Raw genomic sequence first — 72089 nt, 5'->3', positions numbered from 1 at the left:
GATTGAAACAATCTAAATGGATTAAATGCTTGAGCGGTGTCACCCTTAATTTTGTTGTATATAGTAGATAAGATAATTTTGTATAATTTTAAAATTTTGGATTTGATTCCAATCAAAAAATTTAACATATTTTTGTGCTTAGATATATAATATTTTTGCTGAATGTTTAATTTCATATATATATATATGATTTTAAAATTTAAAATAATTTATTATTATTATTTTATAAATCACAGTGGAGATATTTAGTGAGATAGTATATTTGTCCAACGGCTGTCAGATATACATAATGTATATCCTTTTTCTCTCGTTTACTGGTCATTGATAAGTAGCAGTGCATGCTGATAGAATACGTGGTTGGGATCTTTATTTTAGTTAAAAAATATTATTCATATAATATATAAATAATTTTTTAATATAATTTGAAAAAATATATTTCTCCAATCAGAAGGGAACTAAATGATGCAGTAGATAGTGTAATATGTATTTACGTATATAGCGTCCGCTGTCCGGGGTGTGTGTAGGAGAGAGAGAGGATTTGATTTGATTATAACGTCAAACTGCTAATGGGTGTCGATTCTTTTATTTTTTTATTTTTTGGGTAATGTATGGATTTTTTTATTTATTTTTGATTTATTGTATCATTAGTTAAGGCATGAGCAGATTCTCTCTCTGAGAAGATATTTTTATTTTAAGTTGGTGCTGTCCTTTCTGATGCACATCGATCAAATCACTCAGAATATAAGCCCTTAGTGTTTAATTGAGTATCACATCAGCGCCGTTCTGTTGTGCCGTATGCGAGTCAGATTAGTCCCATATCGACTGGATAATTTATATGTTCTTCTTTAAGTTTTAGCATGCGGCACCGCGTGCTACGACCTTACTTTGTAGGATCTTTTCTATAGAGTCGTACGACCGTGTCCTTGATTGTAGAGGAGACGGGCAACTCCGTCTGGAGGAGGACGTGGGACCTCGTTGCCAGAGCGTGATGAACGGTCTTTGATCTTACGAGATCTGAAGGCTGTAGAGGATCGTTCTCAACTCTTACCCGAAAGGGTTGGGGTGGCTTCAAGGTTGTCTGACAGACTCTCATCATCTCAACGTTTTCTTGGGTTTTTGCCACGGCGTCTCCTTCCCATCCGACCTAGGAGAAGGAAGATGCTCCACCCCCCCCTCTCCGGCGAGGCTTTCTTTTTTAAATTTATGGTTTCAGGTAAGCCATCTGGGCACCCTTGTAGTGGTTTTCTTTTTTTCTTTTCTTTTTTTTTTTTTTGAAATCCTAGGGTTTTGATGTTTGCCGAATTTCTTTTTCCCTGTTTTTTCGTTGTTGCTTAGTTGAGACTGGCGTTGGATGAATCGGTGCTACCGTGAATAATTGGAACATGTATACCTAAATGTTTCGGAATATTTTAGTTGTCGATGTTGAATTTGTAATCTTTTATACTCGTCTCTTCTTTGCGGATGTCTATGGCTAGTTAGTGTTTTAGGGTCTAGTTCCACCTAAACTCAGGTTAATTTCTGTGGAAAATGTTGTATATTGGAGACTTTTAAAATATTGAAAGGATCTACCTATCTATCTATTTATCTATCTGTTTATTTTTAAGAATACAGCGATCTTGAAATTTAGAGCTCTGATTTTTAGGGGTGATTGTTGTCTTTGAAGAAGCAGAATTTGAGTGGTATTCTGATTCTTCATGATGAATAGCTGAGGATTTATAACCTGCCTGAGTGAAGGACAACATAGATTGTCTAGGAAGAATGAGATAGATTTTGCTGTTAAGCTGCTTTAGTACTTATTTAGCAAAGGAGATATAGTTTCTTCCCTCGTAGGGCAGTGTTATCAAACCAGTGACTGCTTGCTTGGATTGTATTATCCCTTGCCATTTGGGCAAGAGCGAGGGAGGGGGTTCAATTCCTGTTGGCATCGGCCCTCAAGAGGTGAGGTGGGTATAGGGTAACAGGTAGGAATTAATCTCAAGAGAGAGATATAGAGAGAGCTACCCAAAATGCTCAGGATGCGAATAAGCCAAGGAAATATTGCAATATGTCTTTTCATGTGAATATGTCCTTGAACATGTGGCTTGGTAACATTATGTCGTAGCTTCGCTGTGTAGGGTGAATATGGTGATATTGGTATTGCATAAATTAGTTGAAGGACTTCGCACAGAAGTGAACTAGCTTGACAAACATACCACAACCTTGCAGTGTTTCTTGGATTATGCATTATAAATGCATTTTGTATTCTTGTTTCGATTATGGAAAATAAAATTTGTTGTGGTTTTGCACATAATCTTGTCCAACATCCCCTTTTTATGTGCACAATAATCATGCAAATGGCAAGGATTATATAAAGAAGAGTTGGTCTGTATAGTGTTTTCACTTTAAGTGTTTTCTTGCATTTGTTGCTTTTTCCCCCCTCCATTTTTTGTGATCCCATTTATATCTCAAGATAAGTTGGACCATGATGAGAAAACTATACACTCTGGGGACCTTTTATCTGTTTGGGAAGCTTTCAGCCTTATGCCCCTTAAACCTCCATGGAGCAATAGGACTTGCATGGTAGTTGCAATGGCAAGATGGCAAGATGGCAAGATGCTATTGCTTACACTAGAGATCATACTGGCTAATGGAAAGTAGCTCGCAATATTCGATGCTGATTACACAGAAGTTAGATCCCTAGTCTTTAGATGCTAATTAGATGGTAAATATGTTACACAGAAACTTTTTGCCTTGGTTTCCTGTGCCCATTCTTCTCTTGATTTAACAATTAAACAATGTATTCCTGAGTGGAGCATGCTAACTTATTTCTTTTTTTTGATATCAATATTACACCCTCGGCTGGTTCATCAAATTGTTACTTGTCACCGGGCACGGTTACATGTTTTCCTCCAACCAGCTTATGCTCCTACATACTGGTTTGATGAATTCTCTAGGGATAGCATTTGTCCACATTGAAGGTTTCTCCTGGTTATCAAATAAGGTTATTCATTCAGTACCATAAGACATTAGATTAAACTTATATTTTGCTATATCCCATCCTAAGGAGGCAACGTTATCCATTTGGTCGAACAATTTCCTTCTCTGAATCTTGGATAATCCTCCACTTATTAACAAATTGTTCGACCAATTTTTTCCAGATTTACTGACCCATCAAGTGTTTCTTAAGGATAAGTGATTATCCAATTAACGTTCGTCAAATCATCCTAAATTGGATGGTTCAAGGCATTCCGAGCCATACTGGCGACAAATCGGAATGATTCAGATGGATAAATTGAAACATTGGATGAGGAAGAGGGAAAGCGAGGAAGAGAGAAAGAGAGATGAAGGGAGGGGAAGATGGGACGATGCCGTCGGAGGCTAGTGGTGGCCCGTTGAGGCCGTCGGAGGCTGGTGGTGGCCTCCATGGCTCGATGTCGCTCGATAGGGTATTTAAACGAGAGAGATAAAGGGAGAGTGACGATATTAGAGGGACGTGCAACTAGTGGAAAGGCTACTAGAGGGCATTGGGTGACCGCTGTGGCCACAAGGCAGTGAAAAACGCACGGATGGAGCAGTGATCATGGAACAGTGGCGACCGCCCTTATTTTCTCATCGTGTTTTTTTAAAAAATCGATGAATAGTAAAATCGGCAATGGATTTGCCGGTTTCACTTAAGTGAAGCCGACAAACCCGTTGCCGGCTTCATCGTAATCAAGATTTTTTAAAAGAATTCCGTGAAATCGAGGCGATCTCGTGGTGCTACAGGTGTTGACTACTTTGTCCGGTGGCCACGGCGGCTAGTCGGAGGCCCTCTGGTGGCTTCTCCTCCCTTCTTTTCTTTCTTCCCCCTTCTCTTTTTATCTTTTCCTTCTCCTTAGTTCCCTTCTCCTCTGCATCGGTTCGCCGGTCCGATCCAATATGGACCCGTGCCAGCTCGTACTATTGGCGGCTGGCACAGATTTTGGTTCCGATTCTGCCTTAACTACAATGCATTGGATTAGACTCATATTCTCCTATAGTCCATCCTGAGGCTTGTTGAAGGCTTGTTTGTATCATCTTAACTTGTTTGAAGGCTTGCCTCTGTTTAAATACCTCCTACTTGATATGGGACAAGCTTCTTGTTTATGAACTGTGAAGAAGTTATACCTCTTGTGTGTGTGTTCTTCAGCATGGCAGCTTACTGTATGTTCATTTCACATCCCATCTCTTTTCACTCCTCTTTTTCTTTTGACCAAATAGTTGCACATTAAAGGAACCATGGATTTAAATCCCAACGGGGCATCCCATGGAACAACGGGATGAGGTACCATCTCATGTGTCAAGACAAGACCATCCCGATCGGGATGTATTAGAACATCTTCTATCCCAAGTGTCGAGATGGGGCGGGATAGCGATGCGTTCCGTTCTATGAGAAAATCGGGACAGCCCCATCTCACGGGATTTAAAATTTTGAAAGAAATAGAAAGAATATCTTTCTCCTCGTAACATTATCGTGAACTTTGGGCCCAATTGACAAGATTTTGAGAATCTGACCTAAATTTTTATGTTTTGCCTTTCCAACAGTTGGAAGTAGACTTGATGGATGGTTGCTGAGAATCTTTTATAGAAGGTTGTGTTTTAAGCAAACTGCATGGTAAGGCATCTGGCTTGCTAGTGTAGAATGTTGGACATTTTAGCAACTGAATCTGTCAGACTAATTTACAAAAGTTACCTGTACTGTTACCAATTTAGACAATATGTGATAAGATCACAAATATTTGTTTCATTCTTGATTTTGTTATCCAGCAGTTAAGCTTTTGGCATGTTGAATTTGATAATATATATGGAGTAGGATTTGTGATTTGAATGTTTTGGTGGTTTAGTTATTCATTTTCTGACATCCAGTATATTTTCTGTAGCCCAAATGGAACAATGTACTTCTGGAGATGTTCAGAATTGACTATGTTGGAACCTCTCCATACATCTCATGCAACCCCTCTTTATCACTGTAAATTCAGTCCAAAGGGTAGATTTTTTGATATTATCATTCGATGGGCTTTTCCAATATTTCACAAATGAGGAAGCCGTAGCTCAAGTTGAAATGTTCATTGCGATGACTCCCGAATGTGATCCTGCTCAACACCTTGTTGAGCAGGTCCTTCTCCGTGCAGCAAAAAAAGCTGGTACAACTTAGATATCTAAAATATTGCTGTTAATGGACTTGTTACATGAATACTTAGATCAATCTATTAACAATTAAATTTGTGTACTTATAATTGCAGGCATGGACCTCCATGAACTACTGGAAATTCCACAAGGTGACTGTCGACGATACCATGATTGATGATGTCTCCATCATTGTTGTTTCTTTGGAAGGAAGAATATGGAGATCCTGCATGTAAATATAGATACAATAGATACAGATGAAAAAGAATAGATTGAGATCTATAGAAGAGTTAAGGGCTTTCCTGTTTTTTCCTGTTTGCCTTTGTACCATAACAAATCAGCTCTGGGGAAGTGTCAGTGCCCATGTATCAAGCAGTGGCAGGGAACAAAGGTACAAAGCTGCTTCAAGTCAATTCAAACTGTTAAAAAGAGGGTGTAATATTCTATAAGTGGTTCTCTCTGAAAGATTAATTATTCAATTAATAATTCATGTTGTCCTGATCCATCATCCTTCTACTTTGTGTTTTTCTTTTTTTCTTTGTTTCATTACTATGGAATTGTACCATCAATTATGCAGCTTTCTTTTTCCCCAATCTCTAGTTTAACTTTACAACCATCTAATATTTCTACTGTGAAGCAGCTCTGTGTAGATATCAAGGGCTTGCACAAAGTCTGAATTCTAAAAGGAAGTCTGGATTCCTAGTATTTGAGAATGAAAATGATTGGATGAGTGTTTGATGTCCACATATGCAGTTAATTGGTGAGAGATTCTTAATGATCAAGTAATTGATGATGCATTTGTGCGGCTGAAATCCATCTAGCTTTCAGTGCACAAGGATCACCTGATCACCTGCCCATTGTAAGAACAAGCCTCCTTTTATTTCTTTCTCTCCTATTAAGAAGCCATCAATGAGTAACTGAAAAAAAATAATATGTGGGTTCATGAAACCAGAGACTAGAGGAGTTTAGACTGGATACTCTGGTATTTTGTAATCAGTATCCATAGAGGTACTGTTGGGGCTTGTAAGCCTCCTCAACCAACAAAGCGAAATTATATCTTCCTGAATGCCATACCTTTTCCTTAGTTAAGTACTAAATCTTGGAACATCTACTCTTGGATCTTGACTGCTTTCCCATTAATGCTCATCGGCAGGTTTCCAGACATCTTTCTCCAAGTTGTAATTTCTTTCTTCCTGCCTTCGTGATAGATCATTTCCTAAAGAAATCAACCAGCAATTTTGTAGCATCAAATTCCAGATATGTTAAGGTTATCTAACACTAATGTTGTAAAGTAATTCTGTTTCTATTTTTTTTATGAGCTGGCTGCTTAATCTTTTAGGGTTGGCTAAAATGCGGTCAAATATCTTCCAACCTTGTCTCTCTTGGGTACCGGTTGTGTAAAATATTAAAGTTGAATTTCCAGTTCAGCAATGATCACTTTGGTACGGTGTCTCACTGCTACTTCAATGTCAGTGGCACATGATGGTCTCATATTCCCACTGCAAAAGCTCTAGTGCAAGTAGTTGTTCTTTCTTTATGCAGATAGAGTAAACTTGAGTGAGATCCTTCTAGTCTCCAATCAGACCTCTTACCTTCATTTATTTTTAATCTTTGAAAGCACTCGGTATAAGTTTGTGACAAATGCCAATTCAGGCACCAGATCGGATGCCTTATCCCTTGCCTGCAATATTGACAAACCTCTCTTGACTGCTGATCTCATAGCTGCAAGTAACATGCAACTTGATGCACCTAAGTAATTGCTTTTATTTAGCGAATGATAGCACCCATTGTAAAGGTCGGTAGGCCACTTAACACCTCCTACACATCATAGATTAGCTCATTTGATGCTGATAGGTATATTTTTTCTGTATTAGGCATTGAGCTTTGATATTTCTGGAGGTTCTAATAATATCCACGAAACACTGGAAATTATTAAGTACCACATGCAATCATCCTAAACATGTTTAGCAATATCTTATTACTTTCAAGCTGCTGCTTCGGTGAATTCATGAAGTCAATACGGAAAGAAGATCTCCACATTAGTCTATGAGAGGTGAAGAGCATCTACTGAAATTCTTACTTCTCAGTTAATGATTTCAGGTGGAATTTGCAAGGATTACAAAATTGGGTGTCATAATTCACTATTAATTAAAGCAATGTAAAAAAGTGCATCGATGAAGCACCACACTTAGTGATCAAGAGGACTGATGATGATGATGGTGCTGATTCGATGGAACAGCATCACCACACCCAATCCATGGAACCCAAGTACGTTCACAGGAAAACAAAAGCATACGTTTGTATCTGTAGATACTAATTTGTTTCTCAGTATAAAGAGAAAAACTCCAAAAATAAAGAGTAAAACCAATGATGTTACACATTGAACATCTGTATATTCCAATGAGTTGTGTCAAGAAATGCGACAGTCGGTTTGATACATATTCTAATGGGCTGTGACAAGAAATATGGCAGTCCGTTGGATTTTCTCTGCATCTCTTCCTATCTCTCATAAAGAAGACTATTTTTTCTTAATTGTTAATGTTGCTTCAATTCAATAATGTGTCTCAGATCCTCCAAGGCTTTGCACATCTTTTGAGTGCTCTGCTGAGAATTTGATACACAACCGAACATCACAATTAGAAAATCATATATTTGGATAATAGCCGGGACCCTCTGTTTATTTTTGAGTAGGGTGACAATCAGATCGGATTGGATATACGACAGATCAAGAATCTACAAACCAAAACATCATCTATTTATTAAATAGATCAAAAACATAAATCTGAATTTGATTATTTTATTAAATAGATAATGTAAGAATTGAAATAAGCTAAATTGATTAAATGGTTATGTGATGCCACTCTTAGTCTTGCTGTATATAGTATATATATGATAACTCTACATAATTTTAGAATTCTAAATTTGAATGCTAGATCAAAAAATTTAACATATTTCTATACTTAGGCATGTAATATTTTTGCTGAATGCTTCATTTAACATACGTGACTTTAAAGCATAGAATAATTTATTATCATTATCTTATAGACTGCAATGGAGATATTTATTAGATAGGATACTTGTCCTCCATATGGCAGCCAGATATACATAATGTATATCCTCTTTCTAGTTTACTGGTCGTTGACAATTAGCAGAGCATGCAGATGGTATGTGGTTGGGATCCCTATTCTAGTTAAAAAAATATTATTGGCACAAACTGATAAGTAATTTTTTAAGATAATTTTGAAAAGCAAATTTTTTCGATTGGAAGGGAATTAAATGTAGTAGATAGTATAATATGTATTGCTACTCCTCTCTGATCGGATGTGTGGTGGCACGGATGATGTGATGAGGTGGCTGCTAGAATGGAGCAGAGGATGCTAAATGTGGTCTCCGAATATCTGCAAGGAAAGTTCATGTACAAAAGAAATTAGTGAGGGTTTTCTAGTGAAGGATCCTCCGATGCATAAGTTAGTTGCAGTCGAAGAGAAAAAATAGTAAGAGGTAGAAAGTGAGACTGAGAGGGAAAGAGGGAATCCCTATATGTTGATTCGGATCCCTTTTTATGAGGGAAGGATTATCAAGTGGCAAGTCGCCACTGGTCGGAGAAGTGGCCGTCAGAAGGCCAGAGTGGTAATTGTTAGCCGGCCCTGATTGGATCAATCTTTCGTGAGTGGGAAAAGACTATCAGCACCATCGTTTGTCAGACCAAGATGCTCCATGCACTAGAGATCCTTCGAAGCTTCGGTGGGACTCCCTGAGGGTTAGGGCGGAGATCGAGTACGATTAGTGGTCGTTCGATAATGTAGATCTCATCGAGCTGTCAAGCTTGCTTGGATGATCGGATTAGAATCGAAGTCTGTGGAGCTACCATAGGAGCCTTGCAGTACTGCTTGGGCCTCGTGGTCTATATGGCTAGGTCATGGTGTTGTGCAGGATCTGCCACATGGTGTAGTAGGAAGAAAAAAGAAATAAAATAAGAAACATAATACAAATATGTGGATCAGCCTCAAGCCTACCTTCATAGGGCATACAAGCTTCACTATAAGAGAATAAAATAAAATTAATATAAGAGAAAATCACCACTCAATCTTTGTATAAAAGTCTCTCAACAAAAAACTCCAAAATCCTTATAAAAGCTCTCTGAAATCTCTCTTAAAGCCTTTTCGTAGAGTCCCAATCAAGCCTAGAACCATTCGTGGCCATTCAATCGTGATCGGCTCGCACCGGAGCCGTCCGATCGTGCACATCAGGGACATCGATCACCTGATCAAACTTGGAATCATCCTCAACCATCCGATCGTGAACGACTTGCACAAGAATTGTCAAATCATGTAAAAAACATCATAGACCGTGCGTGGACTGCGTGTTCGGTCCACACAGCCCCATGGATTGTCCGGCACCCCACGGTCCATGATGGATCACGTAGGGGCGCTGGGCCCGAGCGCTCACGTGCACTGGGCCGGCCCTTGCGTGTGCCTGTGCTGGGCCCACCTACATACTCCAATTTTTTTTCGCACGTATCTTCATCGTCTGGACTCTGTTTGGACTGTTCTTAAGCTTGTTGGACTCCATTCATCATCTTGAACCTTGCTGTGGGCTCAATATGAACCGAATCTTGAGATATATTTTTTAACAATCTTCATCTCAACTTGATATTCGACCTTCATCTATCTCTGAGAGCTTGTGATCCATCTCACCCCCAATCCTAAGGCATACCTGCTGTCTCATGGATGGACAAACATGAGAGTCGAGCCAAACCGCTCGATCCTACCTCTATCATGGGCTATATCCACTTTAACCAAAGACTTGCTCGAAAAAGTCTCCTACGGCAATAGAAATCTTATCCCGCGACATCGCCTCTCATCCTCCCGAGTGTCTCGTCTAGTGCTCGATCCATCTCTACCTGGAGCTCTACCTCGCTCTAGGCTCCAACTGGCTTCTGAAGCTCCACCTCACACTGGACTCCCTACCAAGTAGTAATATCATCTTGTCCTCTTCTTTTCCTCTAGAATAATTCTATCGCCGCGCAATACCTTCAAAATTTCTCTACCAGCTACCGTCCTGTAGCCTCTCAAATCCAGTCTGCTCAGTGAGATAAGATTCCACCTGAAATCAGATATGTATCGGACCTCCCTCAATCTCCTCACTGTACCATTGTGTGTCCTCCAGCTGACCATCCCGATGCCTCTAATCGTACAGCTTGATCATCCGATAAATAAATAGTGCCCTCACTGCTCTCCAAGAAATCAAACTGCTCCTCTCTGCAATGTACATGATAGGTGCATGCAGAATTTAAAATTCACTACTAGAAAGAAGTAGATACCTCATCAGATATCTCCAGGGCATCACCCTCTAAGTCGCTATTGGTCGTTACTGCAGTAGTCCTCGTTCAATCTCTGAGTTGAGGACAATCTCTGGCTAGATGCCCCAACTTGTCGTATCAGTAACATATAGTCTTACTCAAGTCTCTCATTCTAGACTTAGATCGCCCTCATCGTGATCTTCTGTTGCTTTGTCTGCCGCCTCCTACTCCTCCAAAAATCACCAAAGCTGAGCTGCCACCTGAGCTCGAAGTTGGGTTCTCTCTCTTGAGAATCTCGTTCTGAAGAATCACCACGGTAACCTCATCCATCTTGATGGTACTCTTTCTCACTAGAAGAACAGTCACCAAAGACTCATACAAAGGGGGAAGCAATGCTAACAAGACCAATACCTTAGTCTTCTTCTCAACTTTCTCGCTAATGCCAAGGAAGTCGGTGAGGATCTTTCGAAAGTAGTTGAGATGCTCCTACACGCTTTGTCCCTCAGTCATCTGCAGCTGATAGAACTGTCTCTAGAGGAAGAGAGTGTTGGTGAGAGACTTTGTCATGTATAACTTTTCGAGCTTCGACTATAGCATCATCGGAGAAATCTCGCCAAGCACATGGATCACTATCTTATCCGCTACGTACAAGCAGATTGTACTCACCACCTGCATCTGGAGTCGCCTCCAATCCTACACTTCCATGGTGGCTAGCTTTTCTTCGCATAAAAGAGCATCTATCAACCCTTGCTGGATGAGTATGTCTTTTATCCTCGCTTGCCACAAGAAGAAATTATTCTTTCCATCAAACATGTTGATCTCCACCTTGATTGTACTTGTTTTCTCCATCTTCTATCTCGATCACCACCACTGCAACCTACGCTCTGGCACCACCTTGCTCTGATACCAATTATTGCGCAGGATCCGGTACCACACGATGCAGCAAGAAGAAAGAAGAAATAAAATAAAAAACACAATACAAATACGTGGACTGGCCTCAAGCCTACCTCCACGGGGCATGCAAGCTTCACTATGAAAGAATAAAATAAAATCAATATAAGAGGAACTCACCACTCAATCTTTGTATAAGAGTCTCTCAACAAAAAATTTCAAAATCCTCATAAAAGCTCTCTGAAATCTCTTTTGAAGCCTTTCTGCACCTCTAGGACGTCACAAACTCTCCAATGCAATAAATGGCTCATCAATCGGAGCTATATAGGCTTCAGAATCTCAAAAATACTATTTTAGTAGGAATACAAAGTTCTAATCAAGCTTAGAACTATCTGTGGCCGTCTGATCGTGACCGGCTCACACCAGAGCCATCCGATCGTGCACATCAAGACCACTGATTATCTGATCAAACTAGAAATCATCCTCAACAGTCCGATCATGAATAGCTCACTCCAGAATCGTCAGATTACGCAAAAAATACCATAGACTATGTGTGGACCACGTGTTCGATTCATGCGGCCCCATGGACTACCCAACACCCTGCGGTCCACAGTCGGCCATGCAGGGGTGCTGGGCCTGGGCATTCGCATGCATTGGGCCGGCCCCCGCGCGCAGCCGCATTGGGCCCACCCATGCACTAGACCGCACGTGCCTGTGTGTGCGCACGTCTCTGCCAGGCCCAATCGCGCCATTGTCGGCTGCCGCCGGCCTCGTACATCGTATCATCGCTCCGATCTTCTTTCACACATATCTTCGCCATCTGAACTCCGTTTGGATTGTTCTTAGGCTCGTTGGACTCCGTTCGTCATCCTGGACCTCGCTGTGGACTCAATGTAGACCGAATCTTATGGCATATTTTCTAACATATGGTGCCACGTGCTTGTCATTTTATTGCTTATTGGGCATGTCATCGAGCAAATAAAATATAGTCAAACAACATATAGCTACGTATGCAGCATCCTATCTGAGATGTGTGTAGAAGAGAGAGAGAGAGGATTTGATTTGATTACAAGGCCCACGAGCTAATAAGTGTTGATTGTTGATTTGTCGTACCATTAGCTAAGACACATGATCGTATTCTCTCTCTCTCTCTATGGGGAAGATATTTTTATTTCAAGTTGATTCTTTCCTTACTGATGTATATCAATCAAATCACTCAGACATATGTTAGCCCTTCAGTTCAAAGCCTATGAGCCCTTTGTCGCTGATCTTTTGATTGATATCTCCGTATGTGAGTCAAATTAGTCCCACATCGACTAAGGGCAATATGTATTTTTCTTTAAGTTTTAGCCAACTAGGACCCCAACCTCGGCCATGCTAGGACAGGATCAGTTCTGAAGGTCATACAATCATATCCTTGATGCGAAAGGAGACAAACTACTTTGTCTAGTGGATGATATAGAACCTCTTTATCATTCTCAACCCTTACACAGTAATTCGAACGTGTATATATTAATGTTTCAGAATATTGTAGTTGTCGATTTTTAATCTTTATACTCGTTTCTTCTTTGCGAATGTCTATGGCTAATTAGGTTCTAGGGTCTAGTTCCACCTAAACTCAGGTTAATTTCTGTGGAAAATATTGTATATTGGAGACTTTTAAAATATTAGAAGGATCTATCTACCTATCTATCTACCTATATATATTTAAGGATACAGCGGGTTTAAATAGAGCTTTGATTTTTAGGAGTGATGGTCTTCTTTGAAAAAGTAGAATTTGAGTGAAGGACAATATAGATTGTCTAGGAAGAATGAGATAGATTTTACTGTTAAACTGCTTAAGTACTTATTTAGCATAGGAGATATAGTTTGTTCCCACGTAGGTTAGTGTTATCAAACCACTGAGTGCTTGTTTGGATTATGTTATCCCTTGCCATTTGGGCAAGAGGGTGGGAGTTCAATTCCTGTTGGCATTGGCCCTCGAGAGGTGAGGTGAGTATATAGGGTAAAAGGTAGGAATGAATTTCAAGAGACAGATATAGAGAGGGTTACCCAAAATGCTCTAGATGCGAATAAGCCTCAGAAATATGTCAATATTAATGTCTTTTCATGTGAATATATCGTTGAACATGTGGCTTGGTAAGATTATGTGGTAGCTTCGCTATGTGAGGTGAATATGGTGATATTTGCATAGATTAGTTGAAGGGCTTTATGTGGAAGCAAACTAGCTTAATGGACATACCACAATCTTACGGTGTTTCTTGGATTATGCATCATAAATGCATTTTGTATTCTTGTTTTGATTATGGAAAATTGAATTTATTGTGGTTTTGCATAGAATCTTGTCCTGCATCCCCTTTTTATGTGCATAATAATCATGCAAATAGTAGGGATTTTATAAAGAAGAGTTGGTCTGTATAGTGTTTTCACGTTAAGAGTTTTCTTGGACTCATTGCTTTATTTGTTTCCCTCCATTTTTTGTGATCCCATTTATATCTCAAGATAAGTTGGATCATCATGAGAAAACTATACACTTTGGGGACCTTTTCTTTGTTTGGGAAGCTTTCAGCCTTATGCCCCTCAAACCTCCACAGAGCAATTGGACTTGCATGATAGTTGCAATGGCTGGATGTCAAGATGCTATTGCTTACACTGGAGATCATATTGGCTAATCGAAAGTTAGTTAGAAATATTCATTGCTGCTTACACAGAAGTTAGATTCCCTGCTCTCTGGGTGCCAATTGGATGGTAGATATATTACACACAAACGTTTTGCCTTGGTTTCATGTTCCCATTCTTCTCTTGATTTAACAATAAAATAGTGTATTCCTAAGTAGAGCATGCTAACTTATTTCTTGTTTTTTGGATATCAATATTACACCCTTGGCTGGTTCATCAAATTTTTACCTATTGCCGGGCAGGGTTACATGTTTTCCACCAACCAACTTATGCTCCAATATGCTGGTTTGATGAATTCTCTAGGGACAGTATCTGTCCACATTAAAGGTTTCTCCTAGTTATAAGATAAGATTATTCATTCGATACCATAAGACATTAGATTAAATTTATATTTTGCTATATGCCATCCTGAGGAGGCAAGGTTATCCATTTGGTAAAACAATTTCCTTCTCTGAATCTTGGGTAATCTTCCAATTATTAACAAATTATCAGACCAATGTTTTCCTGATTTACTGATTAATCAAGTGTTTCCTAGGGATAAGTGACTACCACAATGCATTGGATTAAACTCATATTCTCCTATACTCCATCTTGAGGGTTGCTGAAGGTTTGTATCTTCTAAACTTCTGCATGATGGATATCACTAGAGTTATTCACAATACCAGCTGCCAACAACTTCCTTTATTGATCACTGTGAATGCTGCTGATGTTGCCTTTGTTTGAATACCTCCTACTTGGTATAGGACAAGCTTCTCGTTTATGAACTATGAAGAAGTTGTACCTCTTGTGTGTGTGCGCGCGCGCACATGCGTGGGTGCGGGTGCGTATGCGTGTTCTTCAGCATGGTAGCTTACTTGTTCATTTTACATCCCATCTCTTTTTACTCCTCTTATGCTTCTGACCAAATAGATGCACATTAAAGGAACAGACAGAATATCTTTCTCACAACAGTATTGTGAAACTCTGGGCCCAATCAACTAGATATTGAGAATCTGACCAAAATGTTTATGTTTTGCCCTTCCAATAACTGGAAGTAGACTTGATAGATGGTTGCTGAGAATCTTTTATATAAAGTTGTGTTTTAAGCTAACTGCATGGTAAGGCATCTGTTGTGGCAAAGGTGCATTTGCTGTTACACCCTCTGAAAATGTGGTGAGTACTTGGTGATTACACAATGGCTTTGACAGTTCTTTCCTCTCACTCGAGTTTCTTGTCTGAATGCATTTCAATCAAAGAGATTGACCAGCTGCAACAAAAATCATGATTGATCAAGCTACATGATTGATGGTTGCCCTCATTTTGTCATTCATCATAGAATACATATTTCTTGCATTACAGTCTCATGTTGTTTTGCCTTCATAAGAATTTGCTACCTACCAGCTATTGTTAGATGCACTGGTTTCAAAAATTTATAATCATGACATCTGATGTTACTTTGAAACGCATTATTCTGGTAGTTCTGTGTCTAGCATCTTTATAAGGTTCTTGTTCATGTCATTGAAAATCGCCCTGCAGCCTATCCTTGGTAGGGCAATACTAAAGAAAGCATTAGCCTGTTGCATTGGTGTGTTCTGATCTCTTTTCAATATTACTTTTTTATTTTGCTTTTGTAAAGCATCATAGCTTTATTTTCATAGATTACTAATATTCTATTCCATTATGTAGTCCCTAAAGTGTGTGATTTTCAGGTAAATATATTCATTAGTTCCGGTTGACATCTGGATCAGTGGCTGCAAGGGAAGTTGAGGGTACATGCATGGTCATATAAATGAAGCTTATGAATTATTACCCTAATTAACACAAAAGGGAAACCAGGAATGCGTTGGTTTTCATGCTATCTGGTGCACCTGTACGATTAACATTCCAGCTAAAAGCTCAACCGAAATGATCGGTAAAATGTTTCCTTAACAGATTCTTAGTGAATGAAAGGTTACTGGAATTTTGTCAGGTTTTGTATGCATAATGGTCTATTTTTTTCTCTAGACCACATCATTACCTTTACGAATAAATCTGCTAGCGTTGTTTTTGGCTGAAAAGATGATTGCTGAGTGTGTTGAAGATTAATTCTTCAAAACTAGATGAATTGAACTATGAATTGGTCATGCAGTGATGCATGTCATACAGATTTTGGTAGGTTGATGGGATAAAAGCTGACAAGATGATGCTGTAGCTTCTTTAAGCAGAAAGCTTTGGAGAATCTAGTGGTGGGTTAATGAGACATTCTGAGTTATTATGAATTTTGAGGGCTATAGCTGACTGATCTGTCTAGATTTGTTGGAAGCTGGGGGAATCATTATGGAAAACAGGCGTGTCACTTATTCCTCGTTTCATCACCACTTTGTTTGCAGTTTGCGCCACAGATTTTGAGCATGCCAAATCATTGTAAATGCTCTGGAGCATTTTGGAATTCTAAATGTTAAGAGAGTTTTTATTCAGAAGTTTTAACTAGAGTTTGAATCCAATATTATGTTTCCCCATGCCTTCCAAGTTACACTGCCTTCTTTTTATAGGGTGGACCATTCTTTTTACGTTCTTGTTAAAGCCAAGGTCTCAGCCAAAGAAGCATGGTCCCAGCTCAACTGAGAGGTGGTTGGACTGGCCCATGCATGAGCTGGGCCTTAGAATGGCCTAAAGTCCATGTGGGTCTGAACTCTTATGTTTATTGTTCTGATAGTTGTCATCATCCGAGTCCTTATCGTGCCCTTGTATGTGCCATGTGGCCTCAGAAGGATGTCCTTAGCTGATGTCTTTTATGGATTCCTTCTGCTTGTCCATTACTTGCTTGTGTTTTAGTCTTGGTTAATTACTTAAATGTTTGTGCTTCCTAATGTGAAGATAGAAGGTGTTGGGGTGAATTCTCGGACGATAACCGAGTAAGATGACAACTGACTAAGATGACAATATCGATTTTGATACCAGCTGATAATCCAATTCGAAATTCAGCCGACTAAGTTGGGCATACAACCGACATCTTCATATGATATTCAGCTGAAGACTTTTTCGGTATTTAGCTGACTATTTCGACCCAAAGACCCAAAGCGAATACGGATTAAGCGACGATTATTCAATGTGGATATTAGTTGCCCACAATTGCGAGATCATGGGATGTGATAATCATCCACTAATGGTCCATTATTCGATTTTAATATTTTAAATGATGGTTAATGAAATAACTGTCCACTAAATGCAATAATGTCCACGTTTCTACATTCTATGGGACGGGGGTTATAGAATAATAGCAACTCCACTTTATATAAAGGGAGGTAAGAGGGGGATCGGGATATATAAGATTTTTTTATACATTTCATTGCTCTTGTGCTTTTCATTCTGTCAACTGTTCTCTTTTCTTTGACCGACTTAAGCATTGAAAGGTCTCTGTTCGAACAATTTCCGGCAAGAGGACTTTATTTTGTAGGTTTCGTTCTCTCCAACATCCAGGTGCACTTCCTTGACTCAAGGCCGATTATCTCATCGAAACTTAGCGGCAATAGTTAGGCGTGCCAAGAAAGAGACAAGACTCCTCAACAAGAACCATGGCCAAAATGAGAGCGCAAATGCTTCAACCAGCTCCGCTAGACGTTCGTTTCGGTGTGAAGCATTTTCGACGACCGATGCTGAACCAGTGCTTCACGATCGGTGGTCATAGTGGACCAATAGCAATTTATTATCTTGGTGCAATAGGTGAAGATCTGAATCGAAGTAGTTCACAGTCTGCAAGAGACAGCAGAACAGTGATAGCAGCAGCAATGGTTGGGGGAGCCGGTGCCGCAACCTGTGCCTTCAAGATACAATCAGTGGCTTTCTTCTCTACATCGATAGACTCGGCACTCTCATCGTGCCGATCCTCAACCTATTTGGCACTCACATCGTGCCAATTCCCGATATGTCCGGCATGCCGACTCTAAGAAACAATAGTCTCTTTCCCCCGACGAACTTCCAAAAAGGGGAAGAGACCTCTTCTCCTTCAATCTCTTCTAGGAAAGATTCTACCTTAGGATATTCTTGCCATTTCGACGAATCTCAACGACGACTAGACGACTACAATCGTAAGCTATGGGAGATTGATCGCCGACTCAATCAACTTTAGCTTGACAATTGAGATTCATCTGGCATCCTCGACATCAACACTCATCCTCCATTTTTTCGATGAATTCTGGACGAGCCGATCCCAGCCTAGTTCAAGATGCCGTAGATGGAGCTTTATGATGGCTCCACCAACCCATTCGACTATTTAAAGAGCTAAAGGTTCTTATGTTGCTTCAGGGGGCTTCTGATGTTTTTCTCTGCATGGCCTTCCCAGTCACTCTACGAAAAATTGCTCGGGTTTGGTATTATGGGTTTCAATCGAAAAGTATTCACTCTTTTGAGTAGTTTGAACTATTGTTCATGGCTCACTTCAATACTAGCAGAAGGATGCTATGATATTCCAACAGCTTCTTCTCCGTCAAACATCAAGAGAGGGAGCCACTGAGAGATTACGTGGCATGCTTCAATGCCGCCATATTAGAGGTCCATGACCTCAATGAATCAAAGGCCATCTCAGCTATAAAAAAGAGACTCTGAAGTTTCAGGTTCACTTATTCTCTGGATAAAAAGTTTCTCCACACTTGTGCTGAACTTCTCAAGCACGCACGGAAGTACATTCACATCGAGAAAGGTGCTATCGATCGATGCCAATCCAAAGATAAAGGTTAGAAAAAGATGAAAAAGAATGGAACCTCGATAGGACCCAACAAGGTCCGAACTAATGAAGAGACTCCACCTCGCCGACAAAGCCCAAAGTCGAAGAACTTCAGCTATAGGTACAACTCTTATATCTCTCTTATTGCTCCTCATGCATAAATTCTCATGGGGATTAAAGAAGAAGGCTACCTCTGATGACCCCAGCAAATAAGGACACCACCGACATCATGCAATAGGAAAAGATACTGTCAGTTCCATCGAAATTATGATCATAATACCGAACAGTGCATTCAATTGAAGGATGAGATAGAGGTCCTAATTTGACAAATTTATCTTAAGAAATACCTACGGGACCGTCTGGCTCAACTGCCTGCTAATCCACAATCTCAGTCATGTCCCGAGGAAGAAACTCATGCCCAATTGATAGTGGATGTGATCAACATGATCTTCGAAGGAATAGCGCCTAAAGGGGCAAAAATTTGGGGGCTCATCGAAGCATCAGCGAGGAGATAATGCAATCATTTTCTTTGATGAAGACCTACAAGGAGTTCAAACTCCTCATGATGATGCTGTTATCATTTTCATGATAATAGCAAATTATAATATAAAATGATGTTTAGTTGATAATAAAAACTCAACTGACATCTTATTCTATGATGCTTTCTTCAAAATGCAATTTTCTACTAACCGACTAAAACTAGTTAATATGCCTTTAGTCAGATTTACTGAGGACTCGATGAAGGTAGAAGAAAAAAATAGAACTTTTCTTTACTATCGAACAATGACCATGATAATCTACTGCACGACTTAATTTCCTCGTGGTCTGAGTTTCTTTAGCCTACAATGAATATTGGGATGATTCGGATTAACATACTTTGGGCTGTTGTTTCGATATATCACCTACTCGTATGGCTTCCGACAAGAAATGGGACTGGCAAAAAGCGAGGAGATCAACAATTAGCCCGACAATGCTACTCAATGATGATCAAGGAGAAAAAATCTTTAGAAACTCTTCCTATTGATGGGTTGGACCAGCAAGAAGAGAAAAGCCATGGAGAATCTATCGAGCAACTTATCTCAATACCCTAGAAGGAGAAAGATCCAACAAAGATTATCTAAATCGGATCCATGTTAAGTCAAGATCTCCAGGAGAAATTCGTAGCTTTCCTGTGGGAGAATGCCGATATCTTTGCATGGTCAGCTTTGGACATGCCAGGTATATCTTCTAATGTGATTGTCCATAGATTAAATGCTGACTCCAAGTACAGATCGGTACATTAGAAGAAGAGGAATTTTGCTTCTGAAAGATAAAAGGCCATCAATGAAGAAATTGATAAATTACTAGCTGCAAATTTTATTTGAGAAGCAAACTATTCGGATTGGTTGGCAAATATAATAATGGTCAAGAAAGCTAATAGCAAGTGGAGAATATGCATTAACTACACCGACTTAAACAAAGCCTATCTAGAAGATAGTTTTTTCATTACAGAGAATCGATCAATTAGTCGACACTACATCGACCTTTAACTCTAGAGCTTTATGGATGCTTTCTCCAACTATAATCAAATTTGGAGACATCCGAAGATGAGGAGAAGATGGCATTCATCATTGAAAAAGGCTTATGTTGCTAAAAGTCATGCCCTTTGGTCTTAAAAATATCGAAGCGATATATCAACGACTAGTCAATAAGATCTTTAAAGATTAAATCGATCGCAATATAGAGGTATATGTCAACGACGTGCTCATAAAAAAAATGATGAGGCCTCTCAACATATTGACAACTTAGCATAAGCCTTCGATGTCCTAAAAAAATACTAAATGAAGTTAAATCCAATTAAGTATGCATTTGGGATAATTTCAAAAAAGTTTCTAGAGTTCATAGTGACAAGATGAGGCATAGAGATGAATCCTGAGAAGATTAAGGCAATCCTCGGTATGAAACCTTCAACTTCAAAGTAGGATATTCAAAAGCTAACCGGATGCATTGCATCCCCCAGCTGATTTATTTTCAAGTCGGCAAAGTGATACCTTTCGTTCTTCAAAACACCCAGACAAAAACACTCAGACAAATGAAGAACTTCTATTGGATGGAAGAATGTCAGAAAGTTTTTGAAGATCTAAAGTTGTACTTAAGCTATCCCCCTCTCTTGACAAAGCCAAACATGGGTGACAAAGTGCTTATGTATTTGCTACATCCTCTAAACCTATAAGCTCAGTTTTAATCTAAGAAGATGATGAAGTGCAAAAACCCATCTATTATATAACTCAGGTCCTACACGATACAGAGATAAGATACTCTCAGATCGAGAAAGTCATCTACGTGATCATCATCACCGTATGACGGCTATACCCATATTTTCAAGCCCATTCAGTAAAAGTCCTAACTGACTTTTCCTTAAAAATCTTATTATGATGGCCAGATACTTCGACAAGGATGGAAAAATGGGTGAGCGAACTCAGTGAGTTTGATCTTTCTTATCTTCTTCGGTCCTTAATGAAAGCTCAAATATTAGCCAACTTTGTCATCAAATACATGATGTTAAGCAATAAAGAAATTCAAGAGAAATCTAAAGAAGAAACTTTAGAATCGATATAGATTTTGCATGTGGATGGAGCATCTAATGCACAAGACTGTAGAGTAGATCTCATTCTGACTAATATTAATGGAGTAGTCACTTAGTATGCTCTTCAGTTCGCTTTCAAGACCTCAAATAATCAAGCCGAATATGAAGCCTTAATAATCAGCTTAAAAGTGGCCAAAGATCTCGATGTGAAGTGACTAAGAGACTTCACCGACTCACAATTGGTAGCTGGACAAGCCCGAGAAGAATACGAAACATGAGACCCATCCAAGAAGATATCTTTATAAACTCTAATGTCTACAATCAAGCTTTGACTACTTCGAGATCTTTCACATTCTTCGCTTGGAGAATGCTCGAGTTGATTCTTTATCCGGACTCACTGTATCTAGGTGCAACAAGTTGGAAAAAATCTTCATTGAACATCTTGGCAATTTGAGTATCGACATTAAAGAAGAAGTTCACAAGTCTAAATCAGTCATAAACCGAGTTGGATTGGTCCATTCTTCAAATACTTAACCAACAAGATCTTGCCAACAAATCATGTAGAAGCACGATGAATAAAGTGGTTGGTAACTCAATATGTGCTCATCAATGGGCAGCTCTACAGAAGATCTGCTTCTTTGTCCTTAAATATCTTCACCCCGCCAGAGCTGATTATGCCTTTAGAGAAATTCATGAAGAAATTTACAGCAATCATTTGAGAGACAAGTCACTCTTTTATAAAATATTTCGGTTAAGATATTATTAGCCAACTATGCAAAAAGATGCTGCGGATTTCATCCAAAAGTGTGACTAGTGCCAAAGGTTCGCCAATATCCAAAGACTTCCACCGAGTCATCTTAGATCAATTTTAGTGCTTTGACCATTCGACTAATGAGACTCAACATACTCGGCCCATTTTCTCCTGTAAGTGGACTACGGAGATTCATAATAGTCGCCATCAACTACTTCACCGAGTAGGTGGAAGTGGAGCCACTAGCATAAATAACTGAAAAAAAGATAATGGATTTTCTATGGAAGTCAGTCATTTATCGACTTGGTCTATCCCGAGTAATTATCACGGATAATGATCGATAATTTAATAATGCTAAGTTCGAAGAATTCTATGAAAAATATTAGATTATTCATAAATTTACTTCAGTCAGATATCCATAATCTAACGAAAAAGCTGAAGTGATTAATAGAACAATACGACAAAGCCTAAAGATAAGATTAGGCCAAGCTAAAGGTCAATGGGCCGATGACCTATACAGTATTCTATGATCTTATCAAACAACTCCTTGGATCCTGACTGGAAAAATACTCTTCAACTTAGCATTCAGAATCGAAGCTGTGATTCCATTGAAAATCGATTTATCATCAATGAAGGTGGAACACCATGATGAATCGATTAATCTGGATAGAGGACGCACCGATTTAGACTTGCTCGATGAAACTTGAAGGCAAGCTCAATTGAGGATAGCTTCATATCAACAATAGATAGCTCGGTATTATAATTTCTAGGTTAAATTCAAAATTTTTTATTTTGGAGATCTTGTCCTCAGAAAAGTCAAAGTCTTCAAACCAACTGAGCAAGAAAAATTATTGCTGAACTGAGAAGATCCTTACAAAATCTCAGAAGTACACCGACCAGAAACATACAAAATTACAAACTTAGACGGCATGAAAATCTTTCAAACTTAGAATTCCAAGAATCTACGTATGTACTATCAGTAAGTCATTTGAATTAAATAAATTATACAAACGACTTCTTTTTTATGATCCTGTGCCAATAAGTTTAACTATTCGATAACTAACCGAATAATATGATTGACTGACACTCGATCACATAATTAAATCATCGGCTGATATCTAGTGAAAAAGTTAGTCGGCTAACATCCAATTAGCTAACTTAGGATTTGAAACATCCAAACACAGTAGTTAGTCGATCCGTATCCGATTAACTAAGGATTGAGTAACCCGAAAATAAATTGAGCTAATAAACTCTTTTAATGACTAAGTATACTTCGATGACCGACTATGTTATTCAAGCTGGCATTCCACAGCAATTGACTATGTGACTTAAAAAAATTATTACTAAGTCAAGCCTACTTGTCAACATCTACTCTCTCCTACCGACTATCCTACTTAGTCATTTTGAAGTTGGAAGTGTTGATATCTACTACCAACTATCTTATTTACCGACTATCTTACTTAAACAATTTATCGAAAGCATCAAACAAAGTCAGAGGAAAGAAAGTCATACACAAGAACAATTTGCGAAAGATATTCATTTCATTTCTAAAAAAAGTTTGTACAACACTGGAGCTAAGAGAAAACAAAGATTACAAGAAGCTCAAGGATCTTTGTTGGGGCTGGCCGCTTCATCGGTAGGCTCTGGGGTTGCATCCTCCTTGTCCCCATTGGGTTGCAATCCACTCAAATCCAACTTTGGATGAAGACAACAAAGGGCTGCTTTGCAATCTTTAAAGTTGACTAGGTAAACTACGGCCGACTCCTCGGCAACTTCATCCTCAAACTTCTGAGAAGCACGAACTCAATCAGTGCATGAGAAGCTGCCTCCTAGGCTTGAGTTTCTACCATTGATATTCTTTTCTCTGCCTCTTGGATGACCTTCTCGACATCTCTTCATTTATTCCTCTCCTTGGCGAGGGCGACCTTCACCGACTCCATTTCTTTTTCAAAGTCAGCCTTCAACCTCTCCAACTCCTCCTTCCTCTTCAATTGGGACTCCAAATTGGCAGCCTTGTCTTGAAAAGGAGCTAACTCGACATTTAGCCAAGCAAGATCATCTTGGTACTTCTTCTCCTGCTCTTTAGTTATGTGGAGAAATTCTTCAGAAACTTCTGCACAAGTGTTAGCAGTCTGGGCTAGTCTTCTAGCTGATGACTAAGTCAGCCGAAGTCAATCAGTCCCTCATGCAAAATTATTGCATTGTACAAGAAAGAAAAATTTTTTAAGTTAGAAACTTGAAAGAAATCGACAAATGGATACCAAGAGAGTGAACTTCCAGACTTACTGACAACAACGATGCATAGCAGTCCGAAATGATTTTCTCGATTGGGCAGGACTTCCTTTCTTCCTAGTCGATGGGGAGCATGATCATCTTCATTAGCTCTCTAGCAAGGTGATGGTTCCGGAGTTCCATGTCGGTCGTCTTGACACACATCCCAATCATGACGTACCCCTCCTTTGGTAATTTTGGAGGGGCATGCTCTGCAACAGAGGTGGAGACCATCAACACCTTTCCTTGGTTGGCACTTTCGGTGGCTGAAGAGTTCAGTGCAAAGTAACTTGGCCAGTATCCAAACTATCTTGCATCAGCAAAGCCTGCATCGTTGTAGTGATAGGCTTAGTTAGTGCCTTGCCGAAAACAATGACATCATCATCTTATTCGACTGACGTTGCTAGTGTTGGTGATGGGGACGGCACCTACAGTGGTGAAGATTGTTGGGATGGCGACGGCAGTTGGATACTCCTCGGCATGCTCGAGGAAGATTCTCCTTGGAGCTTCTTCATTGGTCCCGAGAAGATCCTCTTTGGCCAAAGCTCGACCTCTTCTTTACAACTCGTTGGATGGAATCTATCGAGATCTTCATACGTGCAAGCCAAGGAATAAAATTAGCCTCCAATCTACAGGACAGTCAAGAAAGAAAAAAGTTCAAAAATTCAAAAGGAAAAGAAGATCCTATCTAGAGAGTTAATCGGACTTAGTCTGGCATCGTACAGGGATAGCTCCGCAAGTAGTGTCCATTGTGGTGAAACCTTAATGGCAAGCAGTAACTCATAATGCTTCCATCCTCCTTAAGAACTACTTCATTCTTATTCAAAGAAAGATTGGGAGTGGTCCAAACCCAACTAAAGCCCCATGGATGATCAGCAGCCATGTAGAAGAATTTATTCTTCCATCTGTGGATGGAAGAAGAAAGTTTGGTAATGAATTGATGGTGGTACCAGAGACTGAAGAACCACCACCTCTTTTCCAAGGATGTTTCTTCAACATGAACAAAACACAAAAGAGAAAAATCCTCGGTTCAAAATGGAGGAGGTGGCAAAGGACAACAAAAGAGCAAAAGATTCGAATGGAGTTTGGAGCAAGCTAAGCAGAACTATATCATATAAATCAAAACTATTGGCCAAAAAAAGATGCAAAAAAATTGAAGCCCTATCCGAAGGAACTCCTCATAGATGACAATATAGCCATCGAGGGGACGAACAATCCAACCACTTCGGTCCAGTGTAGACAATCTGTAACTACTTGGGATCCGGTAATGATCCCTCAAGTGCAGAATGTTAGCCTCAAACAAGTTGGACCTCTTATGAAGAGGTTCAAAGAGATTCTTGGTAGTCGGTTGGTCATCCGACTTATGAGAACCAAAGTGGTCCTGTCGAGAAGAAGTGACATTCTTAGGGGCATTTCGGGGAACTTCCTCGATTTTCCTCCGAGTAGTCAGTGTCTGAGAACTTTGATCTCTTCTTACAATGTTCTCGTCTCTGGACTCTCTCCTAGAAGAAGACATTCTGACTAAAAGACTTGGAAAGAAATCCTACAGACTAGAAACGAAGGAAAGAAAAGAATCGACCTCAAGAGCAAAACGATGACGATGAAGAAGTGAACAATGATGATGGAGCTGACAACGATGGAGACTAGAATGCCGAAGAAAAGGGAGATGGACTCTTCTCTCGACTATGGACTGGCAATAGAGCCACAAGCAGCAGAAAAGTCCGTAACCAAAAAAAGATTCAAAGGTAAATGGACCCCCTATTTGTAGGGATGCCTGACAGCTACGATCGATGCCGAGAAAACTGCCATCTTCTAAGATGATGACGCATGGTGGAAATCTTAGCCGATAACTTATCCAACCATTCAACGCACCGCCACTGTGATTTTTTGACACCAACCGAATCCATGAGAAAGTTAGCTGAGCAAATGACTGATCGACAAGTGACCGACTCGGATAGTTTAAGAATCATTACTCTACTGGCACAATCTTTCGTAATCATAATGGAAGGTCTTTTCAAGTGCCCCATAGCAATAACTGCGTGCACTCTATGAAACGATGGAGCCACCACACGTCCCGCGATGCGACAAAATAGCTACATGCTCCACTAGATGATAAAAAAATTGGATGCTTTTTGTCGAGATGACAGTAAATGAAATTAGTTGACGACTCGCAATTAGGTGTGAAATTTAAAATTCTGATTAACTCCCTTTGCCCAATGCCACTATGTCACATTGGACTCAAAAGTTGGGGAGCAAGTGTTAGGATGAATCCTCGAATGATAACCGAGTAACTTGACAACCGACTAAGATGATAATACTGACTTTGATACCAGCTGACAATCTAATTTGAAATTCAATCGACTAAGTTTGACATACAACCGACATCTCCACATGATATTCGGTTGAGGACTTACCTCGGTATATAGCCGACTATTTCGACCCTGAGAGAATAGGGATCGAGCAATGGTTATTCAATATGGGTATTAACTGCGCACAATTGAGAAATCATGCGATGTGATAACCGCCCACTAATGGTCCATTATTCAATTTTAATACTACAGATGACCGTTAATGAAATAACTGCCCACTAAATGCAATAATGCCTATGATTCTAAAAGATGGGGGTAACAGAATAACAACAACTCCATCCGATATAAAAGAGATAAGAGGGAGATCTGGGTAAGACTTTTTTACATATTTCATTGCTCTCGTGCTCTTGATTCTTTTAACTATTCTCTTTCTCCGGTTGATTTAAACATCGGAGGATCTTCCATCGAATAATTTCCAACAAAAAAATTTTATTTTGCAATTTTTGTTATCTCCAACATCCGGGCATATTTTTTTGGCTCAAGATCAACTATCTCATCGGAGTGGCAATAGAAGGCATGACGATGAAATCATTCGCAAAAGAGTTCGCTGCAATGGCTTAAAAATAATCTGCTGGTTTTGTCAAAAGTAGCATGGTTCTTGAATATTTTATTCTTTGATGCTACCAGAAAATGTTACCTTTCTTAATTTTGTTCTTTTTCGGGAGGAGGAGGGATTTTTTTTGGTGAGAATTGCTAGTGTGAAGAAAAGAAAATAAAGGCCATGTGCCAAGAAATATAACTCTAACATATCATATCATATCATAATTGGTCCCGTCAGTTAATGGCATTTGCGTTGATGTCCACCTGGAAACTTGACCTATGATTGCGTCCCAGCAAATTACCCTAGGAGAGACCCACCAGCTAACTTTTAGAGAACACAAAGGGTTTGTAATCCTCAAGATGTCGACAGGTGATAAACGAGAGAGATTTAAAGGGCGTAGCTGGGGATGGATGTGGAGGGCCTATCGGAACTGTAAAGAAGAATATGATTGCTGGGCATGGAGATGCTGATGCCAAAGATTGGGCCAAAATCATGAAGAACAGGAGGGCATGAGTTGTAATGATGTCGTCAAAGTATGATGTTGGGGTTTGTGTTTCTCGCTGTTTTGCCTTCTAAAGATGCAACCGATCATGATCCTCATAGTGATGAAAACTATGCACCTCCTCGAAGCTTGGTCCCCCACTAGCATCTCAATTTAGAAGGACTGGCATCCCTATAGGCATCTAATTTTATGAACTCACCAAATAATTTACAACAGAGAAAAAAATAGACTTCGCTGGCTTCCTTTAGTCCAAAACAAAAAAAAGAAAAAAAATGACGATGTATATGGTCATTGCGCTAATTTGTTATCAAGGCTCCCATGCGATAAATGATGGTATGTCACGTTTCATTATCTGAACTTCTTTTAAATTACATTCACAAGGGATCATTGCATGCCATTGGATTTAATTTTTGTTACATTTTTGGTCATAGGAATCTCTAGTGATGTACAGTTCATGGACATGACAAAATATGAAGAGAAAGTGGAATTCAATTGTATTAATTTTTTTTGTACATGATTTATATCATATAAATAGACTCCAGAAAAGAATAAACAAGAAATAAAAAAAGGTATATAAAAGGAATATACATTGGTCTAATTTAAGATGATTTTAATTGTGATTTGATTTTCATGATTTGATTTTCACCAATAGAAATTTATTATATTAGTCAGATTTGATTTTCACCCAAATAGAGATTTACGATATCTGACAGATTTGGTTTCACCAAAATAGGGATTTACGATATCTGACACCCCCCACAAACTCAAGATGGATTTTGGCAAGAAACCATATTAAGTTTGGAATAAAATGTAGAAAGTCGAAAGTCAGGATGCTGTTTTGTGAATAAGTCAGCAAATTGATCCACAGAAGTGATATGGCTAAGCGTGACAGTTTCTTGACGAACATACTGACGAGTGAAGTGGCAATCAATGTCAATGTGCTTTGTGCATTCATGAAAGACTTCATTATGAGCAATTTGAACGGTATTCTTGTTATCACAAAATAATGAAGTTGATCGATCTTAAGGAACCCCCATTTCAGATACCAGCCAACGAAGCCAGATGATTTCAGAGACAGTATCAGCAAGAGCTCGATATTCTGCTTCGGTGCTGGAGCGAGAGACGGTTGCTTGCTTCTTACTTCTCCGTGAGATTAGGGAATCATCAAGAAGAATGCAATAGCCGATTGTAGATCGTCGATCATTGATGTCGTCGGCCCAGTCTGCATCACTATAAGCACGCAACTGAAAATTAGATGTGCGTGGTAAAAGAATGCCCTGAAAAAGATGACCCTTTAAGTAGCGAATGATACGAAAAACTGCTGCATAGTGACCAGTGTGAGGTTTGGTCATGAATTGGCTAACAACATTAACTGCATGAGCTATATCAGGACGAGTTGTGGTCAGATATATTAACCCACCAACAAGTTCTCTGTAGAATGTAGGATTGTTAAGAGGTTTTCCATCATTTGTACCAAGTTTGACATTAAGCTCTAAGGGTGTTGTGGCTGTTTTATCATCAGTTAATCCTGCACGAGTTATGAGATCAGAAGCATATTTAATTTGAGAAAGAATTAGGCCGAAGGATTGAGTAATGACTTCAAGGCCTAAAAAATAGCCAAGAGAGCCCAAATCTTTCATTTCAAATTTGCTATGTAGTGGAGCCTTCAGTTTCAAGATACCCTCAGAGTCATCTCCTGTTATGACTATGTCATCAACATAAAGAAGTAATAAGATGATGCCTTTGTCAGTTTTTCGAATAAACAATGGAGGATCATATGAGCTTTGAGCAAAGCCAAAAGATGAAATGGTAGAGCCGAACTTGGAGAACCATGCTCTTGATGCCTGTTTAAGCCCATACAGTGCTCGACGAAGATGACATACTTCATTAGGTTGGTGAGATACTCCAGGTGGTGGGGTCATATATACCTCTTTCTCAAGATAGCCATAAAGAAATATATTTTTAACATCCATCTGATGAAGCTTCCATTGTCGTACAGAAGCTACTGCAAGGAGGGTTCGAACAGATCTCAGCCTAGCAACTGGAGCGAAAGTTTCTTCATAATCAATGCCATATTTCTGATTGTAACCTTTCGCCACTAGATGAGCTTTGTAGCGCTCAATAGATCTATCTGAATGAGTTTTGATCTTAAAGATCCACTTACATCCAATAGCTGTTTTATGTGGAGGTAATTCTGTAAGATCCCATGTATGGTTTTGAGCAAGGGATTCAATTCTTCCTTAATAGCTTTCTGCCAAAGAGGATTAGTGGATGCTTTTAGGTAGGATTTAGGCTCACGATAAGAGAGTAAAGTAGAAATGAAAGAGGTGTCATACCCAGTGAAACATACATTAGATGTACGTTGTCGTTGAGGGTATCGTCGTTCAATTGTTGAAGCTGGAGGTACTGGTGCAATAGTCATGAGGGTCTCAGTAGGATTAGCCTATAGTGGATCATCATCTGTAAAAATACTGTCATCTACTTCAAGTATTGCAGGCTGAGATGGTTGTTGAGAGTTAAAATCAAAGAGCTTTGTGAAAGGAATGTGTTCCCAAAAAATCACATTACGTGAGATGCGCAAGCGATTGGCTTTGGGATCGAAATATCGATAACCTTTTTATTCTATTCCATAACCTAAGAAGACACATAAGTTGGAACGAGCAGAAAGTTTATCTTTTTCATTTGGAGGAAGTAGAACAAAATAAGTGCACCCAAAGGATCTAAGATGATTGTATGTTGGATGTTTGCCAAATAACTTAAAGAAAGGAGAGATCATTTCTGTACTAGTACTTGGGAGCCGATTTATAAGATAAATAGCAATTAGCATAGTTTCTCCCCAAAAATATTTTGAAAGTCCTGAAGATAAAAGAAGGGTGCGAGTGATTTCAATAATGTGTCTATATTTTCTTTCTGCAATACCATTCTGTTGGAGAGTGTGAGGGCAAGATAATTGAGAGATTATCCTCTCAGAAGACAGAAAGTTACGGAACTCATTTGACAGGTATTCTTCCCTCAGAATCTGAACGAAAGAGTTTGATCCTTTTTGAAAATTGGGTATAAACCATATTTGCAAATGTTTATATTTGAGAATTACTTCTGAATGAGATTTGAACAAGTAGATCCATGTATAGCGAAAAAAATCATCAATGAAAATAATATAATATCTAGATCCACCCATAGTAGGATCACGAGATAGTCTCCAAACATCTGAGTGTACGAGATCAAAAGGTGCAGTAAAACTGTGGATGCTATTATTAAAAGATAATGTAGATAATTTTTCAAGTTTACAATAGATACAATCAATATTTTTGTTCGCAATGCTACCTAACAATCTATCAGAAATGAGTTTATTCAAATAAGAGGTGGATACATGACCTAATCTAGCATGCCAAAGATGAAAAGTTGTTACTGATGAAGTGACCATTGAATGTTAAGGAGTGTATAGCCACACAATCTTAAAAAGTCGATTCACTTTACGGCCAATCCCAACGACCTTCTTCAACTGTTGCTCCCATACCTGATAACCATGGTTAGAAAAAATGCATTCAAAACCATTCTCAACAAGTTGACCGACAGATAGCAAGTTCATAGATAAATTGGGAATATAATAAACATTGGGTACATATCAATGTGAAGGTATGTTGACATGTCCTATATGACTAGGAGTAAGATTGTTTCCACATGCAGTAAGTATATTGATGAAATGAGGAATGGGCGTTTTGGTTGAAAAATAAGTAGCATCAAATGTCATATGATTAGAAGCTCCATTATCAAGAATCTAAGAGTTTTCTGTGTTGATAGATAAGACAGAAGCAGAGGAAGAATTAATATTACCCTGACGTGCAAGAGCTTTAATAAGAATATCCTCCACTTCAGCAATTGTGAATGTAGAAATGGATCCCTTATGATCAGACTCATTGTTCAATGTATCCGATGTTGTCGCTATAGCTGCAGTTGGTTGTGGCGGTCGTGTTGGAGCAAGTGGGCCTTTATTTTTCTTGAGACACTTGGTTGCAGTATGTCCAAACTCATGACAGAAATAACATTCAACTTTGCTTCAGTCGACTTTGCCATCTAGTCGATGGGGAAAGGAACCAGTGCCTTTTGATGAAGGGGCATTGGTCCTATTCCTAGCGAACAACACTGCTTCTTGATGATGTTGATTTGATGATAGAAGGTCCTTGCATGTTTCTTCAGAAAGGAGTTCATTCAAAGCAGTGGAGAGAGATGGCAGAAAATCTCTGTGAAGTATTGAGGCACGGACAGACTCAAACTCAGGAGAAAGCACCATCAAGAGTTCAAGAAGTCTATCGGTGTATCGATATTTTTCATACTCCATCATGTCTTCCTTGTTTTTGAGTTTTGGACCCATCTAATCTAATTGCTGCCATAGTGTAGACATGCAGGAATAGAAGTCTGCAACTGATTGACCTGTAGTTTGACGAAGAGAAAGCAAGTCCTGTTTTAACTTATATTTTCGAGCTGGATCAGGAGCTATATAACTTGCACAAAGATGATCCCAAACTTCTTTTGCTGTTTCATATTTGCCAAATTCCATGGCACTATTGATGCTTGACGTGTTTGAGATCCACGTGATAATCTTGTGATTGTTGCTATCCCAATCATCAAGTCTAGCAGCAAGGGCTTCGTCAATTTCATCAGCTTTTTTTGTTGGTTGGGGAATATCACTTGTGACATATCTCCACAACTTCCTTTCCTTCAAAAAACTGATCATTTGTTGAGACCAAAATGAATAATTGGTCCCATCAAGAATGACCTTCATAGATTGAGAAGATTCTCTCAAATCTTCAGTGGCCGTTGATGGATTGCAAAAGGTGAGAGGTTGCAAGAACTCTCACAAATAGATGATACAAGAATAAGAAAGATGGGGAATGATCTACGGCCAGGATGAAAGAGAGATGGATGAGAAATGAATCCCACGGTTGGAATTAAAGAAAAAAAGGGATGAATGGCTCTGATACCATGACAAAATATGAAGAAAAAGTGAAATTCAATTGTATTGATTTTTTCTGTATATGATTTACATCATATAAATAGACTCCAGGAAAGAATAAACAAGAAATAAAAAAAGGTATATAAAAAGAATATATATTGGGCCAATTTAGGATGGTTTTAATTGTGATTTGATTTTCATGATTTGATTTTCATCAATAGAGATTTACTATATTGGTCAGATTTGATTTTCACCAAAATGAAGATTTACGATATCTGACAGGACAAACAAGTATTTTTTCAGTGTGCGAGCGAAAGAAGCATCATCTGTCATTGGCATTTGACACTAGGATTTATGTTTTCTTATCCAGTTGTTGTATGAAAACTGACCACTCTTTTTCTGAGAATTTTTACTAGTGAAACAATCCTAGGGCCTTCATCCAAGCTTTGAGACAACGTGGTGGAGATTTATGCCAGGATAGAGGCTTGTTAAGTTTGATGCTCGCCAAATGTTTTTCTGATGGAAATGATTCAATGCAACATTTGTTGTGTATCACATGCTAAGAATTAAGATACACAAAATATAGTGAGACGTCCATCATGCAAGCATTGGTGTAGATAATGTGGCAAGAAATAGAGAGGGGGAGATACATGCCAATTGGCTTCTAGGGTCATCACAATCACATGCATTCCACGAGTCCCACAAAGGGGTCCTCACAGCTTGTGATGGGCGACGGCATCTTGTGCGTTAAGCTCCGTGATTAGGTGCAGAGTAGCTTGGATAGGACATCGTCCCTCGGCGGCAAAGCGTGTGAATGCATCCGACTTAGCGGAAATAACAAGGACCCTAAAAAAAAAGGCAAAGGTTTAAGCCCGTGCTTTCAGAAATTCTTCTCCTCTGGCGAAGGATCCAATGCTTACACTCCCTCCCTCCCTCCAACTTTCCCACATCCATCGGCTAATATCTGTCATCGTCCATCAATTTCACCAGCAGTAATCGTGGCAAGAAAAGGACCCAACACCATACAACAAAGAGAAATGAAGCAATTGTAACCAAGGTCATCTTCTCCTTTATCATTTTTGTTAGCTATAATAGAAGTGATCATTATTTACTCATCAGGTCTAAATGAACAAAGAAAATTTGAAAATAAAAAAAGAATATTATAATGACAGCTTTTTCTCGTTACTTTCCAAAAGAATAATGAGATGGCAGGACTATTTGCTTACATTATTATTTATTGGATTAAATTAAAGTTATTTTTATCAAAATCATACTTGAATTTAGGAATATTGTTTTATCCTGATGAACAATGATGATGTTAGAGAATGCTTATTAGAATGGAAGAAAAATTGGATACCGATTTTTTTCACTTAAATTCCCTTTGTTGCCTTTTTTTTTTTTTTTAACAGCAGTATTCAACATAATAACAACAATTACTTTAACCATGATTTACAAATTACAGCCCCTACAGAAGACTGAACTGCTTCCCCAGCCCAAAGAGCGAGTCTTTGCAACTAATAAAACCGCCTTGCTTCTTGCTTCTGGCTTCTCGGCCCCTCATCAAAAAACAGAGATGAAGAGAGAGAGAGAGAGAGAGAGAGAGAGAGAGAGAGGTGGGTGAGAAGAGGACAAGCTTGTAGGTGGGTGCGGCAACTGGCAAACTTTTCTACCTGCCTTCTTATTCTTCCTCATGTGTCGCTTCCTCTGTTTGCTTGTGGCTTCTGACCTCCCTTTTTAACTCTACCTTCTTCTTTATTTTCTTTTTGAGAGACTCTCCTTTCTCTATCCTCTCCTCCTCCTCGTTACACTTGTCCCTCTCCATTCCACGTCCTCCGAGTTCGACCAGATTTGCTATTTGAGCATGTCTAGTGTAAAGCTAGTTGTCTCCGAGGACTCCAAACCCTTCCAAATGGACTCCCTTCAAATTCTATATCGGAATTCACACACCCCATCCATAGAAGTAGAGGAGGATAATAACAACAAGAGAATAGAAATAATGGAAGTCAAAGGAGAAGAGAGGAGTCCTGCCCCTCCTCCTCCTTCCTCCTGTTCTTCTTGTTCCTCGGACGATGTTGGACTCCAAGAAGAGGAAGAAGAGAAAGAGAAAGATCAAGGTAAGGATGCTGGTGACTTTGGTGAAGATGAAGGTTATCACACACCGACATCTCCAAGGAATAGAATTCCGGAGATTTGCAGGTGCCCACCGGCGCCGAGGAAGCCCCCAACTGTGCTGTACGTGAAGAGGAAGGTGAGGGCCAGTCAGGCTGGACAACTAGTTGATGTAGGGCGTGAGATTGGATCCACCTGGAGTGCAGAGCTTGCTGATGCCGGCCCAAGGACTAAGAAGCCTAGGAGGGAAGCCACCAATGCCTGATGATGCCATGGTGCATTCATAAGCTATATATAAACATACATGATCTATTTGCTTTTGATTTTTTCCCCCCACATCTTGAATGATGTATGATTAAGTTGTTTTGGGATCCTTCAAACATGAGCACATAGAAGAGTTTTTTTTGGTTGGCGCGTGTTTTCGGCTTTGTTTTGGATGTTCTTTCTCCTCGTCATGAAGCTTTTATATGTGTCTCTTATTTCGAGGTATATTTCTTTCTTTGTTCTCTGAGTTTGTTCTGCTTTTGTGTATTGAATTGGATGGACTGTGGTCTAAAGTAAGCAGATGTTTGGCTTTTCTTTTCATATTCGAGATACTATTCTCATGGACTCCCTTGTACTAAGTTAGACCAGAAGAATTCTTATTGGTGTTTGGATTTCTAAGCAATAATGTTACAGATTGAGTAATTGCATGCAAGTTCTCAAGATTTAGCTCTGTTTTGTCGAAAGGAAAAGTTGACGTCTTAGTCTTTTGAATAGGTTACTTGCTACTTCAGATCTTTAGGTGCCAACGAACTATGTCTTGATATACTAACGTGGTACGACTAGAGGAGGAGAAAAGGAAATCATCTATAAAGTTCGATGGGCACACTGCTCTTTTGCTTTATCAATTTATTGATATTATATATGCACTTGCTTTCCTTTATTTCTTCTATTAATTGTGTTGTTCTTTGGGGATGGAGGGTGGTTTTAATTAGTTTTCAGAATCATGGAAGCCCCCAAAGGAGATTAATGATGCATTGTGTCCAGCTTTCACATGTTAGTGTTCCCCTGGATTGGAAATGAGAGGTTTCAGCATAAGAAATTTGTCTTGGAATTGTAACTGGAGCAAGATACGTATACGTAGGAAGGCTGTGAAAAGTTTACAGCGACACATCACTTGTCTTCACCATCCAAACATCAAAGTATTGGAATGTAGAACAAATACAAGAGTTTAAATCTTAACAACAAATCAATGATGTTGCTAAAACAGAGATCCAATCTCAACGATCATACAAACGTATACTGGTTGGGAGCTTCGGAGGAGAAGTGATGAGGGACAAGAAAAGAGACAAAGTAAGATACAATATGTTGCGAAAATATTTCAATTCCAGTGACAGATTTAGAAAGGAAGCAATCGCATGACTTGTAGTCAAATCCTAGTTGGTGGGATAAGACATTATTTCTTTTGGTCATATTATTCTATCATTTAAATGGCCATCATGCAACGTGCTTTTGTGACCTAGTCAACGAGTCATCGAAGGCTAGAAACTTCTGCGGGCAGGAAGCCAAATAGTACTAGCAGTGGGGGCAGTTGACAAGCACAATGATGCTTTATGTTGAAGGCGTTTCACTGTACCTATAGACAGATCCTTTAAATTCTAGGATTAGATCGACCATCTGTCAAAGATGGGAGATAGAAACAAATGAAGCAGTCTGCTTGGTCACGCAAAACAAGCCTGCAGAAAGTGGACCCAAGCAAGCGTTGAGGCTTCCCTACAATGCCACAAAGTCGGCCATCTCTCGTGTGGAGAGTGGAGACACGAGACCTAAAAAATGAACAAATTAATCGGTAGTATTATGAGCATAGGGATTCTAAGATCTATGGTAGGCCATTCACATTTGAAGTAAAACAAAGCCAGATGGATTTTAAAATCTAAGGTAGCAATCTACATTTGAAGTAAAATAAAATCTATGCGCGGGAATGCACCATATAGAACTCCCCTTTATCAGACATTTAAAATTCAGCAACTTCACCAAGGATGCTCCAGATCAAGACTCAACCGGGATGCTTGATATCAGCAGACCAGGTATGTGGATCCATAAGCTTATCACAAGCTTTCAGTGCTGTCCAAAATCCCAACATCGACAACCACTAGCTTCTTGCTGATGTGATAAAAAACGGGCAGCACATAAGTAACGCCGTACTGAATCTAAACAAAGTATTTTTATGGTCTTGAAAATGCAGACCAATCTTGCTGGATTCGTGTATTAGACAATCCATTTAGGCAAAGCCCTTCAATCTTCTCCACCTAGCCATATCCCATGGCAAGGGGGGGAAAGTACCTTCATGGGTCTTCCCTTTCCCATGAGGTGTGGGGGCATCTCTGTCACCCCCACCATCGCCGACCCTTCGCCTTCTCCCTCCGCCTCCCCCCATGCCTCCGCTCGCTCAGGTCTATGCAGGATGATTCCTGCAGAAACACCCAAACAGACCCCGAAGAGATTTGGAAAGCCTTCATTTTGTCTAGAAGCACAGAACTTACATGGCAGAAAGAAAGGTTTTTAAGCGCATCAGATGATATTTGTCATAGCAGAAGATTCTCCGGGTGAAAAATAAACCACAACCAGCAAGTGATCAGCAAAAAAAAGTAAAGAAATGTGCAAGAAAACAAAAAAATAAGCTCATCAGACCTGCAACCGACCATGACTTAGCATTTGGATTGTTTGGACATGTTTTTTTTTTTTAAAAAAAAAAAAAAAAAAAAAAGAGGTACCTAGGACAAAATAAGTTAAACAATAAACTGAACTTAAGAAACTATCAAACAATATTATGCACTCCACAAGCAATCATGATCATTTAACTGCTTGGTAGTTCAACACAGTTTCGGCTGTTCACAGTAGACAATCTTCTAAATTCCAGTGACAGGATTCCACTTGGATTGATGAGATCTTCAGAGCAGAGAAACAAACCAAGAGGACTGCTACTTCTTAGAGAAATGGAGGAAGTATCACCCATCGCCGAGGATATTTAGGTCGCCCCTCTTTCCCATCAAATATCTGCAGAAATGGGAGCATGGATAAGAAACAAAATCAGTAGCATTTAAAAGCCACTCGGTTGCCAAGTTAATTAGTATAGAGAAGAATCATTAATTAAATAAGCAAATATTTGTGCTTCATTTAGAGACTAAAGAAAGTGATAACCTAAGAATGTAATAGAGCAACACCATCTAATTCATGGAAAAATGAACAAGGGTTGGCAAAAAGAGGGTAAGTGTAGCAAACAACAAAAGAAAGACACAAGATGCACCTGGATAGGAGAGCACTTTTATAGCGCATGTATGCTTGGAAGCAAAGAGAACTACAATTGTTTAACCTAAAAAAAAATAGGATAATCACTGTTTACCTTCTTCAGCCTGCGGTGCTTTGCAAGGGCCCAGTTAGTCATAATGAGAGCAGCAACCACCAGGAAGACATAACCTGCTACAGTCTGCGTAGCAATATTGAAACCAAGCCATTGATAGATCTCTGTTGTGTAATTTGCACAAGTCACTATGTTGAACAAAAACCCACGAGGAATTTGATAACCGCCACTGCCATCAGCGCTCCTAAGGTTTCTCAAGAGGAGATGGCAATAAAAGTTCAAAACTTGGCAGATCAACCCAAGGCCAAAACCAATCTTCATTTGTAAATCACCAACAGGTGTATAGAGTGGATGGTTAACATAGTATGCAACGTATGAGCCAAAAGTCCAATAATAGGCACAGTTCCTGAATACATTGGAGAGTGGTGAAGTTGCATGGCTGAATCTGTGAACAAAGAACGTCTCCATGATACGCTTGAAGTAGTGAAAGCACCAATAATACAAGGCATAGGTCTGATGTGGATGAGTGACTCGTTCACCCTCATAACCAAAATACTTATACACCGGGAAGTAGTAAAAGATCGGGTAGATAATTAAAGGGCCCAAATACTCCCAGAAGAAAAGAGTGCTGTACGAGACCTGCATGCCTAAATCCTTGAATACCACAGTCAAACTGCTTGCATCTCCATCACAATACTCAGTAAGCCTCTTCTTTGGATTAAGGACAACAGGTTTCCCCTGGGTTCTGGGTGGCATAGGTAGGGTAAACCGCTGTCTAGAAGGATAGTATTTTTTGGCTGTGATACATGCAAAGAAAGGTTTCAGTGGCAGAGTCTAAAAGTCAGATAAAACATGGATATCTAAAAGCGGAATCATGCTGGAAATATAGGAAATCAGTAGACGAATAACCATCGCTGGAGTAACACTTACAACTCAAGTAAAAATATTGCTGTCTGACATGCTAAAAACAGAAATATTTTGAAAGAAAGATATGAAATATTGGTAAACTTTGTATAATTTAAACTAAAGAAGTGCAAATAAAAAGAAAAACACAAGACAAAAGTCATTTGAAGAAAAGAACCAGAAAGAATATAGAAAAATATGAAGCCAAAAGTAGGAGAGTGAAATACAAAAAATAAGAGATAAGTAAAAAGCTAAAAGAAATGCAATTCAATGGAAGCACTCTTAGATTATCATATGATAAGCAAGATCTTTAGTTCCTTTTGGTAAATTTCTTTCCAGTAAAAAGAATGCAAACAGCTAAACAGAGTGTAGCATAACTAGTATCTATGGTGCATGTGTATGGCTCTTACTGAATCATTGGTATGCTAAGAGATTTCTCCAGTCAAAAGCAGGTACACTATAAAGGTAAAACTATAATTAAATTCACAGGAAACGCATGAAAACAGGGTCATAATGCAACGTTTTGCATGCATTCATCTGTTCGAACGAACTCTTAAGTCAAGGGTTATGCATAAAATCAGCACAAAGATCTTTCATCACCTGATTTGCACTTTAAACACAATCAACAGACTATCATATTATCATTATCCAAATGCAAGATGTCCAACCTGAGTCATTTTCATATGTACAAGATTTTTTGCATGTTTTGCAACAAAGAAATATGATACAATATATTTCAGTAGAAGTCGATATAATAAGTCATGCTTTGTCAATTGACACATATAAAGCAAGAGATAATATCCCCGAAATACTACAGTTATGCTGTAGCTTAATCCTAGCCTAAGACAATATAAGCATAAACAACACCCAGCAAATACAAGTTCATGGGGACCAGTCATACAGAACACAAGCAAACCAAATGACAAGCTTGAGTGGGACCTAGAGCATAAAACAAATCCCATCCCAGCCAGAGTTCTGTGGCATGATAAAATCACATGATATAAAAGTAATAATGTTTTTGCCTGTACACAAGTTTCGAGCATGGATCAGTTATCAATTAGGAAAGCTTTTGACAAGCTACACATACAGAACAAATATAAGAAGTTTCTGTTACCTCATGTTATGCTGGATGGAAGCACAAGCATGCATATCCAGGTTATATAGTCTACTCGGTAAAGTGGCTTAGTTACCTCTTTGCATGTTTAATACACACTTTCATCCCCTAAGACTAAAACTCACAGCTCATATCTTTATCTGGACTTGATCTCAGACATGTCTAACAACTTAATGGTTTTGCTGATAAATACACGCTTCCAGTTACTAAGAAAAATCAGCAGAACTGTAACTTCATGCAATCATAAAAAAGAAAAAGAAAATGAGAAGAATAGCTCTGAAAATATTTGGATAAATGAATTGCTCAGGTAAGTTCATGGCATTTATCTCATGGATGAACACTTGGTAATCTAGTCATCCATGGCAAAGTAACGGGGTACTAAGTCAAGGGAATAAGTACTTCAAGTAATAGATCTTCTAATTTGAGGGAAAGGGAGAGAACCACCCAGGCAATGCTGAACCATGCCTAACCAGCTGGTTCGAGGCACACCAAACCAGACAGGTTGGGGGTTCCACTAATTAAATCAATCACCTATCAAATTGATTAAAACCTGCTTCCCCTCCTTCCTGGCTTGATTAATAGCCCCTTTATCGCCCCCTTCTTCATGATCTTTTGAGACCCCTCTGTCCCAATGTTTGAGATCCTCTCTCCTCCAGTGATTGCAAACTGTTTGGTGCATGCCCTGGCTCATCATTCACCCTCTCCACCCTCCTCTTTGGCGTCACCAATAAGAAACCCCTCCTCCTCCTCCTCCTCCTCCTCCTCCTCCTCTCTCTCTCTCTCCCCCCCTTTCTCCCTATCTCTCTTCGCGCTAACCTTACAACGATGAGGGCTCGAAAGCCCTCCCCCTCTCCCCTTTCTCCCCCTCCCCCCCTTCTCTCTCCCGCCTCCTCGTTTCGGAACAAGGGAGAATGGAATTGGGAGAACTTTTTTTATTTTCGGTTTCAAACTTTTTTTTTTATTTTCAAATTTTGAACCGAAGTCGGCAAATCATATAACAGCTTCAGTTCAATTTTTTTTTTTTTTAAAACAAAAAGTCTAGGATGTATCAAAATGATTCAATACAGTACCATGTTGCACCTTAAGCAACCGATATGGATCTGTATAGCTAACCTTACCCACTACAATTACCTAAGCTCAGAATTTTGGGTTGCACCACCAAAAAATCAAACCTAGAACCTCTAACTGTTAGGTAGAAGGTTGCAACCATTGGAGCAAGCCCCAGTTCATAAGTAATGGATCTTCACAAAAAGTAAACATGTGAATTATAATGATGTAGCACAGATAGCGAACAAAGAAATAATAATGAATTTTAAATATATAAAGTTATGCCCGGATGAACTACCACAAATCATTAATATCAACAAGCATACATATCTTATTATCCAAATGTGCATAAATAGAGTGGACTTGCAACATCACAAACAATCAATAAGGAAAAGTCAAAATTAAGCACCATTTTGAGAGTGCTTCACGCATCAGTTTAAAAGTTAAATAAGAGCACCACACGACCGATGTGAGAAAACTGCTTCCGACGTCCCTTTCCTACACCAATTCTAACACACTTGTGATGATTGCTTCTATTGAAGCCAAGACATATTTTCATCAACTTTCTCAAAGGAATCCATTTCATGTCATTCACTACATCTTATCAAAATAAGGATGATTTCTGTTCTTTAAGAGCCTTCAGAATCATTTAGAGCATGAAATCATAACAAGGAAAATCCAGCTCTCTGGAGAACTAAAAAGTCGGAGAACATAAATAACAAAAACAAATAAATAATAAAGCTTCACATGGAAAATCAAAATAAAGTTAGTTATAAATAAATCAAGAAAGAAAAGAACTGCTTTAATCTCGATTCATAATGTTATGCAATTCACCAAGAGAGAGAACAGCCAGAGATCCTCTCAATCACTTACTTCGAGCATAAATGGCATCCTGTAGATCGCTCACGGTGGCCTGCAAACACATCAAAGAACAAATTTTTTTAAAGATTTTAAACTCATCAGAAACATATTATTACGTCCCAAGATAGAATTTTAATTGCAGTCATCCACAATAAATTTCAGATCCACAGCGTAATTTCAACAAGCGACACAAACGCACTTAAAGAGACCAAAAGCATAAAGCACAAAAAAATCCAAACTTTGATGGATCTAAGACAAAGCAAAAGAACATAACACTGTCGTGCAAACAAAGAGAGAAAAGGAAAGGGGGCACACCGAATCCTTAAGCTCGATCCCGCCCTTTATGATTTCTCTGCCGCTGCGAGAGACAACGGTCACCTTCATCGCGCCGGAGGTTTCGAAGCCAAATCCACTGCGGCCGAAGAGGAAAGAAGAAGGAAGAGAGATAGGGGGGCAGATGTGGCTCAGAGACAGAGACCAGAGGCAGCACGAGCCATATTTATTCCGATCGCTCTCGGTGGTCTTATGGGAGTAATAAAGGCTTCTGGTTGGGAGTAGGAGAGCTAACCCATCCTTCTCCGGACCCTGTTCGACTCGTTTATATCGGTCGGGAAAGAATACATGGAAGCAAGCAAGTACCGGCGGAGCGCTGCAGCAAGTGAAACACGTAGCTGTTTTGAGTGGACTGGGTCCGAATCGTGCATTAATAAGGAACCACCAAAAGGAACCTAATTCTGGGTGGCCCAAACAAGCTGACCTACCACACAACCAACTATAAATGTCTCCATTTTTTTTCATGGATTGGGAGACTTTATCACTTCAAATCCAGTACAATATTTTTGTTTTTGTTTTTTTTTTTTTAGAAGGACAACATGTGAACACAAGTATTGCAGGATGTATGGATGGCACCGTAGAATGCTATGCAATTGTGGATGGCAGTCATCAAAAAATAGATGGCCAATAAATAAAGCAATCGACCAGCATATGCCACACACACACACACACACACACACACATATATATATATATATATATATATATATATATATATATATATATATATATATATATATATATATATAGAGGGCTTGCATGATTTGATGGCCATCTATCTTCTAACGGCGGATATCTATAGATTGAAAATCTATACAATTCATAGGATGATTTTTGAATCTTCATATCCATGACACGTACTGCATGTGTCCAATGACATGCTGTTGATTAATGGGAACCATCTATATAGATGGTGATGGGCAAATAACTTAATTTCTTGACTGGTACGTGGTCCAAAGGAAACATAAACTCAAAAATTTGGTTAACCAAGTTGGTGGGGAGCTGCAATCAAGATTTCTACATTTAATTGGATAGTGAAGTAATTTGAGGTTTGAATTGGTCAATCAATTTGATCTACACACCAAGTAAGGTTTTTTTACAAGTCGACGATATGGCATGCTTGTTTGCCTGCACTCTGTGGGTATCATCTGAATAATGAGTATGTACATTTAAAATGTCATTTTTTGATGTTTTAAAACTCCAGGACTCAGATTGCTCACGTTAATTTTACAAATTAGCCACAATCTGCCTCTTTATCGATCACAAGCAGCACTTGGTAGAATGCAGTGCTACGTGCAGGCAAGACATGCAAGAAGGTTCTGATTCTTTTTGATGAACTTTAGTTAGAAGTTAAATTAGGAATCAGAGATCTCCAAAATAGACTTTTTGGGGTGCAATTGTCTAGAGGAGTTGGATGTCGCCTTTCTTCAGTTCGATATATATTATCACCTTCAATTACTGAAGTGATAAACGATACGGGAGCAAGGGTGTCAGAAGTTTTTTTTTTTGGGGGGGGGGGGGTGTAAAGTAAGGGTGTCAGAAGTTGGATAACCATTTGGATAACTATACTGTATCTCATCTGGGAGAGGTTCTGATTTAAGATTTTCCTTTTTTAATTTGGGTCAGCTATGGGTTAAAATTTTTCGCTAATATTTTGGAAAGGTCATGCGTTGAACCCATGAGTACAATTTTATTCAGTTATGATCACATTACGTTGGTCTCGGTCATGGAAGATGGATACTAATCTAAAGAGCGGGTTATCTCCTTTTAGTACACCTTCTTTATTTCGCCAATCAAGTTCCCAGGAGTTGCAGCACCAAACAAGGTGAAATCTGTATGGCATTGCTTTTTGGAGAGCCAAGTATCTTGGCTCTCCAAAGTCACTCAGGTACAGATGCGAAACACAAGATCGTAGTCTATCGCTGCATTTAGTTAGTCATTAAAAAAATATTTTTTTATTTCTAAATTTTTAAAATATAAAAATTAAAATATAATATTTGATAACATCATAAAAAATAAAAATTAAAAATTAAAAAATTAAAATAATTATTTTATACGTAAAGTAAGAATTTTTTACTTTCTAAAATTTATTTTTCTATTTTTTTACTTCCTCACGTCTAAAACGTCAAATCAATGAATAAAGAGTCTGAACTTTTTTCTCTCGTCAAGTTCTTCACCTCTCCATCTCCTTTTTCCTCTCTTTTCGAACTTTTTTCTTTCATCGAACTCTTCATCTGCCATCCCCAAATATTGCTTTTTGCTTTATAACATTCTAATTACCAAACATACTTTTTACTTTTTTTTATTTTTACTCAATAGTAAAAATCAAAAAAAATAAAAAATATTTTTAAAAAATTAAAAATCAAAAATCAAAAAGTGTAACCAAATGCATCTTAAGGATGCATTTGGTTAGCCATTAAAAAATTATTTTTTTTATTTTTTAATTTTTAAAAAATAAAAATCAAAAAGTAATGTTTGGTAACATCGTGAAAAGTAAAAAGTAAAAATTAAAATAATCAAAATAATTACTTTATATACAAAGCAAAAATTTTTTACTTTTCAAAACTTGCTTTTCTACTTTTTTTTTTTTTGCTTCTGTACATCTAAAACGCCAAATCAAAAAGTAAGAAGTCCGAATCTTTCTCCCTTATCGAGTTCTTCATCTCTCCATCCCCTTTTTCCTCCCTTCCTAAATCCTTCTCCTTCATCGAGCTCTTCACCTACCATCCCTAAATGTTGTTTTTTGCTTTATAGCAACGTAGTTATCAAACATACTTTTTATTTTTTTATTTTTATGTAATCGCAAAAATTAAAAAAATAAAAATTATTTTCTAAAAATTAAAAATCAAAAATCAAAATGTATAAATAAATACATCCTAAGTTGTTTCACTGGTAGATCGCTGGCATCAGAGAACTCAATTAAAAATCAAATCCGTAGAGGAGGCCAAGAAAGTGCTTATAACAGAACATGAAGCCACAAATGCCACCTTATCTCTTATTCACAGACAATCCCATCCAGCAGATATAAGAAGGATCACGAAAATAACCCCATATGATTTTCTCAATTACCTCGATTTCTCATGCAAGGAAGATAATAAAAATAATCCAACATAATTTTCTCAATTATCTTAATTTTTCATATAAAGAAGATCACAAAAATAATCCAACGGTGATTTTCTCAATTATCTTGATTTTTTAGAAGATTACGAGAACAGCCCAACATGATTTCCTTGATTACCTTAATTTTTCATGCAAGAAAGATCACAAAAACAACTGATTTCCTCAATTGCCTTGATTTGTTTTTACGTTTCTCTCATATTTTTCTTGTATTCAGTTATGTAAAAATAATATGTATAGTGCCATGTATTAATCAAAATGAAGTGAAGGAAATTCACTGACAGAAAAATTCATATTCTTGTTTTTCTTTATGGCATCAGAGTCATATAAGGACATGAAGATCTCTTCCGTTCAAAATCCGATCATGACCTACAAATACACCAAAATAGCCTTTTCCCTCAAACATCAATGTTGCAAATTTTGTAATACTGAAATTAAATAATAATAATTCTTTGATGTGGGAAATACAAGTTTTATCTCTAATTGAAAGTCAGTACTTTCTATATTTCCTCACTGATGAAACAACACCTCCATCATAGTTTCTTGATTGGAGAGATGGTCAAAAGACTGCAATCCAGATTACACTTTATGGGTATAAACAAATTGAGACATGAAGTCATGGGTGGTTGGAACTCTCTCACAAGATGTCTTCGGGCACATAATCGGCCTCACGACCGCTGCAGAGATTTAGAAAGCACTAACTGAATGCTACACTCAAAATTTAATTACTTGTGAATTCGATCTCCTGGCTCAACTCCAACACATCGATAAAGAAAATAAGCCTCTTGTTGTCTATGTTCGTGAATTCAAATCTATATGTGATCAATTGAATGTAATTGGTAAACCTATATCCGATGCTAATAAAATTTTCGGGTTATTCGAAAGACTCAGAGTCAACTATGAGCCTTTAAGACAATAATGCTCAAGCCACCGATCCCAATGTATGCCAAAATTGTTCCATAACTTCAAAACTATGAGTTAAGAAATAAGAAGATTCTATCGGCTGCCAATCCCTTCCTTACATTCGTCACTCAACACAACTGAGGCAACACTAAAGGCAAAGGTACCCCAACCACTTTTAATTCATATGGACATGACTTTTCTCAGGCCAGCCAAGATGGAAGAAATTTTTCTTCACCACACACTTGGCCAAATAGTAGCCAAGCCAATACAATCAGCTTCCAATTGTCCTTATATGCCGAATATGCAAGAAAAAGAGACATGAAGTGCTTAAATGCTTGCATCGATTCGACAACGGTTATCAAAGTGACAATTTACCTCAAGGCTTGACTGCTTTACACATCTTCGATTCTCATGATGATAAAATGGCATCCTGATATAGGAGCAAATGTCCATATCACTTATAAATCAGGTACTCTTACGGATTTGGTTTCTTATTGTGGTTTCGATAATGTAGTTGTAGGAAATGGCAAGTCACTCAAAATTACTCATATTGGTATGGATCATATTGGTAATAAATCTTGCGATATTCCACTTCAAAATGTCCTTGTTGTGCCACAAATAAAGAAGAATCTCTTATCTATCTCACGGCTAACAAAGGACTACCCTCACTATTTAATGTTTGATGGTTTTAGTTTTCTACTAAGGATTTCAAGACTCACTAGGTGCAGATTTTGGGAACTAATCACCATAGATTATACACCAATAAAGACCCCTAATTGGTAGTATTTTTCTCTCAACGGTATAAATCGACAAATGAATACACCTAGGATCATCGATTGGGGCACCCAAATAGCCAAATACTACAATATTTGTGGAGTAATCATTTGATTTCATTTAATAAGTAGACTAATTACCTCAGTACTAGTTATTATATTAGTAAGAGTGCAAAGTTATTTTTTTCTTTGTTGGATTCTCAAAACTTTTTTCTATTAAAAAAAATACATTGTGATATATAGGATTCTGCTCCAATTTCTTGTATGCAACAATTTTGTTATTATGTGGTGTTTATTGATGATTTCTCACAGTTGGCTTTATCCATGAAAACAAAAGAGTAAATTCTTTGCTATATTCTTAACTTTTCAAAAATTAGTTGAAAAGCAATTTAACCAAAAAATTAAAATATTCAATGTGATAGAGGTGGGGAGTTCTCTAATAATGCTTTTACTGATCATTTTATTAGTTGTGATATATGTCATCAATTGTCTTGCCCAGATACATCGGAATAAAATAGTGTCGCTGAGAAAAAGCACCAACATATTATCAAATTAGGGCTTGCTGCACTCTTTGAAGCCTTCATACCTCTCTATTACTGGGTGGAGGCTTTCTCCACTATTAATTTTTTGATCAACCAACTCCCTTCCACCTCCTTGAACATGCATAGCCCATATGCCTTTCTTTTTAGAAGGAGCCTGATTATTTCATACTATGGATTTTTAGTTCATGCTGCTATCCGTATCTCCACAACTATGCTGCCAACAAATTTGATAAATGTTTCTTGCCATGTATATTTCTGAAGTATAGTTAGAAGCACAAGGGATATTGGTATTTTCATTGTTCCACCAATCGGGTCCATATCTTATGGCATGCTATTTTTTATGAGAATGCTTTTCTCTTCACAGCTGCTCTGCACGACGAATCTTCGCACTCACCATAGACTATCTCTAACCAAGCACGGGAACTATCACCTATTCAATGAAATATCATATAATCCTGTAGCCCCAGTTACGGTATTAGTTGCGAATCCCGTGCAATCAAATAAGCTTCCCATACAGCCCAGCCACGATCTCTTTCTCACAGCTACTATCAATATGCCATATGGTGCTCCTTAATGCACTAATAATAACCCCGTGAATGATGCACCTCCCTCTACTGCCCATGATTCGTTCAAGCATCATCTTCCTTGTTGCCTTCTAATTGAGTGCTCTATGCTTCATTATCCCACCCTATGGTGACTCATTCTAAGGTCGATATCACAAACCCAACCTTAAATACGCAAACATTGTTCTATCGATAATTTCTTTCGAACCTCGGAGTCTTGCTTCTACTTTTAAATATTCTATCTGAAAAGAAGCTATAATTGAGGAATTAAATGCACTTGCTCTAAATAAGACTTGGGATCTTGTGCCACACCCTATAAATATAAATATGGTTGGTTGTACAAGGGTTTTCAAAACTAAACTCAAGGCGGATGGTAGCTCAATTGATTAAAAGCCCCCTTGTTGCTAAAGGTTCATCAAGAAGAGATGATTGATTTTCTTGAGATATTCAATCCGATCGTTAAATTGGATACTATTCACATTGTTCTTACTATTGTAGTAGTTCGAGATTGGCCTATCTATCAACTTGACGTCGAAAATGCATTCCTACATGATCATCTTGATGTTTCGGTCTATATGGAACAAACTCCTGGGTTTCAAGATCCCACATGTCTTGATCATGTTTATTTACTCTAACAAGCTCTGTATAGCCTCAAACAAGCCCCTCAAGCTTAGTTCGACAAATTTAGTGATTTTTGCATTGGCTATGGCTTTTTTTGTAATACTACTGATCCATCACTCTTCATATTTTGGCATAGCAGCTATGTGATGCTTTTGCTCCTATACATCGATGATATAATTTTGATTGGTGACTCTTCCTCTGTTCTTGATTAGCTGGCAAGGCATTCTCTATGAAAGATCTTAGCTCACTTCATTATTTCTTGGGTATTGAAGTTTCTTAATCTCGAGATGGACTTTTCTTATCTCAGCGGAAGTATGCTTCTGAACTCCTTAACTGTGCCTCCATGGGGCAATATAAGCCTACTGCAATATCCCTAACTACGAAAATACCTCTCGTAAAGAATGAGGACTAGCCCTATACCAATTCATCCGTTTACCGTGGTCTCATGGGAGCTTTATAGTACCTCATCTTAACATGATCGGATCTCTCTCTCACCATCTATAGGGCCTGTTGACACATGTATTCTCTCATTCTTGCTAATTTTCATATGGTTAAACACATATTACATTATGTCTGCAGCATGTTGTACCTTGGGTTGCGCATTCTCTCAAAAAGCACCCTCAATTTATTTGCATTTATAGATGCGGCCTAGGCTGAATGCGAAGAAACTCAACGGTTGATAAGTGATATATTTCTATATTTATTTTAAAAATTTTTGATAATTTATGATACTAACATCTTCTTAAAAATCTAATTTCATGAATAAATTAAATTTTCTGACAAAAATAGATAATTTTAGAAAAATATGAAATTAGAGCATATTTATAAAAAAAAGATATTGAGTTCATTGATTAATTTAAGTATCAAAATAATGTAAAATTTTTGAAAAATTTAATATATATATTTTTTAATTTTTTAGACAAAAATCAGAGCAAAAATCAAGTAAAAATATCTTAAAAAATAAATTTTATTACCTTCGATGTACGGTGGACCGACCGCTCGGTCCATAGATTCAGGGGCACGGTCCACAGAATAGCTTCGCAGTTCACGGCACGATTCATGGCAAGTGGAAGCTTCTTTGCACGATTCGACGGCTGAAAATCGATCTGGACTTCGATCTAATGGCTAGCATCGATTTCTACTGTGTTAAGGAGATAAACTGCACGATCCAACAGCCAAAATTCCATCTGAGGTGCGATCGGATGATTGAGAATGCATTCGATCCTAATAAAGATTTAAATGTTGATTTTTGGGCAGATCTGGATGGTCAAAATATGATCTGATGGCCAAAATTAATTTCTACGATTATAATACAAATTCTAAAGATTTTGGGACTCCTTTTGCTATAAAAAAAGATAAAAAATTTATCTATAAATAGAGAGTCCGAGAATAAGTGTAGAAAGAAGAAAAAATCAAGAAACTTTAAGAATCAAATATTGAAAGAATATGGAGCCAGAGATCTTGATGCGTGGCTAAATCTCTTCAATCCAAGAATATGATGAAGCCTATAAATAAATTTTTATTTTTTTTTATATTTAATTTTTATACAATAAAATTATGCTTTTATTTCATATCTTTTTTTTTTAGGTATTAATCTAGCTTACATATCCTATACCCTCTACTGATGTGCCGTGATCTCTGGATACGGTACGTGCTTAGAAGAGATAGATCATGGTATATTGATTAAATCTTATATTTTGTTATTGAATTTAGATAGTTTATACTCTAACAGGATGAACTATGATCTACTGATACAGTCCGTACCTCTTAGAGATAAACTATATTAATATCTTAATCATAAAAATTAATATTGCAATATAAAAAAAATAATAAATCTAATTTGCATGGTAGATTTAAAATTTTTGAGTTATTTCTCTGACTTATTTTCTTTCATAAATTAATTTATATTTTAAATTTAATTTTTGCTATTCTATTTCTTTTTAATCCTTCTACAATCAATTCTCTTTTATTTCTTCTTAAAAAAAAAGATAATCATTCTAAATCTGTGAGAAAACGATCCCGACTCACCCTATCTATATAGTTTGAGTTAGTTTTTATTCTTGACCACTTATGACAGTGATCAAATTTTGATGCCGTTGTCAGAGATTTAGGCACGATTATTTTTTTTTTTTTAAAATTAGTCTTATTCTTAGTTTCTTTTTATTGCTTTCTAACTTAGTTTTTTAGTCAATCTTAATTTCTTCCAAAAAAAAAATCTCTACATTAATATCTCATAATCTACTTAGGAAATTAGATACTTAATCACAAAATCTAAAAAATGAAATAAATCAATTTACTCTTGACTAACTATCAAATTTGGCCATCTTTTCTTCTTGCATTGCATAAGTCCATAAAATATCTTAAGGGTACAAATCCTAAACAAGATAAGGTAGAGATTTCATTACCCTTTCTTGGTCCACAAACCACCATCCTGCATATTGCATTGACCTAAATCTTAATCTAAAATCAATTAGACGTTGACTCCTAAGGACTCTCGAGCTTAATAGGACAAGGAATCCTAAGAGTTGGATCGGATTAGGATTAGTCAGTTTGACTGGTGTCTAGAAAAGTGGTTCAGGGACTACATCTTGAAAGAAGGTGGTTATTTAATTGATTCCATTCACTTATCTGACCAACTCAATTGGTATCTAAGAAAAGCAACGGGGGGACCCCCACCAACTTTACACTTACCTGGCCAGTTGAGTGGCTAGTCTTTTATCTGGAGTGCTCAAAAATAACTTTGACAGTTAGGAGCTATCTAGATCTAAAATTATCCTTAGCTAGGATTGACTGTATAACTTGATTACTAACCTACAAATATTAACTCTAATTAAAATACTCTTCTCTATCATCTCTAGATTTAGAACTCCTTAAGCCCCTATCTTTAGAATTCTCTTCTCATCTATTTTCTCTTCTCTTAAAAAAAATTATAAAAATAACTAAAAATTCTTAAATTATTTTTTAGACAAAGATATTTGGTCGATTAGTGAGAATAGATCCAAACTTTGCATCGAGTCCAGTAGACCTTAAGCCCACCATGGGTGAATCCGAACATGAACTTCAAGTACTGAAAGACCTTTGCTATCTAGTTGGATCAGCCCAACCCTCATGTATCCGACTACCACAAACTGATGCCAATTTTCAAATTAAACTCCAGATCATAAACATGCTTCCCAAATTCACCGAAATTGAGGATGCATACATTTTTATGAGAGAATTTGAGGAAGTATGCATCATAATGCGGCTCCAACAGCTCACTGAGGATGCTGTAAAACTTAAGTTGATCAATTTTGCCCTTAAGGATAGTGCCAAAAAGTGGTTATATAGTCTTCCTAATCAATCCATAGCATCATGGGAGGGTTTTGTTAGAGTGTTCTTGAAAAAAAATTTTCCACACCATAAGACTGCCAATTTGGGAATGAAATTAATCAATTTTATAAATTATCTGGTGAGTTTTTTTGAAAGTACTTTGATCATTTTAAGAACCTTTTGAGTCAATGCCCATACCATGGAATAGAAACTTGAAGGCTGTGTCAAATCATTTATAAAGAACTAGACCCAAACTCTAAAACCATGTTAGAATCAATGTGTCAAGATCAATTCATGAACAAAGAACCTATAGAAGCTTGACAATTTCTAAAGGATCTAACAGAAAAGAACATATAATAGGAGATTACTAGGAAACCCGATAGACACACACCTTCAAGAGAGGGTGTATATCAAGTTCAACCTTCTCTAGCTGAAGAGGCTAAATTTGCATTTTTGATCTATAGGATAGAGGTCCTAGAACTCAAGGAACACACCCAAGTGAATTAAGTTGCAACATCCACTTACAATGGGTATAATGTCACAGACCACATGATGGAAGGATGTCCTTTCTTGATGGGCCCAGTCGAGAACGAAGTAGCACAGGTGAACGCAGCCTATCAAAGACCCACAAATGATCCCTATGCACCAACATACAATTCAGGATGAAGGAACCACCTTAATTTTTTTTGGTCATAAGAATCAAACTCAAATAGACCTGCCTTCACTCAACCCAATCCCAGACCCACTCAATCATCAAATAATCCACCAGATTTCAGTAATCATCAAAGGCTTAACTTGCTAGAAAAGAGTCTGAAAATCCTAGCGAAATCGACTACTAACACCAACACCACACTAAATAACTTCATGCAGACCACGGGCTAGCTTTTAGCTTCCAACACCCAGACTATTGCCCATCTAGAGATGCAATTAGGTCAATTAGCCATGGCTGTGAGTGAAAGAGCAAAAGATAAACTATCGAGTCAACTTGAGGCTAATCCTAAGATCCAGAACAATCAAAGATCACAACAAGGAGCCCAGATCAATCGATTAAATATAATTCACACTTTAAGGTCTAGAAAATAAGTAGACAATCATGTCAGTACATCTGAAGATCAAGATGATCTATTGTCTAAACCATCTCATTAGCAAGTGATCAATCAGACCAAATTTAAAGATCCAGATAAGTCTAAGGAGTCAACAGAGATTGACGAAATACCCAAGCCACTTGCAGAATCTATCTCAAGGTTTAAGCAAGCCAAGACATCACCCACCAATCCTGTAGCTCCTTTTTCAAATAGACTTAGGTTCAACAGACACTCAGCCCATATAGATTAAATCTTAGAGATGTTTAAATAAGTGAAAGTAAATATCCCTCTATTACATATGATCTAACAAGTTTCCACATATGCCAAATTTTTCAAAGACCTATGCACAAAGAAGAAGACCACCAATATTTCCAAAAAAGCCTTCTTGACAGTCAGTGTGAGCTCATATCTGTCGAGCCACATGTCTGTTAAGTACAAAGATCCAAGATCTCCTACAATCTCTTGTATCATTGAAAAAATTATTATTGACAGGGCCTTATTAGACTTAGGGGCTAGTGTGAATATTTTACCTTATTCGGTTTATGAAAAATTAAGGATAGAAGAATTAAAATCTACAGAAATCACATTGCAATTGACAAATCGATCAGTGAGGATCTCTAAAAGAGTTGTAGAGGATGTGTTAATCAAGATCAGTAATTTTATTTATCCTGTGGATTTTATGATCCTCGAGACTAAACCAGTGATTAATCTAAAAGGTCACATCCCAGTAATCTTAGGAAGACCATTCTTAGCAACCACTAATACCCTAATCAATTATCACAATGGACTCATGAAGCTCGCATTTGAAAACATGACTATTGATCTTAATATTTTTAATCCTGAAAACAAAAGGGACCAATTTGTTGATATAAACTTGATCCAAGATGAGATCTATGAGACCATTGACTTAGGAGAAGAAGATTTTGACTGTAATCTCTGATCAGATCAAGAATCTGAAATAGCTTATAAAATTTTTTCATTTAGTGATCAGAGAGTTCATCCACAATGATAACCACCTATCGAACCACTTGTGAGGATGGATGAATCAATACACAAGCCATCGATTGAGGAAGCACCTAAATTAGAACTTAAAAAACACTCTTTGAGCATCTCAAATATGCGTATCTAAGTCCATCAAAAATTCTATCCATAATTATCGTATCAAACCTAGATCAAACCCAAGAGTAGAAACTTTTAGCTATCCTCAAAGAGAATAAGAAAGCCATAGGCTGGACCATGGCTGACATCAAAGGGATCAGCCCTTCAATTATCCAGCATCAAATTTATTTAGGGAAGAAAGTCAAGCCAATCAGAAATCCCCAAAGAAGACTTAACCCAGCTATGAAGGAGGTAGTGAAGAAAGAGATTTTCAAGTTACTAGATAATGAAATTATCTATTCCATTTTAGATAGTTCATGGGTTAGCCCAATTCAAGTAGTGCCTAAAAAGTTTGGGATGACAGTAGTCTAAAATAAAGCAAATGAGTTAATGCCGACTAGAGTCCAAATTGGATGGAGATTTTGTATTGATTACAGAAAATTGAATGCGGTCACAAGAAAGGATCATTTTCCTCTACCATTCATTGACCAGATGTTGGAAAGGTTAGCTGGATATGAGTTCTATTATTTTTTTGATGGATATTCTAGCTATAATCAGATTCTCATAGCATCAGAAGATCAAGAGAAGACCACATTTTGAAGTGAAATTTTTAGTGCAGGGGTAAAAGGTAATTTTAAAATTTTTTCAAAATCACTATTTTACATTGAAAATTATTAATTAATCTAATTAATTAACATGTATTTACCCTACACTAGAATCTAAATATGATATACAGCATGCATACATTTAAATTTGAAATTCAAATTTGAACAGTAAATAATTTACTGTTATGTGTTCAGAACATAATACCTTTGTGCGGGTAGTCGATCGCCGCAATCTGATCACCGTCGAAAGAGTTTGATCATCGCAATACAGCCACACAATATATCTGACCTCTGTGGATCGTCCACATGAAGCTCTCGGTCTGATCGGCTCCTCACGAATGCTAATTTATGACTGTACCTTTTTGATGGCCGATGTTAATCAAACTCCTTCGATCGATGTCTGTCGACTCCTCGAACACCTTGGATCATCAACAAAGATGGTAGAGAGGTTGATGATACTCTCCCTGAAATTTGGTGGGCTCATGACACTCGTAGCCCACGTTCTCACTTTCCGAACCCTAAGCCAAAATCCTAGGGTACACAAGAAAACTCTGCGCCCACTTTTGTTTCATTTCTTTTCTTTTCTCTCGGAAGGTTTTTGACCTTCACCTCACTCAGAAAGCTTCTTTACGCCTCCTTCTTTCTCTCAGAAATATTCTACACATGCCCCACATCTCTTTCTCTTTTAAAATAGTGCAAGACGTGTCTTATCCGCATGAGAGGATAAAGATAACTGGTTGCACACTTGAATTCAAATCAAATTTGAATTCAAATGCAAACCAACTCATCCCTATCCACTCTGGGTGTGAGAAGAGAAGGGGTGTGGCTTCTTTGTGCATGGAGAGTTTACACGAGAAACACTTTCTCGTGTAGAACATGGGGCGCACAAAAGGATAAGAGGTGGCGCATGGAGTTGGTTGCTCATTCAAATTCAAACTTTCTTTTGAATTTGAATGGCCAACCAACCATCTTTATCCACCCATATGGCACACAAATGTGGGTCATGGGATGCCTTCTGCGTGGGAGAAAATTCACGAGAAGTTGTTTCTCGTGAATTCAAATGGGCGCAGAGAAGTGAGGTGGCGCAGGGAGTTGAATTCAAAAGGTGGTTTGATCTTAATTGAACCAACCTAATCAAAATAGGTTAAGCATAATTAGACTAAGTTAAACCTAACTTAATTAGGCTTAATTAGACTCAATAAAATCTTAATCAAATCAAGAATTGACTAAGCACAACCCATGATCAAATCAGGGACTAAACCATCTCGACGATTAGGTCAACTCTTAACCTAATCGGATCAAACCCAACTGAATCCAATTCAATTGGACTTGATCAAAAAATAATTACTCAATTAAATTGAGTTAATTAGTGATCAAATCACTAATTAAACTTCTCATAAATATTGAGTCCTAATCCGATGGGCAATCGGGTATCAAAGTCCATCGATATGAAACCTTGATCGAAGAGTCCCAAACCAGTGGGACTCTTGACCCCGGTACCCAAAATGTGTGAAACTCATGATCAGAGAATCTTGATTCTCAATCATAGAGTCTCAGACACATAGGATTCATAGTCCATGAGCATTAGGACTCTTCATCAGCCATCTGATCAGATAGGAACCTCTAATATGTGTGACCCCACAAGTTCGAACCTAAGCCGGTAGCACAGGAACCAATTTCTGTACTAATCGAAGTGACCATCTAGCAATGGTACCCGATATTCGGATAGGTCGAATAGTCACAATTACAACATTCAGAACCTACGTGAATATGGTTACTGTATAATTCATCCCTTTTGACCCCTGTGTTTAGGACGACTCAGGGTTAAACTATCAACCCTGATCAGATCATCCGAATCGTGCTCAGCTTAAACAGTCCTGTGACTCCTCACTAGGACTACCCTGGTCAATATTTTGCTAAATTAAAATATGACTATACACAGCTCCTGAACTAGAGTGATCAATCCCATCTTGACATACGCACCGACAAATCAAGTACTTGACTACACCCAGCATCCTTCCGTCACTGAATTAGAAATTCAGGTAGTCCAGTGCCTAAGTGCAGTGAGTTGCTTGCAAGTCACCATGGCTGTCTTAGGTCGAAGGGATAGTTATATCCATATCCCATCGGAGCAAATCTTGACAGCAGAAATAGCTCCAGAGTCGGTCACGTTCAGTGCAGATGTACCCTTACATCTCACCTGTATGCTATACCAGTGTCTCCACCTCTTTGGTTAAGAGGACAACCAACCCATATGGCACACAACGACCTATACTTGATAAACGTTGTTGTCCTTGATAACAACGTATCATTTGGTCGCGAACAGGTTTAAGGACTAAACGACAAATCCTCCTTTGTCGAGTCTAAATAGTCCTAAGGACTTCACCACAACAAAAGAATTCATTAGAAGATGAATTAATTTATGATGAAAATATCAAAATAATTTTATTTATTTATAATTTATATACTAATACAAAAAAGAGTACAACCGTCAACAGGCTGACGATTGGCTTTGGGATACTATTCCCAACAATCTTCCACTTGGCCTAAAGCCAATCGGTGCAGTATCTAATACCCATCTTCGACTTGAAGTCGTCGAACTCCTTCACCGTAATGGCTTTAGTGAATGGGTTGGCCAGGTTCTCCTTTCCATCGATCTTCTGAAGGTCGACGTCTCCTCGATCCACGATTTCCTGCATGAGATGGTAGCGGTGCAGAATATACTTCATCCGCTGGTATGCCTTCAGTTCCTTCGCCTGAGTAATGGCTCCAGAGCTGTCACAGTCGAGCAGAACTGGACCAACAAGAGAGGGTGCCACTCCGAGCTCGGTGATAAATTTTCTGAGCCATACCACTTCTTTGACAGCATCTGATGCAGCGACATACTCCGCCTCGCAAACTGAATCAGCCACTGTGTGCTGCTTGAAATTTTTCCAGCAGACAGCCCCACCATTAAGGGTAAAAATAAATTCCGACACACTCTTGCTGTCATCGTGATCAGACTGGAAACTAGAGTCTGTAAACCTTATAAGTCTCAAGTCTGATTCACCATAAACAAGCCACTGGTCCTTAGTATTTCTTAAATACTTTAGGATGGTTTTAACAACCTTCCAATGATTCTCCCCTGGATCAGATTGGTATCTACTCACTACCCCTAGTGAGTATGCCACATCTGGTCATGTACATGTCATGGCATATATGATAGATCCCACTACCGAAGCATATGGAATTCTATCCATATGCTCTCTCTCTTGAGGTGTTGTCGGACAATCCCTCTTCGAGAGAAAAATTTCATGGCCTATCAGTAGATAGCCTTTCTTAGAATTCTCCATGCTTCAGCATAGTATCAATGTACGTGGACTGGGATAAGCCAAGCAACCTTTCAGATCTATCCCTATAAATCCTCATCCCTAGGATGTAGGAAGCTTCTTCCAGATCCTTCATGGAGAACTGTGACGACAGCCAAATCTTTATTCCTTGTAATGGAGGGATATCATTCCCGATTAAAAGACTGTCATCCACATACAATATAAGAAATATCACTACTGGACCATTAGCTCACTTATAAATGCAGGGCTCTTCTCCATTTTTAACGAAGCCATACGTCTTGATCGTCTTATCAAAATGTATGTTCCAACTCCGGGATGCCTGCTTAAGTCCATAAATGGACCTCTGTAGCCTGCACACCTTAGACTCTTCTGTAGATGTGAATCCTTCAGGTTGTATCATATACACCTCTTCGTCCAGCTCTCCGTTTAGGAAAACTATTTTCACATCCATCTGCCAGATTTCATAGTCCAGATGGGCAACTATCGCAAGCATAATCCGAATGGATTTGAGCATTGCCACAGGAGAAAATATCTCGTCATAGTCTATACCATAACATTGACGATATCCCTTGACAACCAGATGGACTTTATAGGTCTCCACCTTTCCGTCTGCACCCCTCTTCCTCTTGAAGACCCACTTACACCCTATGGGTTTTACTCCTTTGGGTGGGTCAACCAATGTCCACACATCGTTGACCTTCATGGACTCCATTTTGGATTTCATGACCTCTAGCCATTTCTCAGAGTCAGGTCTCTGCATTGCATCCATATAGGTGATCGGATCCTCATCGTTTTCATCAAGTTCGATAGGATCACCGTTCCGGACCAAGAAACCATAGTATCTATCCGGTTGACGTGGTACTATACCAGATCGCCTTAAGGGTACAAGAACAATGGGCTCCGGATCTGATCTAACCAAATCCAGTTCAGATTCAGCTACTTGTGTCGATTTTTCCACCTGTCGAACTTCCTCAAGTTCGATCTTAGAGGCAACAGTCCCTTCACCAAGGAACTCTTTTTCTAAAAAGATTGTCTTAAGGCTGACAAACACCTTTTATTCATCAGCTAGGTAGAAATAATATCCTTTGATCTCTTTTGGATACCCTATGAAATTACACTTGTCAGACCTAGGTCCAAGCTTGTCCGTAATTAAACATTTAACATAAATCGGATACCCCCAAACCCTAAGGTGCGAGAGTACTGGCTTACGTCTTATCCATATCTCATATGACGTTTTGATTACAGACTTACTCAGAACCCTATTTAGAAGGTAACAAGCCGATTCGAGTGCATATCCCCAGAGAAAGATCGGCAGACCAGCAAACCCCATCATGGATCGAACCATGTCCAACAAGGTCCGATTCCTCCTTTCAGACACACCATTATGCTGTGGTATTCCAGGAGGAGTCCACTAAGAGAGAATCTCATTCTTCCTAAGATATGTCAGAAAATCATTGGAAAGGTATTCACCTCCTCGATCAGATCGAAGAGTTTTAATATACTTTCCAGTTTATTTTTTTACCTCATTTCGAAATAGTTTGAACATTTCAAACGACTCCAACTTATGCTTCATTAAATAGACATATCCATACCTCAATAGGTCGTCTGTGAAGGTTATGAAGTAGAAATATCTATCTCTTGCACTTGAGCTCATGGATCCACATACATCAGAATGTACCAGACCCAAGAGTTCACTGGCTCTCTCACCTTTTTCAGTAAAAGATGACTTGATCATTTTTTCAAGAAGACAAGACTCACAGATTGGAAGTGATTCACAATCACCAACTTCAAGAATTTCTTCTTGAGCCAACCTGTTTATTCTGTTCTTATTGATATGACCTAGCCTACAGTGCCAAAGGTAGACTTCTGACACATTATCTATTCTAGGACGTTTACCAGAGGTTTGAACCACATTAACAGGCTGTGATAATAAGTAAATTCTGTTATTTACTTGTCCAACAAATATTGTAATACCATTCAAAATGATATTGTAAATATTTTTTTTTATTAAAAATTCATAACCGTACATGACCAAAAGGCCTACAGAAATAATATTTAATAAAAAGCTTGGACAATAGTGACATTCACTCAGAATTACATTACGAGAATTGATTACAAGCTTCATGATTTCTAAAGCTAGAACTGGAACTTTGCTTCCATCTCCAACGTTCAGGAACCTCTCACCGTCATCAAATCTCCTACTGACCTGTAGACCCTGCATCGAATTGCAAATATGATAAGAATTTTCGGTATCCAATACCCAGGCAGTAGTATCACAAATAGAAAAGTTACATGGTGTTATCATATAATTATCTTATTTCTTCTTCGGCCTGTTTGGGTCCAGGGAGGCAATGTATAGAGGACAATTCCTCTTCCAGTGCCCCTGCTTCTTGCAAAGGAAGCACTCCGTCTGGCTCTGGTCGGGCTTGCGCTTCTTGGTCTGACCCTGTACAGACGTCCCAGCATGTGACTGCACCTTCTTATTCTTCTTCCTTTTATTTTTTTTCTCTTTCTTAAAGGGTCGACGACCAGAAAAAGACCCTCTCACAACATTCACCGACTCCTTATGGAGCTGGTGGTCCTTCTCAAAGTTCTGCAGCAACCCCAACAAGTCATGGTAGTTCACTACAAGCTTTGTCATTCAAAAATGAGTAAGGAAGGGGAGGAAGGACTTGGCAAAGAATTAAGGATCACATCCTTACCGACCTACTCGTGCAAGGGAAAGTCCAGTTTACTTAGGCACTCAATCATTTCGATTATGTACAGTACATGATCGGTGACTGAGGCCCCATCCCTCATCCGAGCATTGAAAATAGTACAACTAGTTTTGTGCCTTTCAACATCGTCAAGCGTGCCAAAGGAGTCGTTCAATATTTGAAGCATCTCTTGCAGCTGGGCGTTCTCGAACCTGCAATTGAACTCATCATTCATTGCCGCCAGCATTATGCATCGAATGGTGGTGCGGTCGTTGAGCCACTTCTGGTAAGTATCTCGGACCGTCCCTCTAGCATTCGGGGCTGGCTCCTCGAGTGTCGGATCCGTTACTACATAAAGGATCCGCTCATGCTCAAGGATGATTTTTAATTTTCGATACCAGCTATCAAAATTAGGTCCCATGAGTTTGTCATTATCTAATAATGACCGGAGCGACAGGGTAGTGGCCATAGCTGCATAAAGAAAAATCAGACCTCTATTAGTATATAAATTATTAATACTAAAGACTTGAACTTTAGTCTAAAGTTTCTCCCAATATTTTTACGAACTGGTAGCCTCAACCTCCAATTCGAGGAATTACTTTAATTCCTTAATGGGTACTAGAATCCACACAGACTACACACGAGCCCAACTTTGGTTGGTCAACCCATGTGCATCTATGGGTAGGTTCATAACCAGTTATTTCTCTAAACAACTTCTAGTAATTAATTTTGCCCCAGAACCTAATCAGTAGGCTTTGGCCTCCATTGAAAAGATCTGGTTAGGTCCAACCATTAACATGACTTTATTTGGTGAATCAGACCAATAAATGATCAGGCCCGACTTTGGCCAGCCAACCTGACCACCATCAGAAAGACTCAACCAAATTATCATACTATGAATGATAATTCCATTAGTCAATAAGCACCAGGCCTTTGGGCCTCTAGTGATTATTAAACTAATGGACTCATTATCACTCACTTAATGGGAGGCTATGACTTAGTTATCACTATAACTTAATCATTTTAGGGACCTAATAATTTTTAAAGATTTTTATTAAATGAAGGAAGAGAAAAAATTAACCAGCCAATTTCAATCCTCCCACTGACTTCACCAAGTCAGATTAAAAAAGATTTTAATTAAAGCCGACATTAGGCGTACCTAAATCAGTCACACTGATTTACTTAATGACATGGGTGAGCCCTAATCACCAAGTGATCTAATCAAAATCTAACTCACCAGGTTGGCCAGGTAAGTGAGATCAATGGTGGGGATATGCCATTAACTCATCAGAGATCGAATCAATGCGAGTAGCTCCCACTTAAGAACCACTGGTCAAACTGTCGAACTTACCTTAGACACCAACCGGTTTATTAGTTTTAATTTGATCAACTTAGTAAATAGGGTTCCATTGCATAGTCATGAATTAAATCCATCTTGGTCTAGTTAAAGACATGGACCCATTCAACTACAACTATTAGAGTTGAGTCTAGAGTGTCCTTGACCTAATCTAATTCAACTTTTGATTAGATTTGACCAATTACTCTAATGTAGTCTATTTCTTTAAGCTAACCTTAGGTCTAACCCAATTATGGATCTAATCCATCTAACCCATTGACCCACAAGTTTATGCAATTGTCTTAGGTCTTAATTCACAATTCTAGACCAACTTGACAACACTTAATTCTTTTAATTAAGTATTTGGGCTGATGGATCAGGGTTTGGTATTTCGAAAATAATTTTTAAATTTGAAAGGTTTTATTTTCTGTTCACCAAATATGTTGACTCATTTCACAAATAGATCAGCACATTTCATAAATAGTAATCCTATTGCTAATTTCATAACAGAAAATAACTCAATCAAAATAAATCATGAACATTCCTTTAGATCTAATCTAACACATTCATGATAAATTTTATAATTAAACATTTACAATTAAGTCCTTTCACTGCTTCATCTGCATGAGATATAATTGCAGCGACACTCCTACCGCCATAGGAGAACCCCATCGAATGGGAGGAGAGGGCCTTTAAACCCTATTTTTCTCCTATGACCGGACGACCATAGCAACCAATCCAATTAGATTACTTGCTACTTGGATCAAGTATATCTAAATATATCAATTTCAAAATTTAAATTTCAAATTTTAAATTTTAAATTTTAAATTTTAAATTTTTGAATTTTAAATTTTAAATTTTAAATTTTAAATTTTAAATTTGAAATTTCAACCAAATTTCAAATTTTTGAATTTTGAATTTCAAATTTTAAATTTTAAAATTTAAATTTTAAATTTTGAATTTTAAATTTTTGAATTTTGAATTTCGAACAACTTTCAAAATTCAAATTTTGAATTTTAAATTTTAAATTTTAAATTTAAACTTTTAGATTATAACTTAATCTACGCATGCAAATATATATATCATATCTTAGAACCCGCTCTGATACCATTTGAAGTAAAATTTTTAGTGCAGGGGTAAAATGATAATTTTAAAACTTTTCAAAATCACTATTTTATAGTAAAAATTATTAATTAACATATATTTACTCTACACTAAGATCTAAATATGATATACAGCATGCATGCATTTAAATTTGAAATTCAAATTTGAACAGTAAACAATTTACTGTTATGTGTTCAGAACACAATACCTTTGTGCGGATAGTCGATCACCATAATTTGATCACCGTCGAAAGAGTTTGATCATCGCAATGCAGCTACACAATATGTCTGGCCTCTGTGGATCATCCACACGAAGCTTCCGGTCTGATCGGCTCCTCACGAATGCTAGTTCGTGACTGCACCTTTTTGATGGCCGATGTTGATTGAACTCCTTTGATCGATGTCTGCTGACTTCTTGGATGCTCCAGATCATCAGCAAAGGTGGTAGAGAGGTTGATGATGCTTTTTCTAAAGTTTGGTGGGTTCACGACACTCGTAGCTCACGTTCTCACTTCCCGAACCCTAAGCCAAAATCCTAGGGTACATAAGAAAACTCTGCGCCCACTTTTGTTTCTTTTTTTTTTCTTTTCTCTCGAAAGGTTTTGGACCTTTACCTCATACAAAAAGCTTCTTCACGCCCTCTTCTTTCTCTCAGAAAAATTTTATGCACGCCCCACATCTCTTTCTCTTTTAAAACAGTGCAAGACGTGTCTTATCCGCGTGAGAGAATAAAGATAAGTGGTTGCACACTTGAATTCAAATCGAATTTGAATTCAAATGCAAACCAACTCATCCCTATCCACTCTGAATGTGAGAAGAGAAGGGGCGTGGCTTCTTTGTGCGTGGAGAGTTTACACGAGAAATACTTTCTCGTGTAGAACATGGGGCGCACAAAAGGATAAGAGGTGGCGCGTGGAGTTGGTTGCTCATTCAAATTCAAACTTTCTTTTGAATTTGAATGGCCAACCAACCATCTTTATCCACCCATATGGCGCAAAAATGTGGGGCATGGGATGCCTTCTGTGTGGGAGAAAATTCATGAGAAGTTGCTTCTCGTGAATTCAAATAGGCGTAGAGAAGTGAGGTGGCGCAGGGAGTTAATTCAAAAGGTGGTTTGATCTTAATTGAACCAACCTAATCAAAATAGGTTAAGCACAATTAGACTAAGTTAAATCTAACTTAATTAGGCTTAATTAGGCTCAATAAAATCTCAATCAAATCAAGAATTGACTAAGCCCAACCCTTGATCAAATCAGAGACCAAACCATCTCGACGATTAGGTCAACTCTTAACCTAATCGAGTCAAACCCAACTGAATCCAATTCAATTGAACTTGATCCAAAAATAATTACTCAATCAAATTGAGTTAATAAGTGATCAAATCACTAATTAAACTTCTCATAAATACTGAGTCCTAATCCGATGGGCAATCGGATATCAAAGTCCATCGATATGAAATTTTGATCGAAGAGTCCCAAACCAGTGGGACTCTTGATCCCGGTATCCAAAATATGTGGAACTCATGATCAAAGAATCTTGATTCCTGATCATAGAGTCTCAGATACATAGGACTCATAGTTCACGAGTATTAGGACTCTTCATCAGCCATCAGATCAGATAGGAACCTCTAATGTGTGTGACCCGCAGGTTCGAACCTAAGCCGATAGCATAGGAACCAATTCCTGTACTAATCGAAGTGACCATCTAGCAATGGTACCCGACATCTGGATAGATCGAATAGTCACAATCACAATATTTAAAACCTACGTGAATATGGTTACTGTATAATTCATCCCTTTTGACCCCTGTGTTTAGGACGACTCAGGGTTAAACTATCAACCCTGATCAGATTATCTGAATCATGCTCAACTTAAACAGTCCTGTGACTCCTCACTAGGACTACCCTGGTCAAGATTTTGCTAAATTGAAATATGACTGTACACAGCTCTTGAACTAGAGTAGTCAATCCCATCTTGACACACGCACGACAAGTCAAGTACTTGACTACACCCAGCATCCTTCCGTCACTGAATTAGAAATTCAGGTAGTCCAGTGCCTAAGTGCAGTGAGTTGCTTGCAAGTCACCGTGGCTGTCTCAAGTCGGAGGGACAGTTATATCCATAACCCATCGGAGCAAATTTTGACAGCAGAAATAGCTCCGGAGTCTGTCACGTTCAGTGCAGATGTACCCTTACATCTCACCTGTATGCCATATCAGTGTCTCCACACTCCTTGATTAAGAGGACAACCAACCCATATGGCACACAACGACCTATGCTTGATAAACGTTGTTGTCCTTGGTAACAACGTATCATTTGGTCACGAACAGGTTTAAGCACTAAACGATAAGTCCTCCTTTGTCGAGTCTAAATAGTCCTAAGGACTTCACCACAACACAGGAGTTCATTAGAAGATGAATTAATTTGTGATGAAAATTTTAAAATAATTTTTATTTATTTATAATTTATATACTAATACAAAAAGGAGCACAACCATCAACAGGCTGACGATTGGCTTTGGGACACTATTCCCAACACATTTACCTATCTATTTAGAACTTTTGCCTATAGACGTATGCCCTTTGATTTATGTAATCTCCATCTACTTTTCAAGGGTGCATGGTTAGCATCTTTTCTAATATGATCGAGAGATTTTTAAAAATATTCATGGATGATTTTTTCATCTTTGGCTCTACCTTCTTTAAGTACCTACATCACTTAAGACTGATCTTAGAAAGGTGTAAGGAGAAACACTTTGTGCTTAATGAAAAAAAATACCAATTCATGGTCAAAGAAGACATGGTACTTGGCCATGTTATCTCAAAAAAAGAAATTGAAGTGAATAAAATCAAAGTAGACTTGATTGCAAATCTGTCACCACCCAAATCAGTTAAAAAAATTCACTCATTCTTTGGATATGCTGGCTTCTATAGGAGGTTCATCAAAAATTTTAGCAAAATAGTTCAACCACTGATCAATCTTCTTACCAAAGACGTCAAATTTGATTTTACTTTCGAGTGCCTCGATTCTTTTGAGCATCTTAAAAAGGCACTGACATCCGCACTTATCATTCATCCACTCGATTGGACTCAACCCTTTGAACTCATGTGTGATGCATCTGATCATGCCATCAAAGTCATTTTAGGATAAAAAATTAATAAGCTGTCGTGAGTCATTTACTATACTAGTAGGATACTTTAATGATACGCAGCTTAACTACTCAACCACTGAAAAAAAGTTCTTGACTATTATCTTTACTTTTGAAAAGTTTAGATCTTATTTGGTTAGGTCATATGTCATTGTATACACTGATCACTCAGCCATTAGACATCACTTAATAAAGAAAGATGCAAAAGCACGTTTGATCCGATGGATTTTACTTTTTTAGGAATTTAACCTAGAAATCAGGGATAAAAAAAAATCAAAAATGTAGTAGCAGATCACTTGTCCCGATTGACTGATGCACCTTCTCATGAACCATCAATAGAAGAGTCTTTTCCTGATGAACAACTCATGTCCATGATCAAAGAATCATGGTATACTGATATTGTCAATTACTTGGCCACTGATAAGATTTCCTCTTACTGGACCACTCAAGATTAACATAAATTTTTTACCCAAGTAAAGTATTTTATTTAGGATGATCCATATCTGTTTAAACAATATCCTGACCAAATCATTAGAAGATGTATCCCAAACCATGAAATCAAAAGTATTTTATCCTTTTATCATGATCAAGCTTGTGGTAGCCACTTTGGATTCAAAAAAACTGCCGCAAAAATTCTTCAATGTGGATTCTATTAACCCAATTTATTTAAGAATGCATATGAGAACTGTAAAAACTTCACTAGATGTCAACAAGTAGGATGGATCATAAAAAGAGATATGATTCCATTAAATTCGATCTTAGTTGTTGAGATTTTTTATATATAGGATATCGATTTTATGAGACCACTTTCAAACTCTTTCGAAAATGAATATATCTTAGTGGCTGTCAATTATGTATCTAAATAGGTAGAGGCTATACCGTGTAGATTGAATGATAGCAAAATTGTTATCAAATTCTAAAAGAAAACATCCTCTCTCATTTTGGAATCCCTAGAGTCATTATAAGTGATCAGGGAACATATTTTTACAATCGATCTTTTGCAACTCTGATGAAGAAATACAACATCACCCATAAATTGGCCACACCCTATCATCCCCAGACTAGTGGACAAGTTGAAGTTTCAAATCGTCAAATCAAATAAATCCTAGAGAAGACTATGAGCACCAATAGAAATGATTGGTCATTGAAGCTAATAGATGCTCTTTGGGCATATCGCACTGCCTTCAAAACCAACTTAGGAATATCTCCTTATAGGCTTGTGTTTGGTAAAGCATGTTACTTACCAGTAGAGCTTGAACATAGGGCTATGTGGGCCATCAAAATATTGAACATGGATCTAGATAAGGCAGGACAACATAGGAAGCTACAAATTGATGAACTTAAGCAAATCAGAAATGAGGCATACAACAATGCTAAGATATACAAAGAACGAACTAAGATATTTCATGATCGAGTAATCCTTAGAAAATCATTTGTATCGGATCAAAAAGTCTTTTGTATAATTCTAGGCTACATTTATTTTCTGAAAAATTTAGATCTAAATGGACAGGGCCCTATATAGTAAAAGAAGTTTTCTCTCATGGGGCTGTAGAGATCAAAAACCTAAGTAATAGAGCTACTTTTAAAGTAAATAGACAATGATTAAAATCATTCTTGAAATTGCCTACTAAAATTGAGGAGGAGGCCATGGTTCTCCATGAGCCTATTTATTCTAATTGATTCTGTATCACGGGTTCAGTCCGACTGAAGACTTAAAATTTAACATTTTTTGTAAGGCAACCCAAATTTTTTTTATTTTATTTTAAATAATCTTTATTTTTTTTAGAAATAAAAGATTGCTCTATGTAGAAGCACCTGTCAATAATTTGGTCCAACTGAAGACTTAAAATTTAGCACTTTTTGGGAGGCAACCCAATTTTAGCTTTTGCTTTTGCTTTCTTTTACATTTTGTTTAGGTTAATCAAGGCTTGCTTCATGCCTTTTGAAGAGATTTGAGGACTATATTGGCTAAGTTGGGGGAAGAACCAATTTTGAAAAAATTTTTGAATCAGATAACATCTCTCCTTTTTCTTTCTCTTTCTATGCATCCTTTATTTTTTCTACTCCATTGAAGACAATGTCGATTAAGTTGGGAGGAGAGAATAAGAAAATTTTAATTTTTTTTAAATCTTCAAGTAAGTTAGTATTTAGCATTTAAGTACTTGATTATACTTAAAAATTGAGTTAAACCAAGTATTTTTTTTAAAAAAATAATGTATAGATTAGAGAGTTTGTGAGATATTGAGGGATCAAGTATTAAGAAAACTCAATAAAGAGTTAAGTTTAGAACTTAAATAGTTTTCTTTGAGTATTTCTAAATTTTTCTACCAGCATCGAAGAAGAGTTTACTTTCTATAGACTTACGTAGGGTAATTATATATTTCTTCATATATATAAAAAAAATTTCAAGTACTTCATGCTGAGTAACCGGACTTCTTTGCCTAAGCAAGCATTGAGTTTCGCGTCAAAAGGTATGAAGGATAAAGAAGATTGTTATAAAGCTAGTTTTAACTCGTAGCTTGTTTGATTCGAGCAAGTAGGTCCGAAGAGTATTCTATACCTAGTACCCTAAAGCCATCTGGTTTGAGAGTCATTGACTGAAAACTCGCTATATGGTTCAAACAGAAAGCTTAAGGGGTTAAGACACTCAATAGCAGTACAACGTTAGAAAAAAAATTAATAAATGAAGGACGAAAATAACAATATACTTATCCATATGTAGGTTAATGAATTGGAGATAAAGGTAGGAATAATTTAGAAAAATTCAAAAAAAGTTTAGTGTTCTTGGTTTAACTCTCACATTTATTAGTATTAATACTCCAATGACATACCTCGCTCACGCTCTACTGAATATCAATGATCTTTTTTAAAAATTATTTGATAAAATTTAAAATTTTAAGTTAAATGATACTTAATTCTAAATTCTTTCTTTACTCAAGGATGAGTAAAGTTCAAGTTGGAGGGTGTGATAAGTGGTATATTTTTATATTTATTTTAAAAATTTTTGATAATTTATGATATTAATATCTTCTTAAAAATCTAATTTCATGAATAAATTAAATTTTTTGATAAAAATAGATAATTTTAAAAAAATATCAAATTAGAGCATATTTATAAAAAATAGATATTGAGTTCATTAAGTAATTTAAGTACCAAAATAATTTAAAATTTTTGAACAATTTAATTCATATTCTTCTTAATTTTTCAATCAAAAATCAGAGCAAAAATCAAATGAAAATACCTTTAAAAATAACTTTTATTACCTTTGGTGCATGGTGGACCGATCGCTCGGTCCACAGATTCAGGGGTGTAGTCCATAGAATAGCTTCGTGATCCACGGTGCAGTCCACAATGGGTGGAAGCTTCTTTGCACGATTCAATGATTGGAAATTGATTTGGACTTCGATCCAACGGCTAGCATCGTTCCCGACTATGTTAAGGAGATAAACTGTGTGATCCAACAGTTAAAATTCCATCTAAGGTATGATCGGATGGTTAAGAATGCATCTGACCCTAATAAGGATTTAAACATTGATTTTTGGGCAGATCTATATGGTCAAAATGCGATCCAACGGCCAAAATTAATTCCTACGATTATAATATGAATTCTAAGGGTTTTGAGACTCTTTTTACTACCAAAAAAAGATAAAAAAATTCACCTATAAATAGGGGGTCTGGGAATAAGTGTGGAAAGAAGAAAAAATTAGAGAAAAAAATTAAGCAGCTTTAGGGATCAAATATTGGGAGAATATGGAGCTAGAGATCTTGATGCGTGGATAAATCTCTTCAATCCAGGAATATGATGAAGCCTATAAATAAATTTTTATTTTTTTTATATTTAATTTTTATGTAATAAAATTATATTTTTATTTTATATCTTTTTATTTTTTTAAGGTATTGATCTAGCCTATACGTCCTATACTTTCTATTGACGTGCCGTGATCTCTGGATACGGTACGTGCTTAGAAGAGATAGATCATGGTATATTAGATTAAATCTTATATCTTGTTATTGAATTTAGATAGTTTATACTCTGACAGGATGAGCTATGATCTACTGATATAGTCCATACCTCTTAGAGATAAGCTATACTAATACCTTAATCACAAGAATTAATATTGCAACATAAAAAAAAAAAATAAATCTAATTTGTATGGTAGATTTAAAATTTTTGAATTATTCCTCTAACTTATTTTTTTATAAATTAATTTATATTTTTAATTTAATTTTTGCTATTCTATTTCTTTTTAATCCTTCTATAATCAATTCTCTTTTATTTCTTCTTAAAAAAAATATAATCATCCTAAATCTCTGAGGAAACAATCCCGACTCTTCCTATCGATATAGTTTGAGTTGATTTTTATTTTTGACTGCCTACGACCGCGATCAGCGATTAACCATAGGATATTGTACCTTCTTCGGATCCAATTATATCTCATAGAGTGCCAAGAAACAACCTATGGTGGCATAATCTATTGTTAAAACTTAATATCAGGCTCTTATCTTGGTTGTTGTAGAACTCACTTGGGTTTTCTATATCTTCCGTGACTTTGGTGTACCACAGCCTTATGCATCTCTCTTGTTCTCTGACAATATCTCTACTCTCCACTTAACCATGAATCCTATTTTTCATGCTAGGATGAAATATATCGAGATCAATTATCACTTTGTCAGAAAAAAGGTCGCTCTTGGGTCTATTATTACTCGTTATGTTCCTTCATCACTTTAGCTACCAGACATCCTCACTAAGCCTCTTGGTCAACACAACTTCGTGGCATTATGATACAAACTAGGCCTTTGGACTATCTTGATGTCTAGTTTACTAGGGAGTATCGAAGCCACCAATTTAGCCTTATCTCTTGCTGAAAGTCAACCCCAACCAACTAACAACCCATGCAAGAAAAATCACGAAAATAACCAAACATGAATTCCTCAATTGCCTTGATTTTTCATGCAAGAAATATTATAAAAATAATCCAATGTGATTTCCTCAATTATCTTGATTTGTTTCCACTTTTTCCTTATATTTTTTATGTATTCAGTTATGTAAAAATAATATATATAGTGTCGTGTATCAATCAAAATGAAGTTAAGGAAATTCACCAAAAAAAAATCATGTTCTTGGTTTTCTTTAAGTCATCAATTATTTTAGGCTAGAACCATTCGAAGAATCCAAATTTGATGTTGATATTATAATATGTATAATTAGTGTTCTTCAATTTCTTAATCTCAATGCTAGAGCTAGTAGCATCAGCTACCACAACCAAAAAAGTTTATGGTAGCGATCAAAAATATGACAAAAAATATAAAAATATATTGATAAAGTCTATATCAATGACTAGTAAATAGTGGTAATAGATGATATTGCTAAAAATTATTATCATAATTTTGGTGAGAATTGATATAAGCACATCCATACTAACAATTTGAATCATCTTGTAGTAGCGATTTATGCCCAGCAATGTTGCTTATTGTAGTGACTATAACCATCACTATAAATATAATTAAAATTAAATATTTT

At 37.6% G+C, this 72089-nt stretch overlaps 2 protein-coding genes, 2 long non-coding RNA genes and 1 other non-coding gene across 6 annotated transcripts; 4 read left to right on the top strand and 1 right to left on the bottom strand.

Annotated features, from left to right (window-relative positions):
- The first annotated feature begins 874 nt into the window (after window positions 1-874).
- LOC114914609 (small nucleolar RNA U3) lies at window positions 875-1088 on the top strand. The gene has a single exon (XR_003802091.1). It is a non-coding gene; the product is annotated as a small nucleolar RNA U3 (small nucleolar RNA).
- LOC105052216 (uncharacterized) lies at window positions 888-5625 on the top strand. Its single transcript, XR_833335.4, has 3 exons — window positions 888-1213; window positions 4878-5141; window positions 5241-5625. It is a non-coding gene; the product is annotated as an uncharacterized lncRNA (long non-coding RNA).
- Window positions 5626-14279: 8654 nt separating this feature from the next.
- On the top strand, window positions 14280-15943 carry LOC140852074 (uncharacterized). 2 transcript variants are annotated; one of them, XR_012134977.1, is made up of 3 exons: window positions 14280-14603; window positions 14740-14816; window positions 15685-15943. It is a non-coding gene; the product is annotated as an uncharacterized lncRNA (long non-coding RNA). The 2 variants fall into 2 exon arrangements; XR_012134976.1 differs by having other exon boundaries at window positions 14740-15943.
- Window positions 15944-34239: 18296 nt separating this feature from the next.
- On the top strand, window positions 34240-35369 carry LOC105052215 (uncharacterized). The gene has a single exon (XM_010932952.4). The coding sequence runs from the start codon at window positions 34493-34495 to the stop codon at window positions 35003-35005; it is 513 nt and encodes a 170-aa protein (XP_010931254.1). The 5' UTR covers window positions 34240-34492; the 3' UTR covers window positions 35006-35369.
- A 2113-nt stretch (window positions 35370-37482) lies between these two features.
- LOC105052214 (very-long-chain enoyl-CoA reductase) lies at window positions 37483-42624 on the bottom strand. The gene is made up of 4 exons (XM_073244523.1): window positions 42324-42624; window positions 42021-42060; window positions 38126-38880; window positions 37483-37779 (listed from the first exon to the last, which is right to left on the bottom strand). Exons 1-4 carry the CDS (start codon window positions 42390-42392, stop codon window positions 37711-37713), a joined length of 933 nt encoding a protein of 310 aa, XP_073100624.1. The 5' UTR covers window positions 42393-42624; the 3' UTR covers window positions 37483-37710.
- Between the last annotated feature and the right edge of the window lie 29465 nt (window positions 42625-72089).

This window comes from Elaeis guineensis, chromosome 10 (assembly GCF_000442705.2).
Source record: "Elaeis guineensis isolate ETL-2024a chromosome 10, EG11, whole genome shotgun sequence".
NCBI lineage: Eukaryota > Viridiplantae > Streptophyta > Magnoliopsida > Arecales > Arecaceae > Elaeis > Elaeis guineensis.
Note: the sequence above shows the minus strand (reverse complement) of the source record. Positions and strands in the feature narration are given on the sequence as shown.

Bases quoted from the DNA above. Each gene is read 5' to 3' on its own strand.
- LOC105052215 (XM_010932952.4), top strand. From the start codon at position 34,493: ATGTCTAGTGTAAAGCTAGTTGTCTCCGAGGACTCCAAACCCTTCCAA.
- LOC105052214 (XM_073244523.1), bottom strand. From the start codon at position 42,392: ATGAAGGTGACCGTTGTCTCTCGCAGCGGCAGAGAAATCATAAAGGGC. The intron at 42,061-42,323 runs GTGTGCCCCCTT...ATGTGTTTGCAG, and splicing joins GGATCGAGCTTAAGGATTCG to GCCACCGTGAGCGATCTACA. The intron at 38,881-42,020 runs GTAAGTGATTGA...CATGTATCACAG, and splicing joins GGATGCCATTTATGCTCGAA to CCAAAAAATACTATCCTTCT.